Genomic DNA, 72,089 nt, shown 5'->3' on the forward strand with positions numbered 1-72,089 from the left:
CATTTTGCCTCCGGAGTTAAATTTTATTAATATTCATCAACTTGCAAATGAAGAAGAAAAAATCCTGGGGATTTGTCCCTCATTCTTTTCCATAGAATTGCAGTTTCAATTCACATAATTCTGTAATGTTTTACGCATCGTTATTGTCTTTCAATTTAACATAACACGATCTAATATTTGTACTATATTCGAAGTCAACACCAAAAATCTTCAATTCTGCACAAGTATATGTCATCCTATCATTGTTTTATTTTGACTTTACGTTCTGTTTTTATAACTTAACATTTTACTGGTTTAAGTCAAGACCAAGTTACTTCAAATTTACATCGTGTAGTTTCAAGTCAACACATTGTATGATAAGCGTCTCGTGACGTCATAATGATATAACATCGTGCTATCTTAGCTCAACAACACGTACTTTCAACTGTACGTCGTGTAGTTTTGAATGGGCATATTTAATGGCAAGCCTATCGTGATATTATTATGATATAACATCGTGCTATCATAGCTCAACAACACATACTTTCAACTGTACGTTGTTTAGTTTTAAATGAGCATATTGTATAATAAGCCTATCGTGACATTATAATGATATAACATCGTGCTATCTTAGCTGAATAACACGTACTTTCAACTGTAAGTCGTGTAGTTTTAAATGAGCATATTGTATGGCAAGCCTATCGTGATATTATTATGATATAAGATATTGCTATCATAGCTCAACATCACGTATTTTCAACTGTACGTCGTGTAGTTTTAAACGAGCATATCGTGTGGTAAGCCTATCGTGACATTCTAATGATATAACAACGTGCCATCTTAGCTTAACATCACGTACTTTCAACTGTATGTTATGTAGTTTTAAATGAGTAAATTGTATAATAAGCCTATTGTGACATTATAATGATATAATATCGTGTTATCGTAGCTTAACATTACAAAATTTCAACTGTACGTCGTGTAGTTTCAAGTGAGCATCATAGTTTAACACGTTGCATCGTGTTGTTTTAAGTCAACAAATTGTATGGTAAGCCTTTCGTTTCAACATAGTGGTGTAGCATCGTGTTATCTTAACTTAACATCATATACTTTCAACTGTGCATCATGGTGTTTTAAATCAACTGATTGCATGATAGACCTATCGTAATATCACAATGATATAACATCGTACTATCTCAGCTCAACATTTATTAATAACAAGTCAGCACCATACATTTTAGCTATTCATTTTATATGTTATCATAGCTATCGAAGTGGATGACTGAGCAGTATCCATCTGCAAGCTAACATCATGCAACGTCAACTTCACATCATGTACTTCAAACCCAACGTTACGTGTGTTTGGCATATCATCACAACATCGTGACTTATCATTATACTATCACAACTAAAGCACTTGTCATTGCAAGTCAACATTGCGCAAATTTAACTTAGCCTATTGTAATTTAGAGTTAGCATTTTGATGACTCAATTCAACATCACGCTGTCTTAACTTTACATTTTAAGCTTCATCATAACGTTTTGTAAATCTCTAATATATGACAGCTGAGGCTTTCCATATAATTAGATAGAATATATCTCATTTGACAGACTGAACATGGTTGTTTATTAAAAAATATATGGAAAATGTGTATCACCGGAACACCCTTCTATTTTCATGTGACATATAAACCTCTCCGCGGTTGCATGTTCACGGGTGGCAGCAATCTAGATTATGGTTGTTTGTGAAATATTCATACATGACGAGCTCTCATATGAAATAGGATTACTAAAAAAAAACGAAAGATTATAACTATTTTAACCAAAAGACATGCTGGAAAATATACAAAATACAGGATAACGTACCAACCCAACTAATTCTGGCCATTCGTTCTTCGACATTTTGTATTTATGTATCTGTGGGCGTGGCACAAAATAAACTAAAAGTGAAACTAGGTACTTCCGTTTTCTTCTTCTCTTAAAAAATCATATTTCATATATTTACATGTGCATTTCAGGCTGTTTAAGCCTCATTAATATCAACAATTACAACATTTCAGCAAATAACTGTTAGACATGGTAGGATGCTTTGTTTTTGACGACTTTCGACGAGTCTTTGCGAAAGGGAAAATAGGGACGAGAAGAATATAGGACGAAAATACTTAAACCGGAAAACATTTTTTTTAACCGGAAGTCCCCTTCAAAGTTGACAAGCCAGATCAGAAATGTCAACGTGACAACTGTCGAGAACAAAATTACAGATTCTAAGCTGTTTTCTAAGAGTTTATAGAGAAGTTAAATCGTCCATGAATCTAGATCTCTAGTCATAGTTTTAATAATCAAAACCATTATCAACTCTTACACATTAAACTTTCAGTAACGAAATGAAACTGTTTACACGGTTTCTGTTTATTTTAACATGGACAATATTATGCGTCTCTGTTGTTGAAGTTTTATGTGAAAATCAAAAAGATATTGTAAAAGATGTAATCAAAGGAATAAACAAAGATAAATCTGATGAGGTAAATTGCTTCAAAATTTCTTGACTATCTACGGATCTGTAGTTGGTGATCGCAATACTGGTATACTAGTATTGTGCACAATACTGGTATACAAATTTTGTACCAGTATTGTATTTCTAAAAAAAAAACAGTATTGTAGTTGTATTGTCGACTATACTTTAAGGTGTATCACTGTATGCTATGTCCAAGTCGTTTTTAAGTGTATATTTCAGCAACTTTTTCAGTGTTCGTGATGTTTCAGAAAGAAATGTTTCTTTTTTGTAATCATGTTAAGGAATTTATGTACAGAAAGTAGTAGGAATCAGGATGAATTATATTTTATTCATATGATATAGATGATATACTAATAATCTAATAACAATGATTGACATATGAATGACATTGGATAAAGAATTATTATACACATGATAAAGTTAGAACACTAATATGAGGCAGGCGTTACCTGTGAAAGGGGACGAAATCTGTATACATTATTTTTTAAATTCAAGCATATTTTAACTTCAGAATCTGTTAAAAAAGAAAAGGAAATACGGAAACGTTTCCGATGTTGGTCCTGGTGTTAGGGACTTTAGTTGTGACGTCATTTTCAATGTAAACGAAGGAACGTTATGATTTCATTAGTATGTCGATTTTTATATTGATTTTTAGTTTTATTGATTTGCTTAATGTTATAAGGCACGTCCCCATAATATTTTACTCAAATCCCGAGATAAACGATACCAGAAAAGATTTCTGCGCAGATGCAGGAAAATAAAAAAGTTAACAATTTTGAGTTCATTAGTACATGTAGATTGAATTTTTTTTTTTTATTGATTTTTCTACTGTAATTGGGGACTTCGTCCCCATATAAAACACAGTTATTCATTAGAAAAGCACTAAATACTAATAATGTATTGTCTGTCTAAATTGTACTAATTAAATAATTACATGGGATACTATTCAGAAACATGGGCCATGATGTTGGTGAAAATGTCATCTTTATTTGAGCCCCTACGATCTCTCCACATTTTTTCATCAAGATAGTTTGTAAGAAGGTCAGATGATACTCCTTTTATAGCCTTGAACTTGTATTTAGCCTTGGCCCAGTATGATTCAATTGCTTGGGTATGCACACCAGTTTCAGGGTCAACAACATTTACTGAATGGTTAACTGTTGCATGTTGCAGTTGAAGTTCCGTTTGGATATTAGAGTAGGCTTTCCACTGGTCTGAATAGATGATGGTTCAAGGTTTTACTGCCTTTCTAATGATGGGGTTTCCTTTAAATGTAGTTAAAGATCAGTATCAGGTCTATTCTCTTCCATAACACTTTGAAAAGCTTGTTATTCTTAAACAGAGGAGCAAACATCCTTAAGACAAAGATATTTACAATGTCATATGTAGATATACAAATAATAATAACATGATTTTGTTTTTTTTTACATTTCAGCATGAAAAAGAAAGCTCTGATGAAGGATCCATGTTCCATGCTTTGCGGAAAAAGAGTGGAAACTTGGGATTTCTCCATGCCTTTTTGGCTTCGCTATCTGTGATAATTGTATCAGAAATTGGTGATAAGACGTTTTTCATAGCAGCTATTATGGCAATGAGACATTCCAGAACAGTTGTGTTTGCTGGCGCTATAGCCTCATTGTGGCTAATGACCATTTTATCAGGTATGTTTATCTGTTATTATTGAATTCTATCACAGGGGAGCAAGACAATAGCCTCATTGTGGCTGATGACCATTTGATCAGGTATGTTTATCTGTTATTATCGAACTCTGTCACAGGGGAGCAAGACAATAGCCTCATTGTGGCTGATGACCATTTTATCAGGTATGTTTATCTGTTATTATTGAACTCCATCACAGGGGAGCAGGACAATAGCCTCATTGTGGCTGATGACCATTTTATCAGGTATGTTCATCTGTTATTATTGAACTCCATCACAGGGGAGCAAGACAATAGCCTCATTGTGGCTGATGACCATTTTATAAGGTATGTTTATCTGTTATTATTGAACTCTGTCACAGGGGAGCAAGACAATAGCCTCATTGTGGCTGATGACCATTTTATCAGGTATGTTTATTTGTTATTATTGAACTCCATCACGGGGGAGCAGGACAATAGCCTCATTGTGGCTGATGACCATTTTATCAGGTATGTTTATCTGTTATTATTGAACTCCATCACGGGGGAGCAGGACAATAGCCTCATTGTGGCTGATGACCATTTTATCAGGTATGTTCATCTGTTATTATTGAACTCCATCACAGGGGAGCAAGACAATAGCCTCATTGTGGCTGATGACCATTTTATCAGGTATGTTTATCTGTTATTATTGAACTCTGTCACAGGGGAGCAGGACAATAGCCTCATTGTGGCTGATGACCATTTTATCAGGTATGTTCATCTGTTATTATTGAACTCTGTCACAGGGGAGCAAGACAATAGCCTCATTGTGGCTGATGACCATTTTATCAGGTATGTTTATCTGTTATCATTGAATTCTATCACAGGGGAGCAAGACAATAGCTTCATTGTGGCTGATGACCATTTTATCAGGTATGTTTATCTGTTATTATTGAACTCCATCACAGGGGAGCAAGACAATAGCCTCATTGTGGCTGATGACCATTTTATCAGGTATGTTTATCTGTTATTATTGAACTCCATCACAGGGGAGCAAGACAATAGCCTCATTGTGGCTGATGACCATTTTATCAGGTATGTTTATCTGTTATTATTGAACTCCATCACAGGGTAGCAAGACAATAGCCTCATTGTGGCTAATGACCATTTTATCAGGTATGTTTATCTGTTATTATTGAACTCTGTCACAGGGGAGCAAGACAATAGCCTCATTGTGGCTGATGACCATTTTATCAGGTATGTTTATCTGTTATTATTGAACTCCATCACGGGGGAGCAGGACAATAGCCTCATTGTGGCTGATGACCATTTTATCAGGTATGTTTATCTGTTATTATTGAACTCTGTCACAGGGGAGCAAGACAATAGCCTCATTGTGGCTGATGACCATTTTATCAGGTATGTTTATCTGTTATTATTGAACTCTGTCACAGGGGAGCAAGACAATAGCCTCATTGTGGCTGATGACCATTTTATCAGGTATGTTTATCTGTTATTATTGAACTCTGTCACAGGGGAGCAAGACAATAGCCTCATTGTAGCTAATGACCATTTTATCAGGTATGTTTATCTGTTATTATTGAACTCTATCACAGGGGAGCAAGACAATAGCCTCATTGTGGCTGATGACCATTTTATCAGGTATGTTTATCTGTTATTATTGAACTCCATCACAGGGGAGCAAGACAATAGCCTCATTGTGGCTGATGACCATTTTATCAGGTATGTTTATCTGTTATTATCGAACTCTGTCACAGGGGAGCAGGACATTAGCTTCCCAGACATTAATCCATGCACATAAGCCACCATAGGACGAGAGTCCCAAATAAAAGTTTAATTTGTAATACATGTATATATTTTAAGTGCTGAAATTAATTTATTTTTTAGATATTAGAAAATTATTTATTTTGAGAATAATGGATAAAAGAAATAAAGAATAGAAAACATGGCATAAAAAAATAAAAGAGTACCCAATTGAAAGCTTTCTTACTCATTTTATTTTTGATCAAAGTATTGTTGCTATAGTATATCTTGTTAAATGATTGATTGATTGTTGGTGCTTAACACCACTTTCAGCACGATTGGCTATATCATTGGTCAGAGGAGGCTGGAGTGTCAAAGAACCACAACCTTCTGCAGGAAAACTAACAATCCTAAACAAATTAAGATTGGAGAAGAACTCACCTGCCATGTGCAAGGTTTGGCCTCATATCCTCAGTGTTGACAGGCTAGAGATACAGTAGATGTACTACTTAGACCAGTCCTCCACCAACGCCTCCACTTGTTAAATGGGATATGCCTTAACCAAAATTCTGTATTGTTTTATATTTCAGCTATAATGGGATATGCCACGACTATTATTCCACGATGGTTTACATATTATGCATCATCAGCATTATTTGCAGTGTTTGGTATCAAGATGATTAAGGAAGGTAAGTAACAGACTTTGATGGAAGGGTGGAATGAATCATTACATAAACTGCTATTGACAAAACCAAAAGCAAATGAAAAGTTTTACTGCAGTTCTTCATTTCACATTGAGGCCTTCAACACAGAGCAAAAGCTCAGACTTCATTGTATATTCAAGATGGCTACCCTAGCACCACTTTGAGAGGAACACTTTGCTAGATGGGTCAGTATAAAATTGAGAATGGAAATGGGGAATGTGTCAAAGAGACAACAACCCGACCACAGAACAGACAACAGCAGAAGGCCACATGTAAACAGTATGCACATTTCATTTCATGAAGGCAGTAACATTAATATTTCTCTAATTCCTCTGTCTATACCATGAACATGGGTATGTATGATGGCTCAATTCCAAGCTGAGACATTTTCACATATGTGGTGAAATTGTCAGGGTACACTGTGAGATTCAATTTTACCCAATTAAGCAAAGCCCCAAGGGGCCTTTTTGATACACTTTATCTTTTAAGTTAAAATGCATTTTTTCACACAAGGAAATTCTGTAGAAATTTAGTTCTTAGCAAACATTAAATACATCCATAGATTTAACATCTTTATTCTATGGTTGTCTTCTCATCAAAACACAACAAATGGTGAAGCTCAGTCAATAAATAAAATAGAAACATGTCCAATATCATTACAGTGAAATTGTTTGTTTACATACTGTGAAAGTACTTTTAATTCGTGTACCAATTTTCATGGTTTTCTTGGATGGCTTTGTCCACGAATTTAAGTGTCCAACGAAATATAACAACTGTTGTCCAAATCAAGGCATGGAGAGATCCCCTGTAGGTTTTACTTCATGGATACAGGCATTTAATCTAGAGAATACATTGAATATCAGAAAACACTCAATGAACTATATGTACAACATCAGACAGGACAAGTTCTACGACTTTTAACCTTTTAATTCTCATGAAAAATTAGTTTTTAAAAATGAATGTCAGACTTTCAGTGATGATATATCATGATGGAAGTGTTCATTTTATCTCCTCATAATTCTATCAAGAAAAAATATAATAATTTCATATTGGGCTTGCTTTTTTATTTCATAAGTATTATTTCACAAGTATTATTTCAAAGTACATTCGTATCATTTTTTATGCGACCTTTTTCTTTAAGTGACATGTCTGTTGCCCAATTAACACCTTTGATAATCATTAATCTGTTGATCATTCCATCTCGGGTTAATTAGTGTCACTACTTTTGATTACGCGTGTGCAACAATTAAAATGATTACTTTGCAATTTCCTTCAATCGAGACAATTTGTATTCAGAGATGAATCGGCTTATTTCCAAAAGCAATTATTTTATTAAAAATTTGATGAATGTTGTCAGTAACAAAAGACGAACAAGTAAGTGAATGTGAACACCATATAATTATTTTCAAGAATCTTCGTTTCTGATCGGTTCAAACTCTTCATCCAAATTTTGTCAGAAAAAACTAAAATCCATGAATTTAAGAACCCACAAACATGTAACTTTTGCTCAATCCACGAAAATTGATACCCATGTATAAAAGTACTTTCACAGTATTATAATTTATAATTAAATAAATCACTTATTGGAGCATTAGGGATATAGAGACCCAGACGTGGATCAGGCTCCCTATATGCATTAATGAATACTACTGCAGGGTAGTATCTACAATTCTCAGAAAGGGCAAAGAATTCTATCAAATAATTCATAAATTGTCCAAAGATCTCATGCAAAAATATCTAAAATAATAAAAATATTTTAATAACCATGGGGCTCAAGAAGATATTTGTCAGATAACTTGGCAGGATATAATGTATGAATAAGGTAAACAATCTTGGTGGACTTCATATTCTTTTCTCAGTTACTGACAATTTAAATTCTGTTAGAAAAACTACTTTTATTCCATTGATTTTGAGTTGATGACATAGGATTATAAAATTTCTGTGTTTTACAGGTTATGAGATGTCCCCTGATGAAGGTCAAGAAGAAATGGAAGAAGTGCAGGCAGACATTAAAAAGCAAGAAGAGGAGGTAAGATTTACAAGAGTCGTTTCCCTTTTACAGATATGTAGTTCAACAATTCAGTTAAACTTTTGTCCATAATTTATCAGATTATAAAAAGCACATTATAGATAAAGTACCTCCAAAGGGATTTTGGTTTTCTAGATAGGAATAATCAAATCCAACAAACTGAAAGTCAAGAATGTATAAGTATAAGTATGTGAGGAGCTATGTGATCAAAAAGGATAGCAAAATCCATCAATTTTGCCTGCATGAGTTGGAACCCTAGTTTCTGAATAATTTCTAAAATTATCATAAATCTTTATGCTCTAAAGAACTGATTCAGATAAACTCAGGCCTTAAAATTATTTTTAGCCTGCCTGACATTTTATATATTATCCCGATTTTAATCCCTTAAGAGTAAATAAACAAAGGGCAATTATGGTAATCAGTTGCCGAGTTGGCCATCCCAATGATTGACATGAAAAAAAACGATATTAAACTTTCTTTGATTCAGATTCGAAGTTCTGACTTAACTGTTAAATTGGCAGTGCATCATTCGAAGTGTGCAACAATAGATTACATCAGCGTACTTATATTTGCCTTAGACTCTTTATTTGTGCAAAATAACGTTGTCAAAAACTTTACTTTCGTTTTTAATCTACCGGATGTTATCTTGACAATGGTAAAACATGGACCAGAGACGGATACGTAAATTCCATGTACATTTGCAAAGCATGAATGAGTGGAAGTAGCTCCTTCTACGTTATTTCTTCAAGAAAATATTCGAAATAAACATGAGATAAAGGTATCAATGACAATTTAAGCATTTTTTGAAGAAATTAGGATGCATAATTAAATTTCACACCTGCGCACACGTGTACTAGTTCAAACAACGTGGTTATGACGATGTTTCATTTTCACCTTTTTAATTTTTTCATCAAATCATAATTGTAAATGTATTTCTGATAATTTAAATCTTTTTGACTTAATTAATTAGATGCAAACCGCTGAAATGTAAGAAAATAACTTTGAATAGACCGATCAATGTCCGGTTCAAAATAGTTTACCTGTCACCTGAACAGGTAAATATCAGCTGTTCGACAACTAATTAGCCTTGATTAAAATGATAAGGTATTAAAGTAGGGGTTGTTTTGATAGTACTTAATGATCATGTCACTTTTATGACCGGAAATGTGTGGCTGTTAAAGGCAAAACGTTGGGTCAAAAATATCGCGAATTCTGTTAAAATGACCATCTCTTAAAGCCTTGAAAACTAAAATGTAGATGACCGTTTCATGCTTTGCCCAGCCGGACTTTTACCGGACATTATACAAATGTCCGGCATATATGACCGTTTTGGAAGCCTTGGATAAACTATGACTATTTCCATCATTTATGAGTTGATTAAGTCCTAAAAGATGTATAAAGTTTATGTATTTAGTTTTTATACACCGCAAAAAAATTTTGTGGTCGTATATTGGTATGACGTTGGCGTCGTCGTCGTCGTCGTCCAGCGTCGTCGTCCGAAGACACATTGGTTTTCGCACTCTAACTTTAGTTTAAGTGAATGGATCTTTTTGAAATTTGACCATAAGGTTAAATACCACAAAAGGAAGGTTGGGATTGATTTTGGGGGTTATTGTACCAACAGTTAAGGAATAAGGGGACAAAAAGGGGCCAAAAATAAGCATTTTCTAGTTTCCAGACAATAACTGTGGAACGGTGTATGGATCTCTCCGAAATTATACTACAAGTTTCCATATCACAAAGGGAATGTTAGGATTTGCTTTGGGGGGTTATGGCTCAAACCGTTTAGGAATTAGGGGCAAAAAAGGGGGAAAAACAAGGTTGTCCTGGTTAATGGACAAATACTTTAGTACAAAACATAATTTAAAGCAGTGTAAGGGAGATAAATCAAATTCATCATTGAAATTATCTCCCTTACACTGCTTTTAAATTATGTATAAAGTAATGGTTAATGAACAATAAAGATAATTTAAAACAGTGTAAGGGAGGTAATCCAAATACAACGTTTTGGTTACTTCCCTTACACTGCTTTTAAATTATGTTTAAAGAAATGCATATTTATAAAGGAAGACCAGTAAAAATATCTGCAAATGTTGCATCTTTTTTTTTTACAAAAAAATCCATATGAAAGATTTGACACTATATTTTTAATTCTATTATAAAATAGATTAAGTTAGCACTATGGTAAATTTAAATGGGTAATTATGGTTGCCAACTCCATTGGAAATTTGAATTGAGATTATGACCATATCTTGAGGGAAAGATTTTTTTGGGGAAAAAAAGGGGGGGGGGGATAAAAAGAAATTGTGGGGGGTCAATTTTTTCTCATTTCAGATTTCAGAAATTAAGAAGAATTATTCTTCAAATATTATTTTTTTTTCAAATTTCAAATATTGAAAAATTTCAAGAAGTAATCTTTAATTGCACAGTATGGCGCATTAGATTTGTAAAATCTTTGATCACATTTATTTATTTGTTATGCCGATTCTAACAGTGTATTTAGATTTTTAATTTTGGGTCCAGTTTTCAAATTGGTCTACATTAAGGTCCAAAGGGTCCAAAATTAAACTTTGTTTGATTTTAGCAAAAATTTAATATATGAGGTTCTTTGATATGCTGAATCTAAACATGTATTTAGATTTTTGATTTTTGGTCCAGTTTTCAAGTTGGTCCAAATTGGGGTCCAAAATTAAACTTTGTTTGATTTCAACAAAAATTGAATATATGGGGTTCTTTGATATGCTGAATCTAACCATGTATTTAGATTTTTTATTTGTGGACCCTGTTATCAAATTGGTTCCTATTGAGGTCAAAAGGGTCCAAAATTAAACTTTGTTTGATTTCATCTAAAATTGAATTATTGGGGTTCTTTGATATTCCAAATCTAACTGTGTATTTAGATTTTTAATTTTGGGTCCTGTTTTTTAAATTGGTCTACATTAAGGTCCAAAGGGTCCAAAATTAAACTTAGTTTGATTTTAACAAAAATTGAATTCTTGGGGTTCTTTGATATGCTGAATCTAAACATGTGTTTAGATTTTTGATTATGGGCCCAGTTTTCAAGTTGGTCCAAGATAGGGTCCAGTATTTAAACTTTGTTTGATTTCAACAAAAATTGAATATATGGGGTTCTTTGATATGCTGAATCTAACCATGTATTTAGAATTTTTGATTATGGGCCCAGTTTTCAAGTTGGTCCAAATTAGGGTCCAAAATTAAACTTTGTTTGATTTCAACAAAAATTGAATATATGAGGTTCTTTGATATGCTGAATCTAACCATGTATTTAGATTTTTTATTTGTAGGCCCCGCTATCAAATTGGTTCAAATTGAGGTCAAAAGGGTCCAAAATTAAACTTTGTTTGATTTCATCAAAAATTGAATTATTGGGGTTCTTTGATATGCCAAATCTAACTGTGTTTTTAGATTTTTAATTTGGGTCCCGTTTTTTAAATTGGTCTTCATTGAGGTGCAAAGGGTCCAAAATTAAACTTAGTTTTATTTTAACAAAAATTGAATTCTTGGGGTTCTTTGATATGCTGAATCTATACATGTGTTTAGATTTTTGTTATGGGCCCAGTTTTCAAGTTGGTCCAAGTTGGGGTCCAAAATTAAACTTTTTTTGATTTCAACAAAAATTGAATATATGGGGTTCTTTGATATGCTGAATCTAACCATGAATTTAGATTTTTTATTTGTGGGCCCCGCTATCAAATTGGTTCATATTGAGGTCAAAAGGGTCCAAAATTAAACTTTGTTTGATTTCATCAAAAATTGAATTCTTGGGGTTCTTTGATATTCCAAATCTAACCGTGTATTTAGATTTTTAATTTTAAGTCCTGTTTTTTAAATTGGTCTACATTAAGGTCCAAAGGGTCCAAAATTAAACTTAGTTTGATTTTAGCAAAAATTGAATTCTTGGGGTTCTTTGATATGCTGAATCTAAACATGTGTTTAGATTGTTGATTATGGGCCCAGTTTTCAAGTTGGTCCAGGTTGGGGTCCTAAATTAAACTTTGTTTGATTTTAACAAAAATTGAATATATGGGGTTCTTTGATATGCTGAATCTAACCATGTATTTTGATTTTGGACATTGGACCATAATAGGTAAATTAAAAAAATTCAAGTTCTTAGACCACATTCTTTCTGTGTCAGAAACCTATGCTGTGTCAAATATTTAATAACAATCCAAATTCAGAGCTGTATCAAGCTTGAATGTTGTGTCCATACTTGCCCCAACTGTTCAGGGTTCGACCTCTGCGGTCGTATCAAGCTGCGCCCCAGCGAAGCATTTTATTAGCCTTTCAATTTATTTATCGTCTTGAACATGCATGAAATATTTGCCACTGGAAGTTAAGCAACCAACAATCAATCAAACATTACAAAGAGTAGAGAAAGTATTGACACATATTGTAAAAGATACTGTTTAGTAACCTACTAAAGGATAACAAAACAAAAAAAGATTTTTCTTTCTAAGTCACCATACCAGTTAAAGTTTATACCATATGCATAAAATAACTTTCATTGAACGTACATTGTACATTATTATAATTTGATATCTTATCATTGCAGTATGAAAAAGATCGTCTAGGAACACAAGATATAGAGACTGGAGTAATACGGACACCTGGTCGCAAATGGTTCCATGCATTAGTTGGAACTGTATTTTTACAATCATTTACATTAAACTTTTTAGCGGAATGGGGTGATAGATCTCAAATAGCAACAATAGTCTTAGCTGCTCGAGAGGTATTTATTCATTAACATATAAAGTTTTACCTGTAAGAGATGTTATTAGGCAGCATTTAAAGTAAAGTTAGCGGCATCATAGGGCTGTTAGTATACAGGAATCTTATGATCTTTCCCGCTATTTCCTATTGTGTGTTCCTGCTAGAACTTTGTAGTGTTTCTTCTTTCATATGAATCAATCTTCCTTCATACAATTGTCCTTTTTTTTTTTTTACAATTCTGACTTTATTTCCAACTTTATAATTTATTGTGAAGTGAAGCAACATCTGGGTAGGACAAACTGCATACTTATTTCTAGATATTGCTTCAATTAATCTCTGCCCATGATACAGAGATGTCATGACCTTAAACCAGTCATTTCTTGAAGATAATGATCATTGCCAATATTTTATTGTTATTGTGTCATGTTCATTTCTTTGTTGTACAAATTTAGCTGTACATTGATATTTATTATTATTATTATTTTTTTTAATCCCGTCTCTCATAATTCTTTTTAGAATGGCATTAATATTTTATATTATTTTATGTATTCATGTATTATGTTATGTTTTGTAATATTAATGGTGAGACATAAATAAACTATTTGTATTGTACTATTTGGATCTGTATAACACTTTACATATTTATTACCCAAGCTCATATCTGTACGGTCAAGGTTACATCCAATGAACCATGTATGTCTTATCTTTCTGCTGACCTTTTAAGTTCAATTGCAACTTCACAGAATCATTACTGATGAGCAAATGATATTTTATTAACTTGGCTCATGTTTCAATCCCTTAGGTCAAGGTTTGTCAATTCAAATGATGTCAAAATAGCATAAAAATTTACTTAGATTATTATTACAGCTGTATGATTGGTACATGGCCTTCTTAATGTGCAATAATATAAAAATAAGAAGATGTTGTATGTTTTCCAATGAGACAACTCTCCACCAGAGACCAAATGATGTAAAAGTTAGCTACAATACATGTAGGTCACCATACGACATTTAACAATGAGCAAATAGATATAGGAAGATGTGGTATGAGTGCCAATGAGACAACTCTCCATCCAAGTTACAATTTATAAAAGTAAACCATTATAGGTCAAGGTACGGCCTTCAACACGGAGCATTGGCTCACACAGAACAGCAAGCTATAAAGGGCCCCAAAAAATTACTAGTGTAAAACCATTCAAACGGAAAAACCAACGGTCTAATCTATATAAAAACGAGCAAAACCCATTCAGGATATAAGAAGCCATAAAATGCCCCAACATGACGTATCTCAGATACCAGAAACATGTTAAAATGATGGGGAGTATTTTTGTTATACCACATACTAACTGTGTTATACTTCAGTTTACAGATAATGGTAGTTTTTAGGTGTTATCACATTCTTACATTCATAACATAAGTATGTAAATAATTGTCTGTCTTGTTTCATGATCAGCCAGTAATAGATTTTATCATGTAGTGTATCTTTTTGATTCATGAAGTAAACTTGTTCAGAGAAATCATTCCATTAATCAGATGTTGAGATACCAATAAGTCACAAAAATCATTCCTTTAGTCAAAAGAGATACAAATAAGTCGCTTAAGTCATTCTATTAATGAAATATTGAGATATTTATAAGTCACAAAAATCATTCCATTCTTCAAAATTTGAGATACCAATAAGTAGCAAAAGTCTTTCCATTAATCAATCTTTGAGGTAGCAATAAGTCGCAGAAGTCATTCCATTCATCAAAATTTGAGGTAGCAATAAGTCGCAGAAGTCATTCCATTCATCAAAATTTGAGATACCAATAAGTTACAAAAATCAAATATTGAGATAACAATAAAAATCAATATAATTTATGATTGAAAATTCTATTTGAGTGAATGAAGGGAAGGTGTGAATACAGTATAACAGACGTCTAAAGCAAAACTACAAGTGATAAATACAATGCTAAATCATTCTGGTTCAATGTATTAATGAATGCTACCTCTGTTGATACAGAAATCAGGTGTTTATATAATTTTACATACATGTTTTGTTGTAGAATATAGCTGGTGTTATAATAGGAGGGTGTATAGGCCATTTTATTTGTACTGCAATAGCTGTTTTAGGAGGAAGAATGGTAGCTCAAAAAATATCTGTAAGAACAGGTAAGCGTTGAAAAATTATTTGATAAAAAATCATATCTACTATCTGATTGGATGAAAGTTAATTAAGTAATCTTGGTGTTCACAATGAGAAGCAATTGTAAATGTTTGTTAAATAATTGAAAAAAGAACGCAATTAGGTATCAAACAATGAGACAAAAAACACTTTCTGATAATGAGGTGAAACAACATTGTATTTTACCATTTTTGAGTCACAGTAACTTTGATTTGATTGAGTATGTTTATACTAGAAGTGAGCTGTTTCTTTTCTGTAACTGTTAATTTGATTGGTGCAGTATTTTAAGTCTTAGTACTGATCTGAGAGAACTCACAGTTACTGAAAGCTTGTTCAAAGCCAATTACAACTAATAATAAAATAGAGCATCCAAGACAAAATATCAATCGGTTCACATCAAATACGATTTAGTCTTTTCTGTTGCAATATATTTAATTAACTGTTTTCTCTTTGTTGCAGTGACTCTGATTGGTGGAGTAGTATTTTTAATATTTGCTTTGTCAGCATTTTTTGTGATGCCAGAATAAGAAGAGATAACTAAGTAGAGAGATTATTATTTATATTTGTGATATTAATAATAAAACATGTTATTATATTTGTGCTTTACATCTAAATCATGATGTATGTGTGTTAAGAATGTTAACTTTATAAGTTTTACCTTAGGTAATACTCACAGCATGAGTGACACCATAAATATAGTTATCGTAAATTGCATATTACATTTTACCTTTTTGGTAAATTCATTTTACCTTGTGTGCTAGAGTTTGCTTTTCTCATCAATTGAACACTTTAGTGTATTAAATTGTTCAGTATCGTATACTTTTTAAAAATTCTGTAATCAGTCAACCAACATGGTAACTGTGAAGAAATCATGTGGAGTAAAACACCATTTTATCATTTTCTCTGCAGTTTTACAACCTGTGAAGACAAAATTTCGAGGAGTTTATATATTATTAGTCACCCTGAAGATATCAATAGAATGACCCTACCAAATGAAAATAAATTGAATAAAATCTTGTAAAATAACTGTTTAGGCCTGTAATAACTCGTTTTTGACAAGAAGACAAGAAATGTGCTTTCTTTATGAAATGCTCTACCTTGACCTTTGACAGATTCTACCTCATGACAACTTTTACTGAAGACCTACTTATGTTGGATTAGATCATTTTCTAGCAGTCATGTTGTGTTCAACTAGGCACAACCTTTTGTTGAGTAAAACAAATGTTCTTATCAACTAGGTACAACGTTTTATTGAGTAAAACAAATGTTCTTATCAACAAGGAAAACCTTTTATTGAGTAAAACAAATGTTCTTATCAAAAAGGTACAACCTTTTATTGAGTAAAACAAATGTTCTTCCTGCCATCATATCTGGAAACACTTTCCAAATATTAATTGCAGTTAACGATCATGAAATGCAGTAAGTCATATTGTCCTTAAACACATACCTGCCTTGAAGTCAATGGGGAATAATCAGCCATGAACATTAATGTACATATTCATAGGAATTTGGTATATTACAATCTGAGACAGTGTTCTGATTGTGTTCTATTTTGCTATTTGTGTTATATAAAAAGTCTACGTGTATATGTTTTTTGTTCATGTATTGAAACTGTTAAAACTGTTGCTTAAATTCAGTAGATATGTTTTTAATTGTATTATAACTTGTACTAGATTTTGTTTTACAATTTTATTTTCCTCAGAATATATATTTATGAAAAATTTGTCTACATTTCACATATTGTCTTCTTAAATACTGTACATTGAAAAAAAAATTGTAAGGTTTTTATTATTCTTAAACTGTAATGGGATTGGGTAATGCATTAATTAGAAATGATTGTTCTATTCATACAGAGCATTCATTTCCTAAGATGTCATTTTGCCTGATAATAAAAAAATCACAATAATGAATAAACTCAATGATATCATTTGTAAGAATGGGTACATTTGTAATGCCTCTTGGAAAATAAGGCTGAACCAAATATTTTTTTGTGTTTTCTCACACTTAATTGATTACATAGATATTTTAATTGAAAGATTTTTTTCTGGATTTCATACTGGAAAACTATATATTTAATTTGTTTTCAGTTATGATAAAAAATCTTCTTTCTCATTTAAAATTAAATAACACATAAAATATTATATTTTGACACAAAAAGATATATTTTTACTTTTAAATTTTATCATTTTATAGCCATTCATCACAAAACAGATTTAATTCTAAAGTTATTTACACCATTTTTGTCTTTCAAAAGATTTAATTATTTGGTGTGGCCTAACATTGGGATGTTATACCATTGAAACAAGTTATTTATTTATTTATAACAATAATATCAGCATTAACTTATATCAGTTTATTTCACGTTGTGTTTTGTTCATGGTCTTGGCCTTAGAAGGACAGTTAAATCTTTTATGAGTTCATTTTTCACATTTTACAGCCTTATGCGATGTATTTAAATTGACAGTGAAGGTATAAAACCACTAATTCATAGCCCCATTGCTTTCTATGTTAAATTCTGCAATTTCAAGCATTAATGGCTACTTTATCTTAGGTTCAAATAAAGTGGCAGTTATTTCATGTCAAAACTGTACCTTATCCTGACTTGTGCTGAAAAAATCAACATATCTTTAATTGCATATTAGAGCGTACTGGTTCCCGGAAGTTTGATAGTACAAAAACAGGAACTTCTGATCTGAACAACAGGCCAAATGAGCCCTCCTATTAAAATTTCATATACTTCTTTATTATTCAAGTAAACTTTAAACAAGGGTTCTAAAGTGATCCCAAGTCCCCAAGCTTCCATTTGATACTAAAACAACCAAAATATTCCCACTATTGACAAAGATACAGCTATGCGTAGGAACTATTTTGTTTAAAATATGTACTACTTTCTTGTATGTTCTTTCCGACCGGGCCTGAATTAGTGGTTCTATACCTGAAATGTTGGCTTTGGATAAATTTTGTAATAAGACACTTTCCATGAAAATAATACACATGCAGATATTTCCACATATACATGATCTATTCATTAATATACTACCTTTAACTAACAGTATACTTTCTTGAAAAATATGATTCAGGTTGTATAGAAACAAATTTTTATTCATAAGAATTAGTTGTATTCATAAGACATTTCCACCATCCAAAATTTATAAGTCATATCAATCAATTATTTTTGTATAATGGAGTGAACATGATTTTCTTACTGTATTCTGTAGTGAGGTAAACAAGGAAGACAACCCTGTAAATTCACAAAAAATATAAAGAATAGGATACAATTGTTTATCTCATTTTTTTGGTTCAGACTCTTTTAATAGACTTTAAGAAAATGTTAAATTAGTTTAGGTCTAATGATACAGTTTGACTTTAACCTGGTGTAAGTGACATTATATGAAAGTAATGCTAAAATTTAGAAAAAATATAAAAAGATAGCAACAACAGTACGGCTATTTTGCAAATTAAACATAAAGACAAAACTTTTTTTTCTATATGTCTGTGTGAGGGTTTACATTTTGTTTCATTTCATAACATGTTTAATTTTGTTAAAAGAATGAAGATTTTGTGTAATTTTCACCATTTTACTGAATATAATGTTTTAACTGGATGTATAACTCATGAAAATTAGTTTTATTTATATAATGTTGTAATTACAGACATTTTGAAATGGACATGCCCTTAGCCATAATTTGATCCTTAATTGTAACTTTTCCTCTAATTGAAATGTTAGTTTTATCTCAAGTTTTAATATTTTTTTTATTAACATTGGATTACAATTCACTAATAATTTCTTATTTGTAACTATCATCATTACCAACAACCCTACATCACAAAGTAGCCAAAATAGACATCACTGTTTTATTTATATACCATATAATAATATAGATTACTTTGCATTATACATTCCAGTGTGTCAATTTATTACCTTAGTGTTTAATAATAAGTATAGCAGTGTGTTTAACATGTGCCCTTTTCCACACATACTTGTAAATTTCCATAATCAATTGATTTTAACTAAAACTTTCATTGTGCATTATTACTTATTTTCTGCAGTTGGATTTCACGCTTGGAGTAAATTTATCTTAAATTTGAATTTGAAAGGAAAAGTTTGTTTATTTAATATACATTTGTAAAATGAATGTCTGGCCTCTCTCTCAGACTTAAATGTAAATCTATCTTCCCCAATACATTTTGAGCTTCCATAACTTTTTATATTGTCTAGAAAAGTATAAAAATGTTATTACTGGATGTCAAAAATACATCAAATTGAATAAATTTTTCAGTATATATAAATTCAGGATTTATGTGATGATGATATTATTATTTAACTCTACCCTGGGACAACTACACACCATTGTGTATAAATGTTGTACTGATGTATAGAAATACCCTGGTGTGTTATGTTGCTCTTAGGTAAAGATATACCCTGGTCTATCTCCTGGTCTCTAGGCTAGTCAAATATAATTGTCTATTTAATTTCCCTGAATATGATATGTAACTTATGTAAGTTCAGTGTTTGAGCTGGACTCAGTTTTTTCATCTTGTGAAAGCTTATGAAGCATTCATGTATTGTATGTACAATGTATATAGATATATATATTAAAGGATTGACAATTCTAGACATAGGATAAAATATAAAGAAGGTAATATTTTGAGTACTTTTATATGTGTTTGTGGGTGTAAGTGGACAGGTGTTTTACCTCTGTCAGTGTGAACAAAATTCTAATGCAACACTAATTGTAACATTCATTTTGATTGCATAATACCACAATTTCATGACATCAATTTCATGATTGATAGTCTGAAATTGTAAATGCTAGCAAAGAGGTCATATTATGATTTAAAAAAGGTACGAGTTAACTGTGTCTTCTTTCAGTTGCATTAGAATTTAGATAGCAGTTTTGAGTTTGAAGATTTGCTGACATCAATTTTTCATTTGATGACTGCAAATTTCATGTACACTATTCTTATCTCCTAAATAGGATGCAAGTTATTAGGGTTCTCTGGAAACTGTTGTGTTAAGATTTTTTTTTCAAATTGCATTGTGGAAAAAAATGGATGCAGATGTTTCAATGGAAGAAGTGTAAAAGTGGACAGTAAAGATTTCAAAAATAAAAGTTTTTGGGATGAATGACTTGGAGTGTTATTTATAATCATCATTGATCATTTGCTGAACATTTAAAGCATTTATATATACAATGTACTCCATTTACATACTTTATGAAGAACTGTCCAAATTTAAGAGGGCTCTAAGTTCAGGTTTTTTTCTGGAACAATACAGAAATGGATGTGTCAAACATTTTCAACAAATTTTAGACTATAATTGCATAGTAGAGAAATCTAACAAAATCTGTCATAATTGTCTGATGATCGACTTTAAAGTAGAGGAACAATGCAAACATTTAGACACCAAGATGCAAGGTAGCTAATTACCGGTAGAATGGAAAACAATGTACGAATAGGTCAATAATACTAATGGACTGCAAAACAATCTGGATAAAAATAGACCAAAAAAATAAGAGAAGTTTTAGATCTCAGAATAAATATCCCATACCTGTGCTTATAAGGGAGAATACACATTAATCATATTTGAACTCTCTGTGGTCCCTATACTGCAAAGCATATATCCCAGCCACAGGGAAATGTATGGTATAAACATATTAACATATTACTGTACTTCCTCAACCACATAAACAACTCAACACGACAGGGATCTGGGTGGCTGAGTGGTCTTGGTAGTCAAATAACTCACTAGCTAGTTTGAATCCCACACTTGACAGATGCGCTCTACTCCAATCTTAATTGAAAAGATTGTCAGTTTTCCTACAGAAGATTGGTGTTTCGCTCTGGCATCCTCCACCAATAAAAACTCCTCCATGAAATTGCACAAAAGTGCGGAAAGTGGCATAAAACAAATAAATCAACACAGCAACATATCACTATCACTTTGAGTATGAGAGAGCAAACACCTCAATCACATTAAAAAAAAACACTAAACAGCACAAGAGACAAACTCTGTTCATATAAATGGAAATACAGGAATAGATGTATTGATACAATCCGCAAAATGCTAACATAATTTCACAACTACTAAAAGACTATAGAACACACGACACAAAATCCCTTGACATTTGATAATAACACAACTAAATACCAAAAGACTAGAATGCGTGCCACAAAATGCATACAAACACTTAATGATATCACAAAACTCTACCAAAAGACCATAGAATATATGGCACGAAATCCATGCAATCACACACTTTATAATTACACAACTCTCTACCAAAAGATTATAGAATGTACGACACAAAATCCCTACCCAAACTTTATAATTACACAACTCTACCAAAAGATTATAGAATGTACGACACAAAATCCCTACCCATACTTTATAATTACACAACTTTACCAAAAGATTATAGAATGTACGACACAAAATCTCTACACAAACTTTATAATTACACAACTCTACCAAAAGATTATAGAATGTACGACACAAAATCTCTACACAAACTTTATAATTACACAACTCTACCAAAAGATTATAGAATGTACGACACAAAATCCCTACCCATACTTTATAATTACACAACTCTACCAAAAGATTATAGAATGTACGACATAAAATCTCTACACAAACTTTATAATTACACAACTCTACCAAAAGATTATAGAATGCACGACATCAAATCCCCACACATACTTTATAATTGCACAACTCTACCAAAAGATTATAGAATGTACGACATCAAATCCCCACACATACTTTATAATTGCACAACCCAACCAAACGATTATAGAATGTATGAAATGAAATGCTCACACATACTTTATATATAGTAACACAACTCTGCCAAAAGACCATAGAATGCTTGGCACAAAATGTATACACACATGATGATGACACAACTTACTACCAAAAGATCATAGAATATATGAAACAAAGAGCCTACACACTTTTATTATTACACAGCTATCTACCAAAGACCAAATAACATGGATGTTATCAACGACATGTCACTATCACTACACAGCATCCAACAACAAACAATACCAATACAGTTTAGTAAGTAAACTCTGGATATTAAGTTGTTGAACAGTACAAAAGATGAACCAACAACATGAATAAAGGTAATAACAATATAAAATGTATGGCAGACAGCCACGTAACTACAGGTTCGTAGCTAGTGATCACCATTTAAAGAAAGTTGTAGGATTACAAATTTTTGTTAACGCTCAATCCTACCATCTTTTTAACAGCACATCATTTGAAAGAACGAGAAATGAGTTGGAACATGGAAATGACTTGAATCATCAGCTTGACACTTAACACAAAAAGTAAATAACAAAAAGTAAAATCACAAAAATACTGAACTCCGAGGAAAATTCAAAAAGGAAAGTCCCTAATCAAAGGACAAAATTAAATCATATTTGAACTCTCTATGGTCCCTATACTGCAAAGCATATATCCCAGCCACAGGGAATCGTATGGTATAAACATATTAACATATTACTGTACTTCCTCAACCACATGAACAACTCAACACGACAGGGATCTGGGTGGCTGAGTGGTCTTGGTAGTCAAATAACTCACTAGCTAGTTTGAATCCCGCACTTGACAGATGCGCTCTACTCCAATCATAATTGAAAAGAATTGTCAGTTTTCCTACAGAAGATTGGTGTTTCGCTCTGGCATCCTCCACCAATGAAAACTCCTCCATGAAATTGCACAAAAGTGCTGAAAGTGGCATAAAACAAATAAATCAACACAGCAACATATCACTTTGCGTATGAGAGAGCAAACACCTCAATCACATTAAAAAAAAAACACTAAACAGCACAAGAGACAAACTCTGTTCACATAAATGGAAATACAGGAATAGATGTATTGATACAATCCGCAAAATGCTAACATAATTTCACAACTACTAAAAGACTATAGAACACATCACACAAAATCCCTTGACACTTGATAATAACACAACTAAATACCAAAAGACAAAATTAAATGCTCAAACACATCAAACATATGGATAACAACTGTCATATTACTGACTTAGTAAAGCTCAAACACATCAAACGAATGGATAAAAACTGTCATATTCAAATTAACAGACGCGAAGTTGGACCCGTTAAGATTTTGTAGTAACTGAAATACGTATGGTTTGTTATATCCATTGTAATATCCGTAGGATGTTATTTCATCAGCAGATTGATGATTGATTATTGTGTGCTTAACGCTTGTAATATGAATAAAAGGAGATGTGAATTAACTCATCATAGATACCAGGATTGAAATTGACGTATACCTCTTCTAGAGAGCAACCTAAGTCTTTTACAATACTTAAGAATAATCTTTGCAATATGTCAACTCTCTTATATCACCCCCAGTTTATAAAAGTTGTGAAATTATTAAACAACAATCAACGATATACCACCAACAGTCGAATACATGCGTTTGAAACTAGGTTTAATCCACCATTTAAAGAACATAAGAAAATGCCTGTACCAAGTAAGGAATATGACAGTTGTTATCGATTCGTCTTTTGATTTTGCCATTTGATAATCGACTTTTCGGTTTGAATTTTCCCCGGAGTTCGGTTTTAGAATGATAAATTATTGTCACATTAAAGGAACTATGGAACTCAACGATATGTTTTTTCTTTAAGGTTTTACAGTTTAACAGCAAAAGGTTAAAACTATTATTTATTGAGAAATATACTAAAAACATGGATACAATTGAAATGGATTATATTCTTACAATCGACATGAATAGTCCCTCTCTCACGCACATGCATTTTGCATATCCCTCAATTAAATACATGTAGTCGTGAAGGAATACAAAAATATACATTATGATAATACATGTATAGGTATGAGAATAACAAATTGTGTATGCATATGTAAAACAAACATATTAATAATTTTAAGCTAGTTTTTGAGAAGTGTAACTTTACAGCTGTGTTGAAAAATCATCTACTTGGTTATCACACGCCGGATTATCGTAGGCAGTAACAACCACTTGCGGTGGAGTTTTCCTCTCGGGATGCACGATGTAGGCTTGTCCTGGTTTGTCTTCGTTCCGTTTTTCATATCGGAATTTCTCGAGAGCCAATAGTCCTACCAATGGCACAGCAAACACTAACGAAGCAATGACGGCAACTGTGATGTTTTCTTCATATTTTTCATTTAAGTTAGCGAATTGTGGACCATCTAGATTAACTCCACGTAACAGATAGGCACGTGCCATTCCATCGGAAGACTTGGACAATATACATGTATATATCCCCATGTTGGCGAACATGATATTGTCTATGAGAAGTATTTCTCCCTGAACTCCTTTGACCTTATAGTCAGAATCATTATATGCATCGGTCACAACCTTTCCATCCGGGGTTTTCCATGAAATTTTGTCGTCTGCTTGGATCATTACGCGGGAGTCATTACAGGAAAGCTCAAGTGACGATCCAAATAGGGCATTAGACATCCATGTATATTCCTCAGAGGTAACCATGGAAATTAATCCAACTAACAGCAATAATTTTGTAACCATTTTAACCTAAAAGAGAGTCAAACATAAAACTAATGATATATTTTATCAAGTATCAATTCTTGCTATATTTGAAAATATAAATTGTTGGTTGTTGGAAAAAAAACCCACATAAATGTTTGTGACTCATAGTTAGTATGTATGTCCTTAAAGGCATGTACGTACATATATAAGTGAAACAAGCGAAATTATATATACATTCACACACAAACCGAAGTGAAACTATGTGCCTTGAAAGGGGTATATGCATTCCTGTTGCGTATGGATGTATTACCCGTCATACGACTCTCACTCATACCCGGTACCCTCGAGAAAATGTTTAAAAAAAAAAACCAGGAACATGACAGGTCTGGTATAACATACGTTGGACCATTGCAATCTAAGAAAAAAGTAGAATCACAAAAATACTGAACTCGGGGGAAAATTCAAAGCGGAAAGTCTCTATACAAAGGGCAACATCAAAAGCTAAAGCACATCAAACAAAAGAAATAGTTTAAAAGTCACCAGAAACATTTTTGCAAGTAATTTCTGTAACATTTTATCCTTCTCTTGCTGGATGAGCTGGTTTTTTTTGCGTTGTTAGGAGTGCATCTACGATTGTCAAAATATTAAGATCACAGTGATATTACATATCCAACTATTTAGGTTTCAATATTTCATGTTACTTAACCCAAATCAAATGGACAACCATTTAGTCTTAGAAGTAAAGCGAGACCATCAACACAGTTACGAGAATGCGGGATGAAATAATTTAAGGAGTTAATTCAATAAAATACCAAGCTGTCTACATCATATGAAAAGCTAATATAGAGATTTGATAGTGATTCTCTTATTTATAATTAAGTGTAAACAAACAAACAACTTCAAGAAATTATATTTAATCGTCCAAAACTGAACTGTAAGAGGACAGAAAGAAAAGCAAAGCTTTTTTTTAAACACTACATAGAAAAATGAATAACAAATAACGCAAAATAAGCTTGCTCGATTTTAAGTGTTTTTGAGAATGGTTGGTGAATGAGACGTGCCTGAAAAAGTAAAATCACAAAAATACTGAACTCCGAGGAAAAAGCAAATCGGAAAGTCCAAAATCAAATGGCAAAATCAAAAGCTCAAAGACATCAAACGAATGGATAACAACTGTCATATTCCTGACTTGGTACAGACATTTTCTTATACAGAAAATGTTGGATTGAACCTGGTTTATAGCTAGCTAAACCTCTCACTTGTATGACAGTCGCATCAAATTACATTATATTGACAACGATGTGTGAACAAACCAAACAAACATAATAGGTAAAAATATCAAAAAGGGGTACCAGACATAAAAGGAAAATGTCAACATTGTGTTATAATCTTAATCACTATATCCACTATCACCATCCGTCATATATAGGATATCCGACGAAATTTCCCATTCGGTTACAAGTCGTAAAGAACGAGAATTGAAATCACATACATATGTAACAATGTCACTTGACAAAAGCAGATATTCATCATTGTCTAACGTGTTTACAATGGCTATTGAGTTATTCTTGCTCATCATATAGCGTATATTGTGCTTCGTTGGGACTCGCCATGTAAATATTATAAAGGCATTGCACATAATCATTGACACATGTATGATACACTTTGTCCTATAGGCATTGCATGTAATCATTGACACATGTATGATGCACTTTGTCATATAGGCATTGACGTAATCATCGACACATGTATGATACACTTTGTCCTATAGGCATTGCACTTAACCATTGACACATGTATGATACACTTTGTCCTATAGGCATTGCACATAACCATTGACACATGTATGAAACACTTTGTCCTAAAGGCATTGCACTTAACCATTGACACATGTATGATACACTTTGTCCTAAAGGCATTGCACTTAACCATTGACACATGTATGATACACTTTGTCCTAAAGGCATTGCACTTAACCATTAACACATGTATGATACACTTTGTCCTATAGGCATTGCACTTAACCATTGACAAACGATGATACACTTTGTCCTATAGGTTTTGTCCTTTAGGCATTGCACTTAATCATTGACACATGTATGATACACTTTGTCCTATAGGCATAGTACTTAACCATTGACACATGTATGAAACACTTTGTCCTATAGGCATTGCACTTAACCATTAACACATGTATGATACACTTTGTCCTATAGGCATAGTACTTAACCATTGACACATGTATGAAACACTTTGTCCTATAGGCATTGCACTTAACCATTAACACATGTATGATACACTTTGTCCTATAGGCATTGCACTTAACCATTGACACATGTATGATACACTTTGTCCTATAGGCATTGCACTTAATCATTGACACATGTATGATACACTTTGTCCTATAGGCATTGCACATAATCATTGACACATGTATGATACACTCTGTCCTATAGGCATTGCACTTAACCATTGACACATGTATGATACACTTTGTCCTATAGGCTTTGTCCTTTAGGCATTGCACTTAATCATTGACACATGTATGATACACTTCGTCCTATAGGTATTGCACTTAATCATTTACACATGTATGATACACTTTGTTCTATAGGCATTGTACTTAAACATTGACACATGTATGATACACTTGGCCTATAGGCATTGCACTTACCATTGACACATGTATGATACACTTTGTCCTATAGGCATTGCACTTAACCATTGAAACATGTATGATACACTTTGTCCTAGAGGCATTGCACTTAATCATTGACACATGTATGATACACTTTGTCCTATAAGCATTGCACATAACCATTGACACATGTATGATACACTTTGTCCTATAGGCATTGAACATAATCATTGACACATGTATGATACACTTTGTCCTATAGGCATTGAACATAATCATTGACACATGTATGATACACTTTGTCCTATAGGCATTGCACTTAAACATTGACACATTTATGATACACTTCGTCCTATAGGCATTGCACATAACCATTGACACATGTATGATACAGTTTGTCCTATAGGCATTGAACATAATCATTGACGCATGTATGATACACTTTGTCCTATAGGCATTGCACTTAACCATTGACACATGTATGATACACTTTGTCCTATAGGTATTGCACATAACCATTGACACATGTATGATACACTTTGTCCTATAGGCATTGCACTTAACCATTGACACATGTATGATACACTTTGTCCTATAGGCATTGCACATAAACATTGACACATGTATGATACACTTTGTCTTATAGGCATTGCACATAATCATTGACACATGCATGATACACTTTGTCCTATAGGCATTGCACATAATCATTGACAGTAGTATTTCGATTTTTGAATCGCATAAATCAAATTGGATGAGACAAATCAAGTTACCAAATATAAACTGAGAATATTACAAAATCTTTTAGAAAAGGGATATTCACACAAATTTGACTATATACTTAAAATATTTCATTGTCAAAACTAGGCATAACAAGGTATAGATCATACCTTTTTGGGAAATTTAGTACTCCATTCGTAAACACAAATACAGAAAACTGTACAGATGATAATAGTATATAAGGTATTCATGTACGTGAGAAGTAAATTCACAAAAATACTGAACTCCGAGGAAAATTCAATCGGAAAGTCCCTAATCACATGGCAAAATCAAATGACAAAACACATCAAACGAATGGACAACAACTGTCATATTCCTGACTTGGTACAGGCATTTTCAAATGTAGAAAATGGTGGATTGAACCTGGTTTTATAGCGCTAAACCTCTCACTTGTACGACAGTCTTATCAAATTCCGTTATATTTACAACGATGCGTGAACAAAACAGACATTATAAATAAAATAGTCAAAATATGGGTACAGCAGTCATCACTGTGTTACAATATCAAAACAAACAATTATTTACAAAAAAAGCACAAAAGCATCTATCAAATTAAAAACCACATTCATTGCTTCGCGTGTCTGACGTCAGAAAATGTAAACGTCACATAAGAAAAAAGTTTGTCATTCAATGTTTATTCAAAACAATTTTATAATTTCACATGGGGAATGTTGGTATACAGGGTTAAAAAATCAAAAGTTATGTTAAAATTAATTTCAGAAATAGAGTATTGAAGCATAAGTAGTTCACGCCCAGTCTTGTAAGATAAGAGGAACATAATCCATGTAAAGATACTATAAAGATCGTCATCAATGCAATGCTTTACAGATAAACTGCTATGTTTTATATAAAACTTATTTATCTATTTCATAGTAAAACTTATAAGACCTACCTTAAGATGTTTACTTTCAGAAATAAATGTACAACACAAAGTATCCTTAACTTTGATGGTAGGAGTGTTGAGTCAAAACAAAATTATACAGGTGTGAATCACAAAGGAGCATTGAAACTTAACGGTCGCGGTTAGTAGGGCGATCATCATTGTATTAAAGGATTGAAGGTAAAGATACAAAATTAAAGTTGTATCAATTGACAATCAAATTTAAAATTAGAAATTAACTCTGTAAACAGGTTTTCTTAGCCTAAGGGTATATTCTTATTTATATATATCAACTGGCAATCAAAATTGTGCATATGTATTTTGATTTACAGGTAAAACGATTGACTGGTGAAAAAAGAGATTTATTATTTACTTCAGGTAAAATATGTAGAATAAACGTTATATATGAAATGTTTACCTTGACGAAATGTAATGCTCCAATGATCACCTAAATGTCTATTACTGTTGAAATATGATACGAAATATAGATTTTTACAATCAACTAGTAAATGTAAATATATGGTAAACAAATTAAATCCTTTTTTACGTCGCAGTTTTTAGTAAGAAAAACAAATAGTGCAAGTCCTTTCGAAAAACATTATACCCTGCAATTTTTATAAAAATCTATTGAATGAAACTGTTGTTATAGTAAAAATTGTAGAAATTGAACTTATCATAACTGCAAAATTACTCTTCAATGATTTTAATGAAAAAGATTTTCCATTTAGTTGAATAGAATAGCACATAACAAAATACTTTATTAAAACATTACAGATGCCGTTCCTGGCATGTATACGATGTATACGAATAGACCATCGTTGTATGAATAACACAAATTAACATTTCAAAACAATCTGTCTCAAGTTATATATTGTTTTCTCTCTCTCTCCTTAAAATGAACTATGAACACATAAAATGAGTATCTTTATTCACAGTGTTCAAGTTATGACGTAATCATTTCTAATTATTTAAAAGGTAAATAGATAAAGTCTCCAAATATGTACCAATAATCTCATTTGCACAATTTTACCACCGATCATATCAATCTATCTATATTTGGCAAATACATGAATTTGATAAGCGTTCTTCTATAGTAGTCAGCACTTCTGTGTGGACAAGAATTATCATTGTTATTTTATAATTATGAATTAACTGTTTACAAAACTTTAAATTTTTGAAATACTTATATAGGATTTTCTACCTCAGGAATAGATTACCTAAGCTCTATTTGGCAAAACTTTTAGGAATTTTTGGTCCTCAATGCTCTTCATCTTCGTACTTTATTTGGCCTTTTAAACTTTTTTATTCGAGCGTTGCTGAGGAGTCTTTTGTAGACGAAACGCGCATCTGGCGCAAATACCAAATTTCAATCCTGGTATCTATGACGAGTTTTGTTAACAACCACTGGGTCGATGCCACTGTTGGTTGAATAATCCCGAGGGTATCACCAGCCCAGTAGTCAGTATTTCTTTGTTGACATGAACTATGATTGGTATGGTCATAATTATGTATTAACTGTTTACAAAACTTTTAATTTTTGAAATAGTAAGGCTTTTCTACCTCAGGAATAGATTACCTTAGCTGTATTAGGCAATTTTTTTAGAAATTTTTGGTCCTCGAATTGAATGCTCTTCAGGTTCGTACTTTATTTTGGCCTTTTTAACTTTTTTTAATTTGAGTGTCACTGGTGGGTCTTTTGTAGACGAAATGCGCGTCTGGCGCAAATACAAAATTTTCAATCCTGGTATCTATGATGAGTTTACTTCTATACAGTTCATTAATAATTTTCTGATTTTTTCACATTTTGAGGCAAATCATTTTACATATATTGTATTTTCTGTCATTTATCTGTCGTTATTTAACGCTTTATATCTTTAAGGAACGAGAGCTCGTTTTAAAGACGATTAAACATTTTCTTCCTTCGATTTTTTTTCATAGTTAAAATAAAGGCAAAAGTAGTATACCGGTGATCAAAAGTAATAAATCGATTGGGAAAAATAAATCCGAGGGAAACACATCAACTTCTTAGTATAAGAGGAAAACAAAGGAACAACAGCAACACCGAAGTGCAACAAAAACAAACGCCAACACACATAGAAACGAAATATTTGATAACAATTGCCATATTCCTGACTTGGTAAAGGACATTTAAACAAAATGGTAGGTTGAAAGTCTTTATCTAACAAATAAATATTCATGAATAAAGCCAATTTTCCAACCTGCATCTTTCTTTTCCAAACATTACTCCCACTTTGACGTAAATCTGTAAGAATTGTTTTAGTTATTATTATTTAATCATATGTTTTGTTTCTAATCATGTTTAATTGTTCAAACTAGGTCTAGATATTCGACTAATTTCTAATGTTCTTAGTACCATTTTCATACACTATAGAAGGCTTTAAAAATATTATGTTAATATATAGTTTTCCAATGGTGTCAATCAGATGTGGATTTTGAACATTATCTGCACCGAAATCGCCATTCACAATTATCATGTATCCTTTTTTTGTATGATATCAGATCTTATGACTTTCAACATTCTATGATAATTTTCCCCATGTAAAATTGAAAGATTGACTACATCTCTTCTTTAAAAAGTACCCTATCCTACAAAAATCAGAACTGTAGATGTAAATTGTGTAAGGTCATTAAAAATCTTACTTTGTGAAGAGCCACAAATACAGCAAAGATGATATCATAAAAATCCTGAACATTTTTAACGGCAACATATTCGTTGAGCTTGTTGGATTAATATTCCAACAAAAAGTGGGTATTCCAATGTCGAAACAGTATTTCTTTCGTGTTAATGATTATACTTGATACATGTTATATTACGATTATCTCTCTTTGTATGATGTGAATCACTTTATATGTGATGTCTGGTATAAAGATTCTTGGTATCAGATATTGTAGATTTATCTAGAAATGTCCTTAAACAGCTAATAACCGAAAGACTCTAGTACAAGGATGTGAAATCTTCCCCGTCACCGTATGGTCTTTAACCACGCGCAATACTCATAACATATTATAAACTATACATATCCGCGTGAAAAAATAGGGACAGGTGCATAGTTACTATGTAAGATGCTGATTTAAAAAAAGAAACGTTTTTAATTCTCTGTTAGCGATCTTCATTAATTCCATATATTTTCGTTACCAATTTTGACAAAAAATGAAAAGAAAATGAAATGCATTGTACTAGGGACTCCCATTTATGTTTAAATTTAATTTCTTGATCTTGAGAACTGAACGTATATTTGAATTCTGTTCTCTCTATGTTAAACATTTAAACATTTTTGGAGGTTGTTGTGATAGTCTCCCCTTTTTAGTTGTTTCAATTTTTTCAATAATACAGAGATAACTCATTTATAGTTATTGTAAAAAAAATGAATATATATTTTTGCACTATATTAAATATTTCAGTAAGACAGAATACTTGGTTTATTTTTTCCTAATTTCAAGAAAAACAGTAACATTTTCATACTGAATATTCAAATATAAATCTGTATATACACATTCTTGTGCCTTTAAATACAAAATAGCATTCAGTTACAACTTAATTGTGGAGATCGCAACCACTGTGTCTGTTGCCACGAGACATGATCTCTTACAATAGAATGTAGAGATCAGGCATGATAGAGTGTGTAAATAAACAACTTGTTCGTATTAATGAAGATAGGAAATATCTTTGAATATTTGGATATATACTGCTAAACTGTGGTATAAGTAAGTCCATATTGATTTCATAAAAATCAAAATACTAGCCTATTCACGCGTTAGCTTGGTTGTCGAGCGACAAATGCGTTGAGGGTATATAGTTTGTAATGAACAGGTAAAGTTGGCTACCCACTCAGAAAAATATCACACAGATGAGAAGGATAGGTCTCACTGAGACAAAGTGGTGACTGATCTTCGTTTTGTTTAAACACAGCAATATTTTCTCATTTAGGTAGAAGAAAGATAGATTAGGCAATGTCCAGTTATTATCACCGCTTTTTCTGTTTCCACGATCATACATAATGAGAGAGGTATGTTGTACCGAGGAACAGTGAGAAATATCACTGTATCGAGGCACAATGAAAACTGATCTTAGAAATGTTTAAAGAGTTACCCGGTATTATGTCGTAAATTTGGGAGATTGAGGTTAGACGCAGCTTATAGATGTTAAACCATTGACAGTTTGTCGTATGTTTGGGTAATTGAAGTTAGACGCAGCATATAGTTGTAAAAACATTGACAGTGTGTTGTATGTTTGGGAGATTGAGGTTAGACGCAGTTATAGTTGTAAAACCATTGACAGTGTGTTGTATGTTTGGGAGATTGAGGTTAGACGCAGCCTATAGTTGTAAAACCATTGACAGTGTGTCGTATGTTTGGGTGATTGAGGTTAGACGTAGCCTATAGTTGTGACACCACTGACCATTTGTCGTAAGTTTGGGAGCTTTAGGTTAGACGTAGCTTATAATAGTTGTTGCACCACTTATAGTGTGTCGTAGGTTCGGGGAAATTGAGGTAAGACGTAGCATATAGTTGTTACACCACTGACAGTGTGTAGTAGGTTTGGGATATTGAGGTAAGACGTAGCCTATCGTTGTTATACCACTGTATTGTTATGTTTTTACTACCCCTGAATCGATACTTCTAATGATGGACTATCAGTTCTAAAGGGTATCATCAGCACAGAAGCCAGTACTTTGGTACTTGCATACAAATACAGATATCGTGTTGATTGAAATTCACCGGTATAACACCGGTTAGAAATCAGTTGAATACATACAATCTAAGACTCTTTCAATAGTATTAAAACATTTGACTTTTCTACACTTTACACAGGTACTCCCCATTTCAAACTAAATGACAAATTAAGAGCTGGTCCTGCTTCGTTTCATAAAATCGAATTACCAACATAGATACAAGTATCTTGTCAGAGGGAGGAATATATCCTTCTTTGTAAAATATCACTCTGATTCAAACAAAAAGTTTTCTGAAACTGACATTACCAAGATGATTGATTTCTTGATTGACAACATATGTGTTACGTTTGGAGTACGTGTTTTTCAACAAACAATCGGCATTACCATGGGAATCAATTATACCGCTTTTTTGCCGACTTGTTACTTATTCATATGAAGCTGACTTCATACAGAAACTTCTTAGGAAGAAGGAAAATAAGTTAGTAGTATCCTTTAAATTTACCTCCGGCTATATAGATGCTGTTCTTTCACTAAATAATTTAAAATTTAGTGACTATGTTGAACGTATCTATCCCATCGAACTTGAGATAACGATTACAACAAATACAGTTAAAGAGATGATTTCAGCTTCCCAATGGTAAACTTTCCATTCTGTGTAGAGTTTGAATGTCCATCTGGTATGCTGTAAAAATATTTATCGTTGATATTTTTACTACCAATGAGTTGATGAATCTTCTGGAGGATGTACTTCGGTCCTGGGATGAAAAGTGCAATAAAATTGGTACCGTCATTATTTTTAGACAAATCAAGGATAGACTATATACATCCTTGGACAAATTCAACTAAAAATGACAAAACAAACTCGACCTACACTTTCATACAAGTACAAATCAGTTTCTTTTTGTTTTTTATCAATTTATCTTGGACATTGTTTTTGGTATAAAAATTTAAGGAGATACTTAGAGGTTATCAAATTTCATGAGTCATTAAGACACGCAAATAACTACATGATCAAAGAACAGTAGTAGTATACCGCTGTTCGAAAGTCATAAATCGATTGAGAGAAAACAAATCCGGGTTACAAACTAAAACCGAGGAAAATACATCAACTATAAGAGGAAAACAACGAAACAACAGAAACACTGAAGTGCAACAAAAAACAAACGACAATGCAACACACACAGACACGAACTATAAGATAACAATTGTCATTTTCCTGACTTGGTACAGGACATTTTAAGGAAAAATGGTGGGTTTAACCTGGTTTTGTGGCTAGCCAAACCTCGCGCTTTTATGGCAATGTTAAATACAACACTGGAATAACAACATTACATAAAAGGACTACAATGCAAAAAAATGCGAGAACATTCAGGACAGAGAAATACACAAATAAACAATACAATAGTACATTTCGACATGCTAATAGTTATCAAAGGTACCAGGCTTATAATTTAAAACGCCAGACGCGCGTTTCGTCTACATAATACTCATCAGTGACGCTCAAATCAAAATAGTAAGAAAGCCAAACAAGTACAAAGATGAAGAGCATTGATGATCCAAAATTCCAAAAAGTTGTGCAAAATACGGTAAAGGTTATCTATGCCTGGGATAAGAAAATCCTAAGTATTTAGAATAATTCAAACAGTAAGTTTATAAAAATTACCATATAATTGATATTCATGTCAACTGTGTTGACTTACCACAGAATAAAAACGAACACGTAAAACAACCTAGGACAGCACATAAAAACATAAAAACAGAGCCACGTATTGTCTGTTACACGACTGGATCGACGCCACAAAAGTGACGTCACAGGTAAATTTCTAAAAATTTGATATAGCTCAGGATCAGGTTTGTATTTATGGCATAGAGGAAAAGAGGAGAAGATAACCAAATCTAGAAAACCACCTGTTGCGGAAATTTCGTCGAATATTCAATAATTTTGTGTTGACATGATATATAATTGATATGTTTATTTTTCTGTTAATTAACTGTTTATAAATCGTTGAATTGTTCTAAAGATTAAGGAATTTCTAAGTATATGTAAATGCTTGTACCAAGTCAGGAGTATGACAATTGTTTTCCATTCGTTTGATGTGTTTATATTTTGATTTTGTCATTTGAAAAAGGTCTTTCCGTTTTGAATTTTCCTCGGAGTTCTGTTTTTGATATTTGACGTTTTGCATTAGCCTTTTTTTGCATAACTTTTTTTAATGCTCTTCAACTTCGTGTATTATTTTCTAACTGTTTTGATTCGAGAATCGCTGATACATCTTATGTAGACAAAACACGGATTCTGCGTACATTATCTTGAACGTTGTGCCTTAGATGAAATTTCGATATGTACACTCCATATGAAGGTGCCGCTTCAACTTTCTTTTTTCTTTTTCTTTGTCTTTGTAATTTATTACATTTAATGTTTAGCTTATTTTTGGCAGTATCCATTTGACCTGACTCGGTCCCTGTACATCTTGTCATTGTGTTGTTGTGCATTGCTATTGTTTTTATTCTTGTCTTTCATTTCTGCTAATGTGCTATGTCTCTATGCCTTTTTATTAATCTTTGTTGACATATTTGCTAGTTTTTGTAGTGATTAAGATTATAACACAATGTAATCTGCTATACTCTTATTTTTGACGTTCTTACCTATTATGTCTGTTTGTTTTGTTCAATATACTTGAATTTTATGCGAATGTCATACAGGTGAGAGGTTTAGCGCTATAAAACCAGGTTCAATCCACCATTTTCTGCGTAAGAAAATGCCCATACAAAGTCACAAATATGACAGTTATCCATTCGTATGATGTGTTTGAGCTTTTAATTTTGCCATTTGATTAGGGACTTTCCGTTGAATATTTTCCTCGAAGTTTGGTATTTTCTCTATTTTACTTTAAACGAGGTCAATATCTTAAGAAGACCTGATTGCTTCGGACAATGCTCACCAGTTATACATAGATTGCGTTCATTGCAATTCGAAAGTCAGTACAACCACAATTTAAGTTAATAAACTGAAAATGCACTTCATAATAATTTTTTAAAAATCATAAAAATATACCATAAAAAAGTAAAAAAACCCACTCGTTTGAAATTGAATGTATCCAAATCGAGAAAACTAAAGTTATTTCTTTTCATAATAAATGTATTCAAAGACAGAACATTCTTCTCTTTTAAATACAAATCTTTTGTGATATTTGTTTTTCGAGAATTAATGAAAGGGGAACCCCGTTGCACTTAGTAAACATTTTGGTTCCGCAAATACATATCTCTAGAAATGACGAAAATGAATATTAGTAGACAAAAGGTTTATCAGTGTAAACAAATGTTTTATGGATGATTTATTATCTAGTCATTTAACAATAGTAACCTTTTTGTTTTTTTTCTTATAAATAACAAATAATAACTTGGTTAACGGCGCATCGGAGTTGGAAAATGTAACAACTTTATGAAAACATACAAGTATAACTGGCATATTAAAACACGCTAGTTCGTACTTACTTTCAATTTTAAGGATGTGATAGCCTTTCAAAAATTTCTGTTGCACTTAAATCATCTGAATTATATTCCTCTTGTTTCTTAAAATATAAATATAAAATACCAAAATAACCAGATGAGAATACTTTTTTGTCCATTTTCAAAAATCGGCAAAATAATTACTAGTACAAAAATCGTCAGTAAGAAAAACGGATGATAAACCAATAGTTATAAATAAATGAAGATTCTAAAATCAGACTTTTTTCAAGTTAACAAAGGACATGTTGTTTTTGTAGCAGTTAAGGCCTCCACTGAAAGTAAAGTCCCATTACAGGCAGTAGGATAGATACAAGAAGGTTTCTAATAAGTTCTTGTTGAGTAATAGTTATATGTGTCGTATTTTGTCGACTGTTACTCCTTGACTTGATTAAGGATAAAACCACTCATTCAAAGCCCCATTGCTTTCCATGTTAGATTCTGCCATTTCTAGCATTAATGGCTAAGTTTCAAAATAAAGTGATAGTCATTTCTAGTCAAATCTATATCCTATCCTGACTTGTGCTGAAGATTTCAACATGCCTTTAATTGCATATATAATATTAGAGCGCACTGGTTCCAGAAAGTCGGGTAGTACAAAAACAGATACTTCTGGTCAGAACAACAGGGCAAATGTTATATAATTAAAATATACAATTTCATATTTTTTTTTATTATTCAAATTAATCTGTCAACAAGGGTCCTACAATGATCCCAAGTCTTTAAGCTTTTTTTTATACCAAATTTACCCAATTATTTTTCTTATTGACAAAGTAACAGCTAATAATAAGCGTAGGGTCTTTTTTTTTGTTTTTTTTCAAATATGTACTACTTTCTTTTTTGTCTTTTCTGACTGGGCCCGATTAAGAGTTTTTATACATTAACACATGATATCTCCAAAATCTTTCTTTATTCTTCATTGTGGAGAATGGAAGACAGCAGCATGTTAGCGATGTTCAATTATCTTGAGCCTATTAATAATATATCAGTCAATGTAAACTAAATAAATTGGAAATCGTATGAACTCAAACTAAATAAATTGGAAATCGTATGAACTCAAAAGGACCGACACAGGGTCTTCAAAGTTCTACATTTACAAGATATCAAGGAAAATTTTAAGCTGTTAATTAAGTTATAAATCCTCAATCTTGACTTTTTTTTAAAGTATTCATTCTTATGTATCCTCTCAAGACACATTAAACGAATGAATGAATAACAGCTGTAATATTCCTAGCTTGGTACAGGCATGATCTTATGTAGAAACGTAGATCTCTTATGTATAAATGATGTTTTGCTTAATATATATTTTAAATGGAGAAAGACTTCGTACCTCCCGATATCAAAGTATGTGGTTTATTTCTATTTTCTACAAATATTTTACTGTCATCATTTATTTATTCATCATTATAATGATTAACATGTATATAAAACATGACCACAAAACATAATAAAGTTCCGGTTATCTTTTCTTGTTATCTAGTTACCATCCTCTGTACTGACATATTCGAATATATTTTTCTGGAAATGGCTCATCTTGTACATGTCAGTCCAAATTGTATGATAAATTGTTACTTCATACAGATTTCACAAAACACTGTTAACAATGTATTTTTCTAATATTTTGTTGACCTGCTTATGTGCAAGTAAGTATTTATTTTCCACAAATTTACAATTCAAACAAATGTTTGTCTTCAATGTTTGTGTTGGTTCAAATGTATTATTATGGCATATGTTAAGTACCCTTAGACGTTCTTGATTTTATTTTTGTTTGTCGCTGTAATAAAATTTTGTTTTTTTTTAAAAATTTTTGTAATGTGTTTATTGGCAAAAATTACATATATAAATAATCATAGTAAGTAAGTCCATAGTACATCAGCAAAACGAGACAAGTACATATAGTTGATATTTTGAATCATTTGACAAACTTATAAGTAAATAATAATAAAGTTAAAAAAAGAAAATTTAATCTGGGCAGCATGGATTGGGTAGATACTTTTATTGCGTAAAAGTTTACTTATATAGTCATTCTATTAGTTGGAGCCAGGCGTTCCAGCAGGAGTACTGTAATAAGATGTTGGTATCAACCTGTCTCATTATAAGATATAAGTAAACCGGTTGCTAGAGCTGTCGCAGTTTTTCTATTATCTCGAGGCTTTTTTTTAATAATTACTCCATGATTAATGAATTGTTACGAGTCCTTCAACATTAAGACAAGTTTCAGAATTACATGAACAATGTCTATTTGATTTGCCTAGTAATTTAAATCCTTATTGCATATCAATCGATTTTGTAGATTTCTTTCCTGAACCTCTCTGCTCTAGAAATAGGCGAAAAGACCGAATTTTGGGTACTAACGCGAGGAATTTATTAGGAGAGCAATATTTTAATCTAGTTTTTAACAATACTTAAGCTTTGTAGCCTGATAGTTTTCCATATTAACGACCTCATTAGAGATAACAGGATTGAATTATGCACGCCATATAAGTTGAACACCATTGAGGACCGAAATTTCCGTAAGAGGAAACTCTTTTAACATAACGTTATCTCTGATCTTATACTAAAAATTATCACTGCTAAAACGTGTTAAATATTAAAGGGATCTATAAAACGATGCTTGTAAGTGTAATTATATTTCTTGCCACCAGATTTTGACTTGTTAACCCTACATATTTTAGTGATATTTACATCAAGTGATGCAGCTAGTCTCAGCTATAATTACTTCGATGAGATGGCACAGATCTACTGCACAAGTCAAGGCGTAGGTAACTGGGTGTTTGCAATTAGAAGAGACTGTAATGAAAGGGCACCAACCTGTAACTCTATTTGTAGTGCAGAAAAACATGATATGCTTAAATCAATCAAAAACCAAAGAAGCAGGTATTTATTCCCCCAATTATCATGATTATAATGCATTTTAATTGTTTTTTCTTGTCCCTGTTGCTCTTTTTAAGGAATTTGGGAATTATCAATATCTTTTTAGTAAGGTTTACGAATATTTGAAAAAAACACTAAAAGACGTATAAAAAATAAATTGATATTCCATATTCCATTTTCGAGCGAAATAAAAAAAGGAGGAGCAGTTTTATTTGGATGATTCAAGTACAAACAGACTTTCAACAGCACTTCCTGAATTCACACAGTTCCATACATAGAATAGAATGAATACATGACTGTGACAAATTGAAAAAAAAGAAACACACAAGTTAAAAGACACAGAAGACCGACCAATAAAATAAAACTACACGTGGTAAGATACATTTTATCCGTTTCATTTCTTCTTTTTTTACTTATATATATATTATGGTAAAAAGAACAATGACAAAAAATAATACTTCCTAACTTTTCCAGTTCATACGGACCATATCCCTTACATTACTTAATAAAGTTATAATATATACCAGGATTCAAATTTTTTACGACAGAAATGCGTTAAGTCTACAAAAGACTAATCCATGACGCTCAAATAAAAAAGTTAAACAGGTCAAATAAAGTACGAAGTTCAATAGATATAAGAAGATGTGGTATGAGTTCCAATAAGACAACTCTCCATCCTCGGTTCATAAAGTATTTTTTTCCCAAATACATCTAAGGTCATATATTCCTGGGGTAGAAAACCGTTAATGTTTCTAAAATTTCACTCGAACAGCTATTGTTTTTAATTTGTTCTGAGCGCTTAGTACTTAAGGTTTGGAGGAATTTGATATAATCCATGTATATTATATTATAACAGTATACAATAAACCCGTTTTCTTTATAGTGTTGCTTGTTTCGATGCATACCAGGTTAGGAAGCAGCATGCACGTCTCCAAATTGACAGTTCTGATACTCAGCCCGATGCTGGAAAAGTAAATTTGGTAACTTACGGATATGGGAGCAAAGGATGTAGCTGGAGACCTAACCACTGTGGGCCAAATTATTGCTGCTGTAAAGCTTTTTGAGAACAATTAAAATATATTTAAAAAAAATATAATTTGTTTTCCATCATTTATCTGAATTTTATATTTCTAACTTAGATAAGTCGCAACAATTACTCGTTTTTCTGAAAATGTGTCTCAAACTCGTATGATCTTTTGTATTCTAAATATAGGTATATGTATTGTTCCCATTTATATAAATTTAAAGTACAATAGTAAACATACCGAACTCCAAGAAAAATTCAAAACGGAAAATCCAGTTTCAACTGGCAAATTAAAAAGATCAAACTTACCAAACGAATGGAAACAACTTTCACATTCCTGACTTGGTACAGGCATTTCCATAAGTAGAAAAGCGTGAATTGAACCTGTACGTAGTCAAGAATATGACAGTTATTATCCATTCGTTTGATATGTTAGAGCTTTTGATTTTGCCATTTGATTCTGGACTTTCCGTTTTGACTTTTCCTCGGAGTTCAGTATTTTTGTGATTTTACTTTGTTTGAACACGATTGTATAGCTAGCTAAACCTCTTACTTGTATGAAAGTAACATAGAATTCCTTTATATTGACAACTATGTTGTTGGAAAACCAGAATTATGGAGTTAAAGAGTTGAAAAAAACCCACAAGAATAGTTTTTATAAGTCTGGCTGAGACCAACTCGAGTGTTGGGGTAGAAAACTCCCAAGTGTTTTGAATGAATTTTGATTTTTTATAATGGTATAAAGAAATTGACTGCATAAATGATACTGAAAGCAGTGCCATCGACCAGATGATTGTAACAACTCACTAAAAATATATTGCTTATTGTAGATGCATATTAGACTACCCAAAACTCATCAGTGGATCTCGAATAATAAATTAATATATAATTAATGGCCAAATCTAAAACGAAGTCGAAAAATTCTCAAGGTAAATCCAATCATTGTGCCAAATACAGATAAAGCAATCAATCCCTGGGGTCGAAAATCACCGAACTTCAAATGACCGTTCAATGTGCTGCTTACTGGGCTAATAAACTACCGTAGTGGTAGATTCTACTCGACATATAACGCCCACCAAGTTACTCATATAAGAAACGTTAACCAAGCGATAAAGTATTACACAACGGTAGATCGATAATCTAAACCTCAGTCATCACCAAATTCGTATACCACCTGTCGTGTAAATTTTCTAACCCTTACACTTTACCGAGTGTGACATTTTGATATTGAAACTTTTTCATGACAAAGGATAAATCAAACTGTTATCGGTATAAACAACGCATACATTGAAAAAGAAAAACACAAATAACAACACTTTTTTTTTTAAACTAAAGAAAGAACAACTTTAAAAACAAAATATGAGTCTGGATGCACAATACTAGGTAAGGTAGCACACCACAGTTAGGCGAAATTTTTCGATATGAGAGCTAGTGTGCAATAAAATTTGTGGATAGCTGAAGATTAAAATAGCCTTCATAGTGGGTTTATAAGAACATCAAGATTATGTATTGTATGTAATAATGCCTGTTTTCTGTATTTCAGTCCGTATTTTCATATCCATACCAAACATTGGTCTGACAATTATTGTAATGTTTTTTTCCCAACTTTTTGTCGCTTGAACTTTGTGATCAAATTTTACGAAAAAATGAGGCGAAAGACACCCATTTTTATTTGATCATTTGGTAGATTAATGTCAACAGTTTCAGAAAAGGTATCACTTAAAGGCATTGGAAATCTAGTTTGAACCAAATTTTGGGGGAATATGTGACATTTTTATCCCCTCTTTTGCAATATTTTATGGAAATAAATCCAGAATGTTGCCATGGATACACAAAACAGGAATTATATTTCATCATTTTAACTTTTAAAATCATATCTTTAGAAGATACTGATCAAAAAAATATGCACATGTATGACACAAACAGTTGGCTTAATGTATAAGAAAGCCAGGAATAGAAGATGACATTTTGTGGTTCAATTTTAATTTTATTTTCTAATTGTGGAGTGCTACCTAAAAACAGTACAAAATAACCTTACATTTCTATAGAAAGAGGGGTTTGTCAAGGGGATCCTTTATTGACTTACCTTTTTATACTGGCTTTGGAACTGATGAGTGCAGCCATGAAAAATAACCCATATACTAATGGTAATAAGATAGACAACTCTGATTATTTGCTTAGTCAATATGCAGATGACTAAACCTTAACTTTAGATGATGATGAAAAGTCGGTAGAACAGTCTCTATATATTTTAGAAAAGTTCTCCGAGTGTTCTGGTTTACAAGCAAACTTAGAAAAAACCCAGAAGCCATCTGGATTGGGTGAAAAGCAGATTAAAAGGAAATATTTCACCAAGGAGAAAGATTAAACTGAAATCAGACGGGGAAATTTAAACTCTTAAGTATAAACTATGATCTTTTTGCTGTCGACAAGACTGCCTTTAATTTTGAAGAGAAAATTGAAAAAGATAAAGGCATTATTTAATACTTGGATTTACCAAGATCTTTCATACCCAGGAAAAACTACAGTCATAAAGTCTTTAGCATTGCCAATTCTCATTCAGTCATTAACAATATTGCTAAATCTCTCTTTTGAAAATTTTAAGAAAATTGAAAATATTTTTTTAAAGTTTCTATGGAATGGTAAACCAGATAAAATCAAAAGAAATATTCTAATTGGATCATATGATACAGGTGGACTAAAGATGCCTCATATTGAATCCTTCTGTTATGCACTGAAAATGACATGGATCTATAAATTATTAGACCCTTTCAATCATTTTCTTTGGAAAATTCTTTTCAATGATAAATATAGAAAATATGGTGCAGATAAAATATGGATGCTGAATAAGGAAAGTATTACACAAATTTCAATATATTTTAATAGATTTTAAAAGGACATCCTTCTAAATTGGGCTAAACTGAGGAATGCTTCCCATGACCAAAATGACTTTACGGGCCAGCCTATTTGGTTTAATACACTTTTAAAAATTGAGAATAACACTATTTTTTATGAAAAATGATGTGAGGCAGGAATATTTTTTGTCAATGATTTACTGTATGAGAACAATGACTTTTTCTCTTTTAATCAATTTAAAGAAAAATATGATATTAATACAAATTTTCTTCAATTCTATGGTATATATCATATGATCCCAGGTAGTTGGAAGGACCACATCAAAAACTGTGAAAAGAAAATCAACATTACTTGCGATAATTTAGACTATTTGAAAACAAATCAGAAATCGTGCCCATATTTTTATAAATTATTTTTGTCTACTTATCATGAAAACCCCATGAAATCACAAAATAAATGGAAAGAAATTTTGCATATGGTAATAGATCACTGGGATCTTTTCTATATGCTTCCTTTCGAGTGAACTTTGAGTAATAAACTGATCATTTTTCAATACAAAATTCTGCACAGAATTTTAATCACAAATGATCTGCTATATAAGTGTAAACTTAAAGAAACACACCTATGCAGTTTTTGCAATGAAACAAAAAGAGACAATAGAACATATTCTTTGGGAATGTTACATTGTCAAAATTTTTTGGCTTCAACTAGTTGATACACTACATTCAGATTGCAATTATGAGCTTCTGATATCAAAACAAAACATCCTCTTGGAATCAGATATTATAGATATCTCTGGAAATGTTTTCACTGTTCTCATGAAGTACTATACTTATTCTTGTAAATTGAGCTCACTGTTACCTTGTGTTAAGATGGCAATAAAGAAATTGAAAAAATATTATATTATTGAAAAACTATCTTCCAACTTTCACAGTTCTCCTGCAATAGGTGAAAAAATAGAAAAAAAAATGGGAACCATTTCAACAATTAATTTTATGATACAAGAAAGATAAATCGTACTTTACTGAAAAATAAATGTGTAACACAACTGGATGCACATCACAATTGGACACTGGTTGGTGTGCATCCTATAGATATTATATATTTGTGTGTAAGAATTAAATGTGTGTTACTATGTTATGATTATAGGAGTTAAAATATTGTTTTTATATGATTTCCAGATATTGTCAGAAAGAGAAAATAACAACAAAATACAAATGTATGTCTCTCTATATATGTTTTTTTTATGAGTACATGTACAAATAGAATAACTATTGTGCATCAATAATAATCTTTTAATATCAATTTAACCATATATGAATATAAGTTAATGAATTTTTTTGTTTTTTTTTTTTTTTTTTTTTTTTTTAACACTCAAATTGATACTTTATTGCACAACTTGCTGTTAACAATAACACTTGATGTACAGCATTCCATCAAGTATCCCTGTTAATAGTGCCACCGAATATCCAGGGAGAATATTCAGTAGAATTAACAAAAAAAAAAATTCTATCAATATCTAAATAAATAAATAGCTATTAAAAATAGCTGTTTTAAATAGTCTACTACAAAATATGTTTATTTTTTTCTATATAAAATACTATATATTCATGTAACATTACACACGTTATCACACAAGTTCGTCAATATATTACGGAATTTATCACTATTTATTTCGGAATGAGTTTTTGTATACTATCTTAATGTTCCAGAAACTAAAGGTAGCACGGTAGTATTTGCATTCCAGAATTTAGGTTGCTCTTTTGTGTACCCTACTTAGGTCAATGTATCTGAACAGTGTGATTGGACTAAAAATACAGTATCAACTGAACATACTTTCCCAAACTGAGGGATGAATCAGGTGTAGAAAAATATGAAATAATTTTACATACAGGTGAAAATTAATTTTTGAGAATTTTTTTTAATTTTGTATTCACTGCATGATAAAAGACCTAAAAGCACTAGTGGCCTTAGGTTTTTAAAAATAGCAAAAAAAGTAAACGGTCATGATACATATTCAAATTTATTTCTGATTAGTATAATGAAAGTACTTCAGTTAACTGTGTATGTAGAATTTTTCGCAGTGCTAGAAAGTGGTGAAAATCCTAAAAAGGCTATCATTATCCCTTATGGGCCAGGAAATACTACCGTGCCACCTAAATGCGGTCACTGGTCGATGACCTCGCACGTTTTTTGTGCTTCAAGTTGGGATTTACACAATTCTGCAATGTTTTGTAATTTGGAATAAAAATACGAAAAGGTGAGATGTTTTAATTATATGTTTTTATCTGTTATAAATCAAATGATTTGAAATAAATGTGTTATTTATTTGACCTACATAACGTTATGAACAATTGAACATGATCCCGTGTCGTGACCTTAAAATACCTATCAGCTATTTTGTAAACATACACATACTTGAATTTTCTGAAGTCATATTCGTACTACACACACACAGACAGATTCAAACATCCAAGATACACACACAAAACTCCTTCATAGTTGCATGTTTTATACATTTTAAGCATCACATTTGAAATTATATGCAGATAGGCTATAAAATATTAATTGCCTCAAATTTTCAAGAATAGCATCAAATTCTGTACACTTAGTTACTATATCTGCCCAGTAACATGGTATTAGTTATATTGTTCTTTATTTTTACCCCTTTTTCTTTATTTCTTAGCCAATTATTTTGAAGCAAATAAAGTATCCACACCCATATATACATACTTGTACAATGTAGACACACACACCAACACACACACACACACACACACACCAACACACACACACACACCAAGTACAGATCTTTTCATATATATATTATAAGTAGATAAGTACTTGTATACCTTAACATTTAAGGTATCAGGTGCATTTATAAGCACATTGACAGCATATTGATATTACAAAATACTTTATCAGAGTTTATGCTACATGTATATTTTCACATTTCTATAACATTACCTTAGTTTTTTCTCAAAATGTTATACACTTTTGTTAATAAACAGTTTATCTTCATGTTTACCAAACTATATAATTCTACTATATTATTTATTTCATATTTAAATATTTTCATTGTATCTACCCATTTAGATTTTTTATTCGAAACATAGTGTGCCTTATAGACTGAAAAGAACATTAAACTAAGCAAATGATTAAGTGCAAAGTAAGCTTTATCATTAATTTTGTATCCTATGACAAGAGAACGGAGACTTATAACATGTTCTTCTATGCCAACTCTTTTGAGTAAATCTTTCATTGATTTCCAAAATATTTTATGATATTGACATGTAATGAAGAAATGGTTATAGTTATCTAGTTCATTGCAATAAGTACATAGGTCATTTTGTGCAATTTTCCACTGGAAAAGCAGCTGTTCATTTGGTAAAATAAAATGCATTAATTTCCATCTGAACATTTTTATTTTATTATCTTTTAGATACTCAAAAGTGAATTTAATAGAGTCTTTTAATTCATTTTTGAGACTTCCATTACCAAAGAGTCTTTCCCATTTAGCAAATCCAATTGGCGTTTCTGTTATTACTTGACCTAGCACTATTTTATATATGTCTTTATTATTGATAGTAAGGATATCAGTATTGTCTCGAAATTTGATTCTAGTTCGGTTAATATGAACATTAGTTTTGAATGATTCTTCTGATTTTAATATGTTGACCCATCGTTTTGGTATGGAATTTTTAATTTTTAAGATTTCTGCAATCCAATTACTTTTATTTTTCAATTTTGAAATAATTTTTTCTTCTGATATCTTCCCCCTTTTATCGATTATGTCATTAATATATAATATATCGCTGTCAATCCAGTTATCAAAGAACAAACATTTTCCTTGAAATTTTATAAACCTATTTCCCCATATTATTTGTTTTCTAATATCTAAATAATTCTCAATTTGATCATGATTAATATTGTTACAATTGTTAACATTTATCCATGTTTTTATCATCTCTTGATAGAAAATTGGTGTTTCGTTCCATATTTTTTTATCTAGCATTTTTATTTTATTCAAATTTATCTTGAAAATAAGTAAGTTTTTGCCAAATTTATTGAGGTATAGCTTTGGTAATACAGCCCAATTTGCATTCCCTGATTGTATTATTTTTATAATCCATTTTATATGTATTGATTTTATATACGACTCGATATCAATCATATTTAAACCCCCCTCTGAAATTTTTTTAGTAATTATTGACCTTTTTATTTTATCTTTTCCTCCATTCCAAATAAATTTATATATTAAATTATTAATATTTTGTAGTTTATCTTTACTTATGATACTATTAGTTGCAATGTAAGTTATATTTGGTAGCAAAAGAGCTTTTACGATTAATATTTTTCCCAATTGGGTTAATCTTCGTTTTGACCATCTATCTACAAGTTTCGCTATTTTATCCATGACTTTTTCCATATTCAGTGTGTCACATTCTTTTCTGTCATAACCAAAGTAAATACCTAAGCTTTTAATTGGTTTATTTGTCCAATTTATATTTTCATATTTATCTTTTGAACTTTTTAATTTTCCTAACCATATCCCCTCTGTTTTATTTCTATTTAGTTTTAATCCTGAAAAGCTGCCGAATGTTTCAATTATACTAAGAGCCAGACTTATTTCTTTTCGTGACTGAAAAAAAAGAGTTGTGTCATCAGCTAATTGACAAATTTTTAAATTACATGATTTTCCATCTAATTTTATTGTTATTCCTTTAAAATCTTTATTACTTCTTAGCCTTATTGCCATTAATTCTACTGTTATGACAAAAAGAAGAGCAGAAATCGGACACCCTTGTCGTATACCACGATATATTTTAAACGGACCTGAAACCCACCCATTATTTAAAATACAGCCTTTAATGCCATTATACATAGTTTCCACCCATCTGATAAAGCCATTTTTAAATCCAAACTTTTTTAGCGTTTCTGTCATAAATGTCCATTCCAAAGAGTCAAAAGCTTTACTAAAATCCAAAAAAAGTATTGCTCCTTCTATATTAAATTTTTCAGAGTAATCTATAATGTCTTGTATTTGTCTAATATTAAAACCTATGTATCTATTTTTGACATATCCAGTTTGATCTAGACTAATTATAGAAGGAAGAACATTTTTCAGTCTCTGTGCCAACACATAAGCTAGTAATTTCGTATCAATATTCAATAATGTTATAGGACGGTAGTTATTTAATGAAAAAGGGTCATTCTTTTTAAAAATAAGCGAAATAGCACCTTTCTTTTGAGAATTTGTTAATTCTTTTTTTTCAAAATTATTATTGAAAACCTTGACCATAATATTCTTTAGACTACCCCAAAATTGTCTATAAAATTCTACTGTCAGCCCATCCAGACCAGGGGATTTATTTAATTTCATTTTAAATATTGCATCTGTACATTCAGTTTCTGTTACATTCCCTTCACATTGAATACTATCCGAGTCTTTTAGTTTTTTTGGTATTTCTGTTTCTTTAATATACATTTTAACATCATTATCATTAGGATTAGTTGACTCGTAAAGCTTTTTGTAGTATTTCACTTGTAAATTTAGAATTTTATCTTGGTCAGTTGTCGTAGATCCATTTTCATCATATAATTCAGTTATGATCTTTTTTGTTTGACGACTTTTTTCTAGTCCCAAGAAGTATGCACTATTTTTTTCCCCTTCTTCAAACCATTTTACCCTTGACCTAATTTTTTGCCCTTTAATTTTATCTTTATACAAACCCTCTAACTTATTTTCAACCTTCTCAATTTCTATTTTTAAGTTTTGACTTTTATCAATATCATTATCTATTTCATTATTAAGATTATTCAGTTGTTTTTCTAGAATATTAATTTCATCCTTTTTTAATTTAGCTTTAATTTTACAGTAGTCTAAACTTGCATCCCTTACTTCTATTTTCAAGTTATCCCATAGTATCCCCAGATCATTGCAGTTGAATGAATCTTTTTCATATTTAGATATCAACTTTTTGATTAAAATTGTGTAATCTTCATTATTTAAAACACTTGAATTTAATTTCCAATAGCCTCGTCCCTTATTTCCTCTGTCAGTATTAATTTTTAATGATACCGCATTATGATCAGTTAGTTTTTGGATTATAGGTCTAATGTCACAACTTTTACAATTTTTTTGTACTTCTTTTGATATAAAGAAATAATCAATCCTTGTGGCTTCTGATCTATCTTTTCTACACCAGGTAAATTGTCTTGTGTTTTTATTTTTGATTCTCCAAATATCTATTAATTTGGATGATTTTATCAGCCCTTTCAAACTTGTTACTGGTTTATCAAATTTTTTGGAGGATTTAGTTTTGTTTTTTGTATCAGTCAATGACCAAATATCATTGAAATCGCCCCCAAGGATAGTTTGGCCTAGTCCATTTTTATTTATATAAGATTTAACTTTTTTGAAAAAACTATTTCTTTCTCTTAATCTATTTGGAGCATAGATATTAACTAGTGTGTAGATATTTTCATTAATTTCAATGTTAATTAAGATAAATCTCCCTTCAGAATCCTTGTGTTCATCTATAATTTTGAAATGAATTCCATCCCTTAACCATATTGCTACCCCACGCGAATTACTTGTTCCATCACTTCTTAAAAGATTTTCACCAAATTCTTTATTCAAAGTATCTTGCATTAAATTTGTGAAATGAGTTTCTTGAATAAATATTATATCACATTTTTGTTGATTTGCCCAACTAACTATTTTAATTATTTTGTCAGGTTGCTGCAGGCCATTAGCATTGACCGTGCATATATGCAGATATTTATTCATGGTGGATTATAGTTAAATTTATTTATCTTCCTGAACTCCAAGCATGGTGAGTAATTATTCTTATTATCTCTGTAGTATTTTATCTTCAGCATTATTTGTTTATTACTTTTGATTGTGCCTACATTTATTTTAACTTTGAATTCTTTTATTTTTTTCCTTTTATCCGTTTCATAGACTTTACATGCTTGGATGATTTCTATTAGATTATCAGATCTGAGATATTTACCTGTGGAGTTGAAATCTACATCTTTGTTCATATGATTCTTTAAATGGCTGTCTAATATTTTGAGCAGTTCTTTATCACAAGCATTAACATATCTTACTTGATTTTTTTTGTACTTAGTTTTTGATAATCTGTGATTAATATATTTATCACTTTTATAATGTTTATTCTGTAAGAAATTTAAACACCTGCTCTCCAGGTATACTAGTTCTCTATTTACAATTGTATTCGATCTATATTTTGACCTCATCCTATTTATAGCCTGTCTGGTCAATGTTATTTCATCTAGTTTTGAGGAGTTCATTTTAACTTTGCTTAATTTGTTGTGAATAGAGCTTTTTATGTTTATTTGTAAGATGATACATAAACACCTATTTAGTACATTAAAATACAATATACTCCACACATACATTTTGTATAACATGATTATCAAAGTTATTAAACAAATAACTACTTTTACACAGCATACTACTTTATTAGCTAGGCTTTCAGAGTAACACTTCTTTCCCTTTTTCTTACATATTTTTACATTCTTATACATAATTTCATACATATTGTTTTTATTTCCATTTACAAATTGATTAATTGTTTTATTTGTCTTTTTCAGGATAACAACTACCTGAATTGATTGTGGATAACCTTCAACAGCTATACCACTCAAACAGTTTAAATGATATTCTGGATAATATATACAGTTAAAAATAAGTAAAAACAGTGCTATACAGACAGTATTGTGAGGAATGTGATTTTTATAATGCATTTTGGTTTTTCGATTTTTTTTATTTTTTTTTTATTATTGTTATAATAAATAAATTTTAGTCTTTATTTTTTGTAGTTCTTTACACACATATACAGTTTATGGTATCTTTTTCTGCTTCTTTGCAGCTTCCTCTCTTGTAGCGTCGTGTAAATTTTCAGTTGGCGTTACTGGTGATTTTTCAATGTTTTGAGTTCTTGTTCTTGACTTGTTAGGCGTTTTGTTTGTTGCATTAGCCTGCTCATGACCAGGTTTTATTAAATATCTTGAGATGCCAGGTCTCCTGTCATCACTTTTAGGATGTTTTGGTTTTTCCTTCTTTTTTGGTGAATTGTCTTTTCTGGCGGACACCCTATCGTGATTATCGAGGATCGATTGTGAATGTTCTGTGTCACTCTCTGACCTACTCTTATCCTCGGTACTCATGAGAGGTTGTGTCGAACTCCGGAAATGGACCTCACTCTCCTGACTTGGCTTGTCGATATCATCATGGTCTTGATTCTGCTCATAATTCTCACTATTGTCGTGAACATTAGAATTATCTTGTTTATTATCGCCATCAGTGTTAGTCATATATGAATCATTACCTTCAAATTCTCCTTCTGAGTTTTCGTCGCATTCATACTGCTTATGGCCTGTTTGACCACATTTTTTGCACTTCCATCCATTCGGACAGACATTTGCTGTATGACCTTCGGATAAGCACTTACTACATTTCATATTTGGTCTGTTTGTTTGTTGCTGACCATAATGGTTGATTGTGGCCCAGTATTTTCCAATCTTTAATGACTTTGGAAGCGGTGGATCAAATGGTTTGCACACAACAATGCGATCACCTGTCCTGCAATTTGTGAGGAGGAAATCTATTCTTAGCCTCTCCCTGAAGTGGTTGAGTACCTCACATTTGCTAGCTGAAAGCTCAAGGGATCTTATAATCTGCTCATCATCTGCTGATAGGGGTACATTTTTTACGCGTACCTTAATTGTATCTTCTTGCTCGTTCATTGTTACATTTGGGTTTCTGGTGTACAAAGTTACAGATTTTGTTCTGATTGTTAGACCTACAGACAGTAGATCTTTTTGTGCGTATTCATTGTCAAAATATATTCGCCACGTACCACGAACTCTCTGTAACCCAATTAAGGCTTTTACAGGTACTTGCTCATTTATTGCTCTGTACACCTCAGGATGTGTCAGAAATAGTCGCTGGCCTCTATAGTTTGTAGCATTTTCACCAAAGACATCGGACTCTAAGAGAAATATTGGTTTAACACTACCAATCTTGTAATCATCGTTTTTGTCTTCACTACTTGCTGCTTTAGCATAAGAGGCAGCCATTTTGTTTTCTTCGTTTGGGTTTTCTTTGTCAGTACACATCAATAAGTATTACAATTGGTTATCAAAATGGAAAGTTTTAGTCGTTTTAGTACGGAAATTATATGTTGCATACACGATACACATAATTCATACCATACTTTTGTTGAAATCTTCAGAATATCAATTTTTTGACGGAGCTATGAAACACTAGTCACCTTAGTTCAAGGGCCATAACTCATTCTTTTTTGTTTTTTGTATTTTTGTATTTTTGTTTTTTGTTATTAGTTTTTTTTTGTTTTTTTTAGTTTTCTGTTTATTTGTTTTTATTTGTTTTGTTTTGTTTTGTGTTTTGTTTTGTTTTTGTTTTTTATGGGGAGGGGGATGTTAATGTAAGCGCTGACACTGGCAGGTCAAAATGAATAAACATGTATTGTATTCTTCTTTGATAGAAAAAATGCATATAATTATTGTATGAGATGAAAAAATACAATATAAAGAATTACAAAAATAAAAAAAAAGTGAACTATTCCTCAACACGATGCAAAATATAATACAGGTAATTGATATGTTCAAAGTAGTTTAAAAATCTAAAAATATGCAGAGTTCTATAAATTTTGTTTGATAACAACTTTTTTTATTGCACCAGATCTGTATTTTTACAGATTATGTATCTTCAACAAAGATGGCAAAATATTTATAAAATAATACCAAAAAAATAATTTGGAAAACTGATAAAACCAAACAGGACCAAAATGTAAGTCAAACATTGACAAGGGATTAGAGCTATTCACAAGTATGACACATTACTAAAATACACATATTCGTTTTTTGGATCATGGCTTATTTGTTTTTCGGTAATCTATTGAAATAATCACAGCTTGTAATGAAACAAACCATAATTTGACATATATAATTTGGACGCTTCTTTTTGATTGAAGACAGTATTTTGCCCAAGATGTCTAATCACTTCTTTATATTTTTTTTGCGTTTTAAAAGTGGTTGCTGTGTTAGTTAAGTCTTCACCACTATTTTCATCTGCAACTTTGATTTTTTAAAGGATTTTTATTTTTTATAATTGCACTTTATATGAACTCTACGTGCATTGTTTATATTTAAATTGTAAAACCCATACTCAATAAATTACGTCAGAAAAAAATGTTATGTCACACGAAAGATCTCATTATCGTTCGATAAATATGAACCACGCCTTTTAATTTATTGGGTAAAAAATATTTTCTTGAGCAGTTTTGACATTCACATCCTACATTAATTTTTCAATTACTTCTACACGTAAAACTTATATTTTTTATTACATACTACAAAGAGATTTACCTAACCTCAGGTCATTGAATAATAGTTTAACACCAGACGGATTTACAAATAAATGAGATCTTTAACGAAAACAGAAATCCGAATATAATATGGTCCTACTTGAGAACTTCTCAAACTGAAATATTATTAGTAGTTTAACATTGATTTAACTGAGTGCAACACCACTTTGAAAGCGAAATCTCTATTTCATTTAACACTAGACAGATATGGCATTACGTAAGATCAGAATTTAAAGTAGAAATGTAAATAGTTTGTGACCATTGTACTTTAAGATTGTACTTTGATAAGCGTTTGAGGCGTAAAAATGAGCTAATAATTATAGTTTAACGAGACAACAACCATGAAATCATGACAAGCACAACATCAAATTATGTATGGTAATTCAAAGTAATGACGGAAGAAAACGTTAAATGAATACGTGATCTTTATATCAATTAAAATTTAAAAAAAGTACGGAACTAAAAAGTTTAATTCTTAATGAAAATTTCAATTATTCAATTTCTCTAAATGTATTTAAATCAATACCTATCTTTCGAAACTTTGGACAGTAAGTATTTTGAAGGAGGCTACCCCATAACATGTATTGCCACTTGAACTGTAAATGAATTCACAATATTATCACAAAATATCAATTTAAAAATGAAACAATTTGATCGGTTCAGTAAAGAGATTATAAATTTTCTATTTCACATTTTACCGCTATTTGACATTTAATAACTCGCATACTGTTAAAGTGGTGTTGATAAACAATTCATATTTGGTTGTTTATTAGAAATTTAAATATTCTTCCTTAAATTTGGTTAAATACAAATTACTTTTGAGATGTGTCTCGTACTTTTGTATTTGTAAAATATTCATTTATTTTATAAGATATTAAGAAGATATTCAATTTCATGTAAACAACCATTACATATTGGTAGATACATCATTATATGCTGTTTTATTATATATCCTAGGTAGTTTAATGATTTATTCATTTTAAAATATGTTTACAGTACATTTTCTATTAGCATACGAGCTGACATAATAATACGATCACTTCAAATATGCACCTTATGTCAGAAAGTTAATGTCTGATACTTAACACACATTATAAGATGTCAAATATGTTTCTAAACCTTTTTAGAAAAAAAACCACACGAATAAAATAATTTGTATGGTATATTTCATAAGATATATACTATATTATTGAGGAAAAAAATATTAAACGCTACAAAAGGAATGTGTACACGAGAAGATACAAACAGAGCAATCAAGAAGTACATGTAAAAACCAAGAAAATACATGGTGAACAGACAAAATGATGAAATGATGAACAACAGTTAAAAAAATCACTAAATGGAAACCTACAAATTACATAACATGAAATCAGCAAAAAAACAGAGTAAACTTAGGTGGTCAAAAAGAGTCACAAAATATAAATATTGGAATTTCTAAGCTAATTAAAATGTTTTGCTATGTTCCTAATACGCTTCCAAATAGAAAACAAATGATTTTTTGTCTTTATCTATAAGTTTATTTTTAATTATCTTTTATTTATTCGGAGTGGATAACTACTCAAATTACAGGTCTTAGTAAATAAATTTACAAAGGAGACACGTGTAACTATCGTCAGTAATTGGACTCTGAAGCTGAAGTGGTATTGAGAAAACTTAAAAACTGATGATCAACAATAAGAATGATTTAGTATACTGAAATCCTTTACAATCCTCTCTATAACATATCACATTAGTGTCAGCCAAAGTGGTAAACAAGAAATGCATCTGTTAAAATTGTTTTGTATTGATGATCTACTTTTATATTTACATTTAATAAAAAACGACCAAAACTTCATTACAGCGGAGTTCATTAGAACATTATATAAATCATATTTGTATTGAACCATTTGTAAATATCATCCTTATCGATTTTTATGGTGGAAATAAAAAATAAAATTAAAATGTTTTAGAAAAGCAATCATACAGGCATGCCTAATGGAATCCCGGTACATCAGATCAATACGATATGACACTGTTGTGTTTATCTCCGTCGAACAGAATAAATATTACACTAAAAATTTGTTTACGCCCATTACAAAATAATTGGCGCCGTAAAAAATAACTGATTATTGATGTTTATAGAGCGAAACACATATGTTTTTTTACAGATAACACTTAAGTTGAAATCAGGATTTAACCCGTTTCTAATATCAAATGTTATGCTATTGTGCTGTTGGGCTAACACGTGAGAGCTTTTGTGGAAAGGTATATTGTGCTGTTGGGCAACACATGAGAGTTTTTGTAGAAAGGGGTATTTTGTTCTTTTGGGCAACACGTGAGAGTTTTTGTAGAAAGGCATCAAGATCCATTAAGGAATTTGCGACTATCATACAAGTGAGAGGTTTAGCTAGCTATTAAACCAGGTTTAATCCACCATTTTCTACATAAGGAAATGCCTGTACCAAGTCAGGAATATGACAGTTGTTTTCCATTCGTTTGATGTTTTTGAGCTTTTGATTTTGCCATTTGATAAGGGACTTTCCGTTTTGAATTATCCTTGGAGTTCGGTATTTTTGTTATTTTATTTTTTACAGTAAACTCTTGCATATTTTCTTCTCAGTATATTTTTTATATTCATGGTTGAATTGCAGGCCACGTGGCTAAGGAATGTTGCTATGAACCGCATTGAAACCATAATGTATGTTAAAGGGACAAAAAATCATAATAAGCAAAGAGAAACTGATATTACGACGGCAAAAAAAAAAAGAAAACGACGAAAAGACAAGCAACTGTCCACAAACACTACATAAAAAATTAAAGACTCACGAATTTATATTAGGAGAATCTTATTTCCGAATCCCTTTCTATGATACTGCAATCATATTTTATATATCATGTTATGAAATATCAGGTTGGGCAGATCTTGCTCCATATGTGTCAAATGTCGAGTAGCTCATGCGATGCTAAAATTTGAGTTCCTCGTCCCATCTACTAGAACAATATTCTGACTGCTGACTAGTGCAGATCGCTTAAGATACACGCGTTTTCTGACAGGATTCGTGTTGCTCAATTTTCTCTGTGTTTTTTTTTTGTTTTTAGCCAAAGTGTTATCTGTTATTCTTCGATATGAAATGTATTGTGGTGTCTGATTTGCTCTTTGTATCGTCTTTATTATTCAAAAAACGTTATGATGAAGAACACCAGTACACTCGTCATTCATTTGACATACATGGTAAGGGTTATTTCACTATGTGACTAGAGAATGTTATATCAAAAACACCCAATCAATATATCTACTTCATAAAAGAAGAACGAAAGATACCAGAGGGACAGTCAAACTCATAGATCAAAAAACAAACTGACAACGCCATGGCCAAAAATAAAAAGACAAACAGACAAATAATAGTACAGATACAGATGACACAACATAGAAAACTAAAGACTAAGCAACACGAACCCCCCAAAAAACGAAAAAACTGGGGGTGATCTCAGGTGCTCCGGAAGGGTAGGCAAATCCTGCTCCACATGTGGCACCCATAAAAAGAGACATTATTTGTCGAAATTCCCATCTGGTGCAGTAAAGTTGGTAACGTTGTTCTTCCCTGAACAACATGATTTTGTCAGCATTTCAATTTTTCTTGTACTAGAACAGTTTGACAAGCATTCTTCGATAATTTCATAACCATTAATTTGTTTTGAACAATTTCCCATAAGCAGTGGACAATTATTTGTTGTTTATTCTATATATAAATAAGAAGATGTGGTATGAGTGCCAATGAGACAACACTCTATCCAAGTCACAATGTGTAAAAATTAAACAATTATAAGTTAAAGTACGGCCTTCAACACGGAGCCTTGGCTCACACCGAGCAGCAAGCTATAAAGGGCCCCAAAATGACTAGTGTAAAACAATTCAAACAGGAAAACCAACGGTCTTATCTATATAAAAAACGAGAAACGAGAAACAATTACGAACCACATCAACAAACGACAACCACTGAACAACATGCTCCTGACTTAGGACAGGTGCATACAAATACAGCGGGTTTGAACGTTTTAACAGACGCCAACCTTCACCCTAACCTGAAACAGTAGTGTAACATAACAACATAAAAAGACACACTATAAAATATCAATTGAAATGGCTTAACTCGATCAAAAAGACAAATAAACAAAAACAAGTAAACATACACTGAACGAATAAATTTGATCTATGACACAATATAAATACAATATTAATAAAAAAATGTAAAGCAATGTCAAAAAGACAACTCTAACCTAGGACAAAATGGCGTTAAATTTAAGTATAATAATTTTGTTGTTAGGAGTACGGAAATATTTTTTTACAAAATAAATAAATTTGTTGTTCACAGTACGAGTACAGAAGTGAAAATTCATCGTCACACTAAACACTTATTCAAGGTGGTACAGTGAGACGAGATATAACACAGAGTAAGTAAACATTATGTTTGGATTGCAGGAGCTATTCCATTATTGTCACGGTCTTTTTTGCAAAGACAACATTTTGGTATTACGTGTGTTCTTACGACTGTGACTAGAGTGAATTTAGGGCCAGCTGAAGCCCGCCTCCGAATGCGGGATTTTCTCGCTGCGTTGAAGACCTATTGGTGGCCTTGGGCTGTTTTCTGCTCTTTGGTCTGTTTGTTGTCTCTTTGACATATTCTCCGTTTACATTCCTAATTCTATGATTAAAAGGTAAAATAGTAATGCTGCAAGTTTGTTTTCATTTCAAAAAGTCATATAGATTTTAAATTGTTGAAATATAGCAAAAATACGAAACTAGGATTTAAAACTGATATATGCATACGGAAAATACTATCAAAACAATTTAAATCCTCATGACTTACGAATAAATATTAGGTCGCAAGTATCACAAAAAGTATCTTTAAAAAATGTTTGCGGTCGTGCATTCTGATCAAAGAAGAAATAAAAACTGACTTTTAAATGCAAGATGTAATTTTTGGAGGATAATGGCGATTTTATGTCTTTTGATAATAATCTCGATCTTTAATCATAATAAAAAAAAAAAAAAAAAACTAAAACCCATATTCATTTGTAATTATTATAAAAAGGAACAAATCAAACACCAAAACGTTGTCATATTAACTTTTCTGAACAGTTAAAATGTTGGAGCTAATTCAGGTCAAAATGCATTTTGATATTGACGACAGTTTACAACTCCAAAGTCTCGTTAATAATTTTGTTTCAACAGAATATTTTAAACCCAGAAATGTAATATTGATAGTAGATTATAAACCAGGATTTCATTATCTATTTGGTATTGATGACTGATTTCAAACAAGAATTCCTATAAGAATTTGCTATTGATCGCAAAACATAAATCCGGAGTTCCTTTAGGAAAAATCATTGATAGTAGATTATAAACAGGAATTTGTCATATTTAGCAGATTATAAACAAATAAATTCCTTTAGGAATTTATCATTTATGGCTGATTATAAACAAAGAATTCCTTTTTGATTTTGGCAATGATATCAGTTTATAAACACAGAATCCTTTAGGAATTTGGCAATGATAGCAGCGTACAAACACAGAATTCCTTAAAGCATTTGGCATTTTTAGCAGAATATAATCACAGAATTCCTTTAGGACTTTGGCATTGATAACTGATTATAATCACAGAGTTCCTTTAGGCATTTTGCATTTTTAGCAGATTATAAGTACAGAATTTCTTAAGGAGTTTGGCATTGAGTGCAGATTATAAATCAAGAGTCCTTTAAGGAATTGCATATTGATAGCTGTTAATAAATCTAGAGTCCTTTCAGGAATTGGATATGGATAACACATTATAAATCTAGAGTCCTTTAAGGAATTGGATATGGATAGCAGATTATAAATCTAAAGTCCTTTAAGGAATTGGATATGGATAGCAGATTATAAATCTAGAGTCCTTTAAGGAATTGGATATGGATAGCAGATTATAAATCTAGAGTCCTTTAAGGAATTGAATATGGATTATAGATTATAAATCTAAAGTCCTTTAAAGAATTGGATATGGATAGCAGATTATAAATCTAGAGTCCTTTAAGGAATTGGATATGGATAACACATTATAAATCTAGAGTCCTTTAAGGAATTGGATATGGATAGCAGATTATAAATCTAGAGTCCTTTAAGGAATTGGATATTGATAGCAGATTATAAATCCAGAGTCCTTTAAGGAATTGGATATGGATAGCAGATTATAAATCTAGAGTCCTTTAAGGAATTGGATATGGATGACAGATTATAAATCTAGAGTCCTTTAAGGAATTGAATATGGATAGCAGATTATAAATCTAGAGTCCTTTAAGGAATTGAATATGGATAGCAGATTATAAATTTAGAGTCATTTTAGGAATTGAATATTGATAACAGATTATAAATCTAGAGTCCTTTAAGGAATTGAATATGGATAGCAGATTATAAATCTAGAGTCCTTTAAGGAATTGGATATGGATAGCAGATTATAAATCTAGAGTCATTTAAGGAATTGAATATGGATAGCAGATTATAAATCTAGAGTCATTTAAGGAATTGAATATGGATAGCAGATTATAAATCTAGAGTCATTTTAGGAATTGAATATTGATAACAGATTATAAATCTAGAGTCCTTTAAGAAATTGGATATGGATAGCAGATTATAAATCTAGAGTCCTTTAAGGAATTGAATATGGATAACAGATTATAAATTTAGAGTCATTTTAGGAATTGAATATTGATAACAGATTATAAATCTAGAGTCCTTTAAGGAATTGGATATGGATAGCAGATTATAAATCTAGAGTCCTTTAAGGAATTGGATATTGATAGCAGATTATAAATCTAGAGTCCTTTAAGGAATTGGATATGGATAGCAGATTATTAACACAGAATTCCTTAAAAAATTAGCTATTGATGGAGATACATTGTAATAAGCCTACATTTTCATCATTCCTTAGTTATTGATAACAGTTATTAAATCCATAGTTTTTTTAAGAATTAGATTTTAAGGCAGATTTTTGTGATTTTGTGATTTCTGTCGAGTTTCATCATCAAATATGTACATAAATCAGGCCGTTAGTTTTCTCGTTTGAACTGTTTTACCGTTGTCATTTTGGGGTCTTTTATAGCTGACTATGCGGTATGGGTTTTACCCATTGTTGAAGGCCGTACGGTGACCTAAATTTCTGTGTCTTTTGGGTCTCTTGTGGAGAGTTGTCTCATCTGCAATTATACCACATCTATTCATTTCTATATATAGGTATTTATCAATCTTTATATGTATGTATGTATCAACACAGATACCAGGCTTATGATTTTGTACGCGCGTTTCGTCCTCATAACACTTATCAGTGAAGCTCGATTAAAAAAGTTAAATGCCATATCAAGAACAAAGTTAAAGAGCCTATATATATACCCCAATCTCTGTCTATTCCTTTTCACAGCTGTGATGATCAGTTTCTGATTATATAATGTTAATAATGCAATTTCATATCTGACAATAAATCAATAATATATTTAATTTACTTAAGGTAATGAAAAATAAGCCTATGTACTTTAACGGTATATATAAATGCATTATACTGTTTGTGAAAACAGGCGTATCTCTATTCATTAATATTTAATCAACATCTACCTTCAAAACTCTCAGCTTCGACGAAAATAATTATTTTTACATCAAGGACAAACATTCTCTCTTTAGATTTGAATGTAATATTATTGAAAGAAATTAATTTTGAGAGAGCCATTATTACAACTAATAATTTCTAAAATTATCTGGTTTAAATTTTCAAAGCAATTGTCACCACCTGTATTTTTGTGTTGAAGTTGATCTGTTCCACAAAATCCCTTAGCTTTAAGCTTATAGACGAAATACCTACTACTCTCATATACTTATGATGGCTTTAAAATTTTTGATTCGAGCATTCTAAATGAAGGGAAATCTAGAAAAGCGCGTTGAATGTACCTTGATAAAAGTTTAATTTTCATTTACCCCAAAGATATAAAAGGAATACTGAAATAAGTATTGTTTTAATACTGTAACTCTGGTTTATTCATTAGTCTGTGAACTTTGTATAGGTCTAAATCTGCCTAAGTCTATGGAAAGCTGTTAATAAATAAAATTGAAACTACCGAAAATTTGCCACCAACTTACTAGTATATAGACAATAGAAAACCTTAACATATGACACAATACTGCCACTGAAGAGGTTCTGGATTTAAACTTCCACATGACTATACAAAATATATATAATTTAAAATCTACTCAGATAATTGAATAAAACAGGAAACTAAATCATTCTTGTCTCAGTTACCACTGCTGGTTGACTGTTAGTCCCTGTGTGTATCATCAGGCCAGTAGTTAGTGCTTCAATACTTACATGATTTCCCCCGTTGTTAAATGAAGAAATTATTAAGGAAGTTCCGATTCCATGCATTAGGCAAAATTGACTTAAGCTGAATTTGGCTATTCATTAAAGTTCCCTCTGTCCATATCCTAACTTTTCTACGTATTTACACAATGGTAAATTTAAGCGTTCCTGACGAGAATAAATCCAGGAAAGCGCATGGGACGCACGATACCTGTATGTTGTTATTTGCATGTACTAGCACTGGACCAATACCACTGCTGCATGTTGATTTGTAAGTCCCCCGAGGGTAGCATCAGCTCATTAGTCAGACCTTCGAAACTCATAGCATATTTCTTTCTAAAATTCCCCATTGATAAATTAATACACCCCTGGCTTTAAAATGATTAGATTTGAGCGTTCCTGATAAAGGTGTATCCCGAAAAACGCTTCAAACGCACACTATTCATTTTCCATCTGTTAATCGTTATTTTCTTACCTTTTTTAAGAAATTGCAGAATCTATTAGGGTTGTAACGATACACCTACCTAATGATACGTACAAACTTCGTTTGTCTTCATCTAAGGTAGTACAGGCAACACGAAACAAGCACAATTGCTAAAAACATGCATTTGCTACAGAACAAACCCGATTTCGTTATCGTCTGGCTTCATGTTCATGCGATTCACGCAAATTTTGTTTGATTTGTTACCCTCATCGATTTTAAATATTTGAATATCGGTAAATTACCGTCGCCTTATATACCAACTTATAAGACTGATGAGTTTTCACCACTGGAATGATGACACTGCTGGTGAAAGTTTCATCCCCGAGCAAAATTTTTGTTGACTTGAATAAAACGGGCGGCATGCGTACGAAATTATAAGTGTGGTATCTTTGTCTCGCTTTTCCATCGAGTAAGAGGACGGACCAGGCTTTGATGATGCTATCCGATCAACAATTGTTTTAGTGGGTCCATTTTGTTGAATGGCGAAAGGATTAAAACATATCAGTATCATTAAGCTTCTACGTTGTGAATGAAAAAAAAACTGTAGGTAGAATTTTTTTCACATTTTTCATGTCTGGGCCTTTTATAGCCGACTTTACGGTATTGGTTTTTCTCATTGGTGAAGGTCGTACAGTTGCCTATAATTGCTTACATCTACTTGATGTGGACTTGGTGCATAGTTGTCTCATTGGCAATCATACCACATCTCTTTACTTTTATATATGAATAAAACAACCCGTCAAAAGAGAAGTTGACATATATATGAACATTATTGATAGGTAAAATGCTATTACATCTACCGATAAATGAACAACTATATTCCAACTGTGTTAATTAAAAACACCAACATTTTACAAATTCCAGACACAGCTTGTCCGGTCATTGATGTTTTCAAATTCTCTATAGCGCGTAAAATTTATGTACAATAGACATCAAATTGAATTTTACGTAGTCAGAGACATAAGACAACAACATCTCTGATGATGACAAACACATTGTATGATGATTGAGAAGACTACTTATTATTGAGCTTTTAATTGTAACATATAATTTGTTCAGTAACAAAATGGGGCTTGAATTTTAAACACCAATAAAATAAAACAGAACAAAAATATGATTTGATAAAACTTGTAGAAAAAAAGTATGGATTGAAAAGGTAGATTTAATGGACATTTCTCAACCTTTTTTTTGCTTGTAAGAAGTTTTATGAACATTGATAAATATTTTCATATCACAAACTGAGAGTGATTGCGCATATTGTTGATAGAAAACAACGTATCTGATTTCTGTAATAATCTGAAAGCTACATGTATTTGATCAGAAAGTATTTGATGGTGGTACACTTAAGAAAGTCTACACTGCTACTCTGTACGTTTCATATACCTCACGATTGATATTGACGTACAATTTGTCGACAAATTATCATTTTTATGAAATGTCCTTTTTTGTCCAAATTAGCTGTTATGAATTTGATCTTTCGTTACATCATGTCCTTTTTCGTATCTATACATGCCATCAGAATTCACTAAAACATCGAAAATAAAATCAAATAGGAAATAGGATTCATAATTGCAGAACTTAATCAATTTCTACTTAAATTATAATAGAATTCGAGATTGCAAGAAATAGTGTGAGGTTTTTCATAAATTGGATTTGGAATTACATTTTTTTAATCATTTGAGGAAACGAAAATTCCATGTGATAAGTTATAAACATTTTAATAGATATAGATCATTGGCGAAGAATACTTGTGATATAAAGATGTTAATTGTCGTTCCTCTCCTCTGACCCACGAAGACACACACAATTTCGTTGGTGCTCAAAAATAAAATAAATACGAATAAAAGAAGTGATGGGTTCATTGCCAACGTCAATCAGAGAACAACCGAACAGAAAAGATATCTAGAGATCAATATACTGACTTCAGCAAATATGTAAATACATGTATAAAATTCTAAATCGTATTAACGAATAGGTATAATAGCACGTGCATCAAAAAGAGTATTAGTAGAGTTAAATGTATATAATTTATAGGAAACAAATCATCCTTTCAATAAAAGTGGTCTTATACATGTAGCCTCCAACCTTAGTGCTATCATTTGTGTATCTCCTGTTTACAACAAAGAAAAACATTTAAAAACTCATTGAATTAGGACGATATCAAATCTTACCATATTGTATAAGAAGTTTATGTTAAATTGTCTGGAATTCCAAGATCTGGAGAAAGTTGCTAACGGCTTAGTATATAATGAAACCATAAATATGACCATAAAATACTAAAATAAATATCTTTTGTGATTATAGAATGTTGACTGTTTCGGACATTTTCTATCTATAGCAACTTGTTATAGGAACAATACTTGAAATTTAGTTCTGTGAATTATTTATGAGCAAAAAATACATTAAATGTTTTGTTTTTAATTTCTTTTAGTTGGAATCGGAAAGCAATATCATAATCAAAGAGATAAATATCCAAAAGACACTTATAAAGGAAAATAGACATAATCAAACATATTTGACAGTAAAACTGACCACACCAATTCCAAATTACTCTGAAAAAATAAACCATGAAAACATATTTTAGTTATTTTGAGACATATATGTTTGAATTATTGCCTAGTTTTGAAATTTTGAATTCCAAAACAATAAAGGGAACATAGGTCAGACGTTTTCAGACCCTGACTACCATTCGTGATAATATGGTAAAGTCACTAGGAATTCAGAAAAAAAACTTGTTCACCACTTGCTGAAACTCTTGTTGTTTACTGTAATTCTATGAACAAATCCACTTTCTTTTCTTTATCAAAAACTTTAATCAGAAATGTTATTAATAAATGATTCGAGAACATTCAAAGGGTGTTAAATAAGGCAAAATCATAAGAAAACTAAAATAAACCTGTTGTATAACTGGAGATATAAAGGTAGTCTAACTGGTTGAGTTAGCGAAGATTTCTTTTGGTTTAGTCGGTTTAGACCGCTGCCTTTAGATCCCTAAATTGAGGGTTCGAATCTTGCTGGTATCATCATTGCAGTTTCACAATAACCCCATCCCCCCCCCCCCCCCCAAAAAAAAACCCAACAAAAACAAATGCAAAAATTGTCATAAACTGGAAATTAGAAAGGATGTGTAAATCACAAACAATATGTGTGCAATTAGAATAGTATATCTAATAGATATTGAATTACTGCCTGACAATTTGTATTTTTGAGTAAAACACTACGGCTTATAAATACTTATGTTAGTATCTAAAATTTAATATAATACATGCGTGAGTTATCATACAAAAACACCAAAGACCATGTGTATATAATATGAAGTCCATTGTCAAGATGACATTTGGAATATTGACACGGGTGCTCTGGAACGGAGTAACTTACTCAGAAAAGAAGATGAAGAAGAAGTTATAAAGCACAGACAGGTTACGGTAACACACTTGCAAGTATCAAATTAAGATAATTCTGGCCGACTGTATCAATCTGGCGTAAGAAGACTTGACTTCTTCTATCCGAAAATGAACACAAACTAAAGTACCATTATAGCTGTGGAAATATATTATACACCTGACGTTTTTGTTTCTTACCTTTATCCCCTATCACTTTTCGAAAACCTCAGCCACATAATCAAACGGCTCTTAATATGTTTTTCTTTTTAAATATAGAATGATGGAGTGAAATAAAACTCTAATAGAATGAATAACATTTACATGTGTAATCTGATCAATAACTCTATTTGTCGTAAAAGCTATTTTTTTTTATTTCTGACGGTGAGTTTTCGACTTCAGCGCCGTTGAGTTAAATGATAATTTTTTCATAATCCCAGCTTTAGTTATTTTGTACTTACATTTTTAGTGCTGTCTTTGCAAAATTTATACTACTGGAATCCTAAACCAAAACTTAATGGTAATAGTGCATTTTTGTGTATTATTTCAAAAGTTTGACTTGTGTTCGAATGAAACGACTTTATTTTGCTAAAACTTCATACGTACATTACATAACAAAGAAGTTTAAAAATCACATCAATAGGATAAAACCCAAAAGACGAAAAACAAATATTTACGATGAGTTGTCGTAATTCTTGTACAGAAGTGATCATGGGCATCAATTGATAGAACAATCTAAAGGTCAACTGAAGCTTTCCTACATTGACCAGCTCTATTCATAACATAAATAGCTCCAAAGTCGTATGATTGTATTGAACGTAAATAACTGAAAGTTTTCTTTTGATATCTTAGAATTAGAATTATAGATTTTGACTTGGATGAAGAGTTGTCTCATTGGCACTCATACCACATCTTCTTATATTTATATAAGTCAGTCTCCTTATTTCTATAATTTATAAAGAGAATTTGACAGTCGAATGGCAGGAACTTTGTCTATCATCCCTTAATAATTTATTTAAGATTAGACATGCATTTGTAACAATGATCTGATATACTTGATCTTATTTGATGTTATGAACACTTCGAAAAAAAAATTTACACTTTAGAGATTTCGTGCGTCCGGTGGTTTTCTGGATTTATCGTCATTAGGAACCATCAAACCCAACCCTTTAAAAGTAGTTGTGGGTTTACCCCTTGCATTCGTGTTACGGTGGTTTTCTGGATTTATCGTCATTAGGAACCATCAAACCCAACCTTTTAAAAGTAGTTGTTGGTTTACCTCTTGCATTCGTGTTACGGTGGTTTTCTGGATTTATCGTCATTAGGAACCATCAAACCCAACCTTTTAAAAGTAGTTGTGGGTTTACCTCTTGCATTCGTGTTACGGTGGTTTTCTGGATTTATCGTCATTAGGAACCATCAAACCCAACCTTTTAAAAGTAGTTGTGGGTTTACCTCTTGCATTCGTGTTACGGTGGTTTTCTGGATTTATCGTCATTAGGAACCATCAAACCCAACCTTTTAAAAGTAGTTGTGGGTTTACCTCTTGCATTCGTGTTACGGTGGTTTTCTGGATTTATCGTCATTAGGAACCATCAAACCCAACCTTTTAAAAGTAGTTGTGGGTTTACCTCTTGCATTCGTGTTACGGTGGTTTTCTGGATTTATCGTCATTAGGAACCATCAAACCCAACCTTTTAAAAGTAGTTGTGGGTTTACCTCTTGCATTCGTGTTACGGTGGTTTTCTGGATTTATCGTCATTAGGAACCATCAAACCCAACCTTTTAAAAATAGTTGTGGGTTTACCTCTTGCATTCGTGTTACGCACACATATAAAACTGGCCACAAAGGCAATTGATCAATTTTATGGAAAGAGCTTGTAAATCAACCTCTGAAAAATATTTCAGTTCACAGACAAGAACTCACAATAAAAAATAGCTTGTTATGATTTATACGGATTTGGTGTAGATGGCAGATGTGTGGTTATCACTCTTAACTTTGTTTAGACACGACGTGATGGAGTCCATGGTATATTGTTTAGGCACCTGTCTGTTACTCAGGACTCTATTTTAACCCATAGATGTCTTTTGTTTATTATTTTCTTTTTCGTTGGGTTATTGTCTCATTGATGTATAACATGTCATCTACGTTCATATTCAAATAGATATTCTATTTAAAACTTATTAAAATAGAAACAGTTTTTTTACTGCTAACCCCAATGTTTAAGCTCACCTGACTTATAAGGCCATTTGATCTATTGTTATCAATTGACGTCCGTCATCCGTCAGTCTGCAGTTTGACAATTCATCATCTCCTCGGAAACTACGGGGCCAAATTGAATATCATTTTGCAGGATTAGTGTTTTGAATGGTGTCTATAAATGTTTTTCATTTCATATCGATCGGACGATAAAAATGGATGCAAGAGGCAGATGTTGATTCTGACTGGTCCATTTTTTTATATAAATTCCTTCTCCTCTGAAGCTACAAGACGAAATCTTTAAAACTTTATATTGGAGACCCTCTACAAAATGTCCTCATTTTGTGCTGATCAGGTGGTATACGTGGCGACTACAGCGTCATATAGGTTTCACTGAAGCCTATTATAAATCACATTTATATCATCTCCTCTGAAACAACCCGGCCAAACCAAACTTTGCAGGAATAAAATAAAGAATGGTGTCTACATAAAGTTATGTCTTTCTGATCGGATGAAAAATATTGCCGCTAGAAGGAATTTTTTATTCTTAGTAAAAATTTTTGATTTCTTCTATTCTGAAACTACAATTGTCAAATATTTTCAAATTTCATAGGATTGATTATTTGGGGAACCGCTACAAAATTCCTCATTTGTGCTGATCAGATTGCATATCTTGTGGCCAATGGTGGCACATAGATTTTCATTGAAGCATGTGGGAAATCGACTATTTTCATCATCTCTTCTGAAAGCAGATGGTCAATATTATCCAAATTTGCAGGAATAATGTACGGAAGGTGGTCTATATATCGTCCCCAAACTATCGGTCACCAGACATATTGTTAAGACCTGTCCATTCGTCACATTGAACAAAGATAATTTACCTGTGCAAATCCTACATTTTTTTTGCTGGTAGCAAAATTTTTAAATATAAGCTTATTCATATGCACTTATGGTAACTCTTTCACAGGTGAGCAATACAGGCTCACTGGAGCCTCTAGGTTGAAAACGTATCTAAAAAAAATTAAATGTAATACACACATCTTTTAATTTCTGCTTTAATGGACGCCGTAGCTTTTATAAACCTTTGATCTACATAATATACATTCTATTAACCACGCTCTATTATTTTTAAATGGTTTTAACGTTCAACTTGATGCACAAATTGTACAAAGTTTACAAATTTGGTTTAAAAATTCCAAATATGTATCCCTATTTTGCGTCTATTAATTCAGTTCTCTTCCAAGGGTTCAAGAACGGTTCAGCATTGTCCGAGTCTTTTCCAAATTTTATGTATAAAAATGAAGATAATGAATAAAACAACGTCTGGAACATAGGTATTGGTGTATGGTACGACCGCGATGAATTATTTTTTTGTAAGGTGTTTAAAAGTTCAAAGTCTTTTGCAAAAAATTGTCTTCTTCATATGATACGCAAATGTTAGGCAAAATACTATTGAGTAAGTCAGCAGCACAACATCTGCTCACCAATGGTTTTGGCGTCTGTTTAGGTTCTACAAAAATATGCTTCTTTTTTGTTTTTTTTAGATATTTGATTTGTCGGAAGTTATGCTCTATATTTTGAATTAAAACATTTAAAAAATAGTGTGAGGTTTCTAATTAACCCATTGTCAGTTGAGTTGAAGGATACAGTAACATTTATAGGTGCAGAAGTCGGCATTCCTATTGGAACCAACTGTGCTTTTACTCTTTCCGACTTGTTCCTTTATTCGTATGAGACATCACTCATTAAGAGGCTGTTTTAAAGATAAAGAGAATATCTCATTCATCTTGAAATTGAAACAAAGGATTCCACATACACCGCTAGGTCTGCTTCATAATTTTGATTAAAAAAAATGAATGCGAGTGTCGGTTGAGAACTAACCTTTTCGACAAAAGCAGTAACAACTACTTTCCCATTGTCAACTTCCTTTTTTGGGGAAAATGTATATCCTCATGTTTGGTGGGTTTCATGTTGCGCAATTTGCAGTTTATGTATACTGTTTTCTTTACTCTATATTTGCGTCTTTTTCGTGGTGTTGTCAGCCTCCCTTTTTTTACTATCTATGCTGTTGAGGTCTCACAAATTTTTAACCCGGCTGCATTTTTACGCCTGTCCCAAGTCAGGAACCTCTAGCCTTTATAAGTCTCGTGTGTTTTTTTTAAATTTTGGTTCATTTGTATGTTTCGGAGTTAAGTGTGGCGTCCATTTCGCTGAACTAGTATACATTATTATTTAGGGGCAAGCTGAAGCTAGCCCGCCTCCGGGTGCGGGATTTTCTCGCTGCTTTATATTCACTTATGAAACTGTTGTGTGTATTCAATAAAGAAACTGTCGGTTGTATTCATTGAGATAAAATTGAGAATGGAAATGGGGAATGTGTCAACAACAACCCGATCAAAGAGAAAACAGCCCAAGGCCACCAATGGGTCTTCAACACAGTGAGAAAATCCCGCATCCGGAGGCGGGCTTCAGCTGGTCCCTAAAAAAATGTGTACTAGTTCAGTGAAAATGGACGTCACACTTAACTCCGAAACATATAAATGAACTAAAATTAAAAAAAACATACAAGACTAACATAGGCCAGAGACTCCTGACTTGGGACAGGCGTAAAAATGCGGCGGGGTTAAACAAGTTTTGTGTGATCTCTAACCTAGAGAACATTGAATTGTGCAGTAATTCTAGCTGATTTGTGTTATATTTCGCTAAGGTGTAAAATGCGAAACGAAATATCATATATATAAACTTTTCTACCTTACAAATTTAGAATTTTATTCATATATATTTAGTAAATATTGTTTTATCTTGAAATACGCATAGTACACCATAATAAATGCTGTAGACCGTCTTGAATTTGACCTAATTGTGATAATTAAAACTTTGCTCCTCAAAAAGATTTCAAAGTTATTGTTAAGAATAAGAACACTTAAAAGTGTATTAAACAAATACAAGTTCTTGTGTCTGTTTTCATTTGTCAATTGC

The 72,089-nt window shown here is 31.7% G+C and overlaps 1 protein-coding gene and 1 long non-coding RNA gene across 3 annotated transcripts; one reads left to right on the forward strand and one right to left on the reverse strand.

The window, feature by feature from the left end:
- Nucleotides 1-2,180: 2,180 nt before the first annotated feature.
- LOC127726206 (transmembrane protein 165-like) lies at nt 2,181-20,636 on the forward strand. Of its 2 annotated transcripts, XR_007993405.1 has the most exons (8): nt 2,181-2,501; nt 3,930-4,155; nt 6,468-6,566; nt 8,534-8,610; nt 13,184-13,360; nt 15,386-15,491; nt 15,964-16,742; nt 16,828-20,636. XR_007993405.1 is itself a non-coding variant. In XM_052233501.1 (7 exons), the coding sequence occupies exons 1-7, from the start codon at nt 2,364-2,366 to the stop codon at nt 16,029-16,031; spliced, it is 891 nt and encodes a 296-aa protein (XP_052089461.1). In that variant the 5' UTR covers nt 2,181-2,363; the 3' UTR covers nt 16,032-20,636. The 2 variants fall into 2 exon arrangements, 1 of the variants encoding a protein (XP_052089461.1); XM_052233501.1 differs by having other exon boundaries at nt 15,964-20,636.
- Nucleotides 20,637-24,197: 3,561 nt separating this feature from the next.
- Nucleotides 24,198-29,634, reverse strand: LOC127726207 (uncharacterized). Its single transcript, XR_007993406.1, has 2 exons — nt 29,329-29,634; nt 24,198-25,063 (listed from the first exon to the last, which is right to left on the reverse strand). It is a non-coding gene; the product is annotated as an uncharacterized LOC127726207 (long non-coding RNA).
- Between the last annotated feature and the right edge of the window lie 42,455 nt (nt 29,635-72,089).

This window comes from Mytilus californianus, unplaced genomic scaffold (assembly GCF_021869535.1).
Source record: "Mytilus californianus isolate M0D057914Y unplaced genomic scaffold, xbMytCali1.0.p SCAF_17, whole genome shotgun sequence".
Lineage (NCBI taxonomy): Eukaryota > Metazoa > Mollusca > Bivalvia > Mytilida > Mytilidae > Mytilus > Mytilus californianus.

Excerpts from the sequence above, each read along its gene's own strand:
- LOC127726206 (XM_052233501.1), top strand. The coding sequence starts at position 2,364 with ATGAAACTGTTTACACGGTTTCTGTTTATTTTAACATGGACAATATTA. Across the intron at positions 13,361-15,385 it reads TAGTCTTAGCTGCTCGAGAG|AATATAGCTGGTGTTATAAT; the intron begins GTATTTATTCAT and ends GTTTTGTTGTAG. Across the intron at positions 15,492-15,963 it reads AAAAATATCTGTAAGAACAG|TGACTCTGATTGGTGGAGTA; the intron begins GTAAGCGTTGAA and ends TCTTTGTTGCAG.